The sequence below is a fragment of the Chiloscyllium plagiosum genome, unplaced genomic scaffold (assembly GCF_037043375.1).
Source record: "Chiloscyllium plagiosum isolate Xiang-an unplaced genomic scaffold, Cpla_swu_hap1 HiC_scaffold_22, whole genome shotgun sequence".
In the NCBI taxonomy this organism is placed as follows: domain Eukaryota; kingdom Metazoa; phylum Chordata; class Chondrichthyes; order Orectolobiformes; family Hemiscylliidae; genus Chiloscyllium; species Chiloscyllium plagiosum.
In genome coordinates, this window is record NW_028270160.1 from 17,189,515 (window position 1) to 17,256,715 (window position 67,201).

A 67,201-nucleotide genomic window follows, 5' to 3' on the forward strand; every position below is an offset into this window, starting at 1 on the left:
GCGAGCGGAGAAAGAGGAAGGAACTCGACTAACAGCAAACCTGGCGCACTCTCTGTCCCCTTCCCCAACCCCTCGCTGTCTGGTCCCGGGGAGCTCGGCTACAGCCCGGAGGTGAGTGGCTCTGAGTCAGGCTCTAACTGGAAGCTGTACCCTCTGACTAGCTCTGTGTCCAGGCTCCTGTTCTTTCTCACTCCCGGGTTGGCAGCTTGAAACTCTGGCGATGATGGGAGTTTAAGACTTACCCAGTCTCTCTGTCGGCCCGTTAGCCAAGATGCTCGGTGTGGGCAAGGGAAAGGGAAGAGTTAAGACAGTCCGCACTCAGAAAGGGGCTGATTTTAAGCTGGTCCTGGTTTATGCTTTGTTTAAAAGTACGGTTTTTAAAAGGAGAATTTAAAGGACAGGTCCTAGTGAAACGGAATTTACGAAGAATAGAAACTCGCTTAGATCGCGTAGAAAGTTGGGGGGGGGGGGGCACTGAGTGAATGAATAAGAGAGTGGGTGAGAGTGGGAGAGCATGTGTCTGAGTGTGTGTCTAAGACAGAGTTAGTCAGAGTAATGGCGTCTGCGACAAACCAGTTTACATTAATATAGCAACCCGGTATATTTTACTGTGGTAAAAGCTCTATATTAATACAGTGGTTGCTTGGGTATAAATTCTTCCTCATTTAACTTTGCATGATCTGGAATTACTGTAATCTCATTAACCCAGTCCGACACACAGTCTCTGACTTGGAGGAGATGAGTATCAAGTAGGAACTTAAAAGATTGTGTATTATTATTGTGCAATTCAAAACACCATATCCCTCAACACTATTCACTTTCTCCCCATAATCTTCAATCCTTATCCTCTCCAGAAACATCTATTTTTCCTGCCTCCTAATGGCCTTCTCTGGGAGTCCCTTGGAGATCCCGCTTAGTCTGCGCTTCTTCGTATATATAGCACCTGTCCTATCTACATTCCAAGGAAGTTCAATGGAAGAACAAACAGGCAGAATCAGGAGAGGAGAGGGTCTAAGAACAGGTTTGTGAAGGTTTGGTTGTAGAGGTTGATTTTAAGAAGCATCTTCAAGGGTCTGAAGAAACCATCAACATTGAAAGTGGACTTTGAACTCACCTTCCTCAGAGTCCAAGATAAGATGCTGGGGCCCAGCCACAGCTAACACACAAACTGCTTCCCACTTGGTGTCAGTTAAAACCCAGCAGAGTTTCAGACGACCTCAACTTTACAAAGGCAGAATGTTAGATACAAAGGTAGAATGTTAGAGGGTTAGAATTGTCAAGTCTAGAGGTAATAAAGATGTGAATAGAGGTTTCAGCAGCTGATGATGTAAAGTCAGGTGATTTTCTGAAATTGGAGATAGGGTGATCTTAATGATGATAGGGACATGGGTTTTGGATATTAAGACAAAATGCAAAAATGTTTGGTTTAGTCCCATGTGGGCTCTCATAGAATGCCTACAGTGTGGAAATAGGCCCTTCGGCCCAACAAGGCCATGTTAACCCTCTGAAGGTATCCCACCCAAACCCATTCCTCTACATTTAACCCTGACTAGTGCACCTAACCAACACAGTTCTGAACACTATGGGTAATTTAGCATGGCCAATTCACCTGACCTGCACGTCTTTGGACTGTGGAAGGAAGCCGGAGTACCCGGAGAAAATCCACACAGACACGGGGAGAATATGCAAATTCCATACAGACAGTCGCTCAAGGCTTGAATCGAACCCAGGTCCCTGGTGCTGTGAGGCAGTAGTGCCATCCACTGAGCCACCGTGCCACCCCTTGTTGACAGCATTGTGCATATTCCTACACTAATACTTTTATCTTCTTTTGTTTGTCTCCCTTTCTATTTCTTTCTCTTTGGTCTGTCCGTATCAATTCTTCCAAGTCATAGCTCCTCAGAGTCATGAACTCACTCTATTGGAAGTTGACAACTGCATGTTGCATTTCTATTTTTCTACTCTGGCCTGTTCCACCTGATGACCTTTGTTATGCTTTGCTGCCTCTCTCTCCCCAGTTCCTGCCTTTAGTCTCTCCTTCACCAGTTCTGAAATGACTGGCTCATTTCAGAGGGTTGGCTGTTGTGGAGCTGCAAGGACTGGAACAGTAAGGGATTCTCACAGCCTACCTTCACTGTTAAAAATCACACAACACCAGGTTATAGTTCAGGTGATTATGCTTGGTCCACAATCAGGTGTCCACAACTACCTGATGAAGGAGCAGCACTCTGAAAGCTAGTGCTTCCAAATAAACCTGTTAAACTATAACCTGGTGTTGTGTGATTTTTAACTTTGTACACCCCAGTCCAACACCGGCATCTCCAAATCATGACTACCCTCACTGTCTCAGCTTGATGACAAGTCATATCGATATATCAGAGCTTTGTTTGGGGCCTGCAGCTGTATAGCTCAGCCACCTCCCAATATTGAAGAGGGAGACGGAGACACATTTCCCCTTGTGAAAGGAATTGTCTTCTCTGTACTTACTGTGAATACAGATCCTGGGGTGGAAAGTGTGTAATTGCCCCACAGCCCCCACAGTCCTCCTCCAGCTTTGTGCTGATGTAGCTAAGGTGCAAGATCTTGTGATGCAGGGGGTAGTGTCCGTGCCTTTGAACCACAAATGTCTGGGATTGAGTCCCACTTCATGATTGACAGTCGAGGAAGTTGTGTTCATAACATGGCAAGGCAGACCAGCTCCTGGCAGGCATTAGCAGATGGAGAGTTACCATCTGGCTGAAGGCAATGGTAAATCACTTTACCAAACATAATCATGGGCCAACATAAATCAAAATGAAGTCTGTGATCGCTAATGCACTCCCAGAGCATGTTACATGAAGAGAAGGAGAGATCTAAAGCACTGATGTGAGTAAGGATGCCTCTGAGCACTCTGTCACCATGATCAAGTTAACAGTGACTGTCCTTTCTGTAGCGCAGAGGAACAATTATCTTCAGCAGTCCAGTCTGACGTGGGTGCATTCCAGGTGGAGCTGTTCACAGACTGGAAGACAGTAACGGTTAGACAGGGTACCTTGTCACTTACCATTTACTGTTACAGGAGACACTGATAATGACGTTATTCACCAGTCACAATGATCGGCCTCTTTCAATGAGTCAGACCCAGACACGAGGTGAGGAACACACCCCTTCCCCAGTGTGACAAATTCTTAGGAACTTTTGATTCACTCCCGGGCTGTGGGTGTTGCTTGCTAGGCCAGTGTTTATAGCTCATCCCTAATTGCCCTTGAGAAGGCAGTGCTTCCACAAACTACTGCAGTCCTTGTGGCCCCACAATGCCCTTAGAAAGGGAGTTCCAGGATTTTGACCCAGTGACACTGAAGGAACAGCGATATATTTCCAAGTCAGGTTGGTGAGTTGCTTGGAGGGGAACCTGCTGGTGTTGGTGTTCCCATGTGTCTACTGCCCTTATCTTTCTAGATGGTAGAGGTTGCAGGTTTGGGAAGAGCAGTCAAACTGTGAGTCGTTGCATTGCATCTGGTAGATTGTATAGAATGCTGCTGCTGTTTGCTGTTATTGAAGGGAATAAAGTTGAAGGTGTTAGATGGGAGGGCACTGAAGAAGCTGCTTTGTCCTGGGTAGTATGGGGCTTTTCTTGAATGTTGTTGGAACTGCACTTACCCACTCAAGAAGGGAGTATTGTTTCACACGTCTGACCTGTGCGTTCTTGATGGTGGACAGGAAATCAAGAGGTGAGTTACTCACTGCAGGATTGCCAGCCTGTGCTTTTGTCCATTGTACTTATATGGCTGATCCAGTTCAACTTCAAACAAATGATTTGATTAAACTTTTAGTCACTAATCAAAACAGTTTTTTGTGTGACCTTGACATCGAACTATGTTTGGAGTTCTTCCTGTGAGGTATCTTCAGATCTATTATCACCATCAATGCTAAGTACAGTGTTGTCTTCAGAGAGAGCCTCAATTCCAGCTCAAGGTCTTGATTTCAGGAACAGAGATGACTGATACACAATCAGACCCAGGTTTGGAATGGGGTGGAGGTGAAATACCAGAGAAGGGAGTGAGTTTTTGAATCAAAGACCCCATAGTCGGCAAAAAGCCCTCCCCCTTACCACCACCACTGCCACCACCCTCCCCCTTCCACCGCCCACAGCCAGTTCTGAGGGTAACCACTTCACTGGAGGCATCAGCTCAGTCACCCATTGCAGTGACCTCTGGACGTAAAAACAGAAAACTTCCTTTCAAACAACCCCTGTCACTGAGATCAGAACAAAACCACCAGGAAAGTATTGAAAAACCCAGTATTATTATTAGCAGCAGCTGTTAATGAAATACTGCTGCTTTAATTAATCCACTTCCAAACTCTACCTCTCTTATAGTCTGTGACATTAGTGGAGTGTCAGTACTGAGGGAGCCCTGCACTGTCGGAGTGTCAGTACTGAGGGAGCCCTGCACAGTCGGAAGGTCAGTACTGAGGGAACCCTGCACTGTCGGAGGGTCAGTACTGAGGGAGTGTTGCACTGTCAGAGGGTCAGTACTGAGGGAGTGCCGTACTGTCAGAGGGTCAGTACTGAGGGAGTGCCGCACTGTCAGAGGGTCAGTACTGAGGGAGTGCAACACTGTCACAGGGTCAGGACTGAGGGAGTGCTGCACTATCGGAGGGTTAGTACTGAGGAAGTGCTACACTGTCAGAGGGTCAGTACTGAGGGAATGCTGCATTGTTGAAGGATCAGTACTGAGGGAATGCCGCACTGTCAGAGGGTCAGTACTGAAGGAGCACTGCACAGTCAGTGTGTCAGTACTGATGGAGTGCTGCATTATCAGAAGGCCAGTACTGACAGAATGCTGCAATTTTGCAGGGTCTGTGCTGAGGATGAGCCACACGATTAGAGGATTAGTACTGAGGGAGTGTTGCACTATTGGAGCGTCAATACCAAGGGAGTGCTGCACTTGGGATTTGGGTGTCCTGGGAATGAGCTACCATAAGATATAATGCAGGTACAGCAAGTAATTAAGAAAGTAAATGGACTGTTATTGTTTATTGTAAGGGGAATAGAAAATGAAAGTAGGAATGCTTTACTACAGCTTTATGTAAAGGTTAGCAAGGTACTGGCATGGATAGTGGATTGGCCTGCTACAGAAGGTAGAGAGTGGGGATAAAAGGGCCTTTTTCAGGATGGCAGCCAGTGACTAGTGGAGTTCTGCGGGGGTCCATGTTTCGACCACAGCTACTTACATTACACATTAATGATCTGGATGAAGGAACTGAGGGCATTGTTACTAATGCTGCAGATGAGACAAAGATAGGTGAAGGGACAAGTAGTGTTGAGGAAGCGGAGAGGCTGGAGAAGGACTTGGACATACTAGGAGAGTGGCAGGGAAGTGGGAGGTGGAATACCATGTGGAAAAGTGTGAATTTATGCACTAATGTAGGAAGAATAGAGGCATAGACTACTTTCTAAAGAGGGAGTGGCTTTGAGAATCTGAAGCACAAAGGAACTCGTGAGCCTTAGTTAGGATTCTCTTAAGATTACCATTTAGGTTCAGTTGGCTGTTAGGAAGGCAAATGCAAGGTTGGCATTCATTTCAAGAGGATGTGTTGGGATCTTGGTTCGCTTCCAGCTTCGGGCTGTGTGGAGTTTGCACACACTCCCCATGTCTGCGTGGGTTTCCTCTGGGTGCTCGGGTTTCCTCCCACAGTCCAAAGATGTGCAGGTCAGGTGAATTGGCCATGCTAAATTGCCCATAGTGTTCAGGGATGTGTAGGTTAGGTGCATTAGTCAGGGGTAGATGTCAAGAAATAGCCCAGGGGAATGGGTCTGGGTGGGTTACTCTTCGGAGGTTATGTGTGGACTAGTTGGATCAAATAGCTTGTTTCTTCACTGTAGGGATTCTATGATCTATGATCTAAGAACAGAGATGTGCTGCTGAGGCTATGCAAGGCTCTGGTCAGACCACATTTAGAATATTGTGGGCAGTTTTGGGCCCCCTACCTCAAGAAGAATGTGCTGATATTGAACAGGATCCAGAAGAGGTTTACAGAAATGAGCCAAGGGACAAAGGGCTGGTCTTATGAGGAGCGGTTGAGGACTCTGAGTCTATACTCAGTAGAGTTCAGGAAGATGAAGAGAGATTTGATTGAAACCGAGAGGCCTGGAAAGAGTGGACTTGGAGAAGGTGTTTCCACTGGTTGGAGAGGCTAGGACCCGAGGGCATAGCCTCAGAGTGAAGGCATGACCCTTTAGAAATGAAATGAGAAGGAATTTCTTCAGCCAGAGGATGGTGACTCTGGAACTCATTGCCGCAGAAGGTTGTGGAGGCCAAGGTAGCGAGTGTATTTAAGACAGAGATAGATAGGTTCTTGATTAGTAAGGGTATCAAGGGTTATGGGAGAAGGCAGGAAAATGGGTTTGAGAAACATATCAGCCATGATTGAATGGCAGAGCAGACTCAATGGGCTGAATGGCCTAATTCAGCTCCTATGTCTTATGGTCTTATGGTCCTACTAGACCTTAGAGCTGCTGTCTCAATCAAGAGAGAGAGAGAGAAAAAAACTGGATGTAAGTTAGCTCGCTGAGCTGGAAGGTTTGTTTTCAGACATTTCGTCATCAAACTATGTAACATCATCAGTGAGCCTCTGGTGAAGCACTGGCGTTATGGCCTGCTTTCTATTTATGTGTTTGGGGGGTCCTTGGGTTGGTGATGTCATGTCCTGTTCTTTTACTTAGTGGGTGACAGATGGGAACCAAATCGATGTTCTTGTTGATAGAGTTCCAGTTGGAATGCCATGCTTCCAGGAATTCTTGTGCATGCCTCTGTTTGGCTTGTCTTAGGATGGATGTGTTGTCCCAGTCGAAGTGGTGTCCTTCCTCATCTGTATGTAAGGATACCAGTGAGAGAGGGTCATGTCTTTTTGCGGCTAGTTGGTGTTTATGTATCCTGGTGGCTAGTTTTCTGCCTGTTTGTCCAATGTAGTGTTTGTTACAGTTCTTGCACGGTATTTTGTAGATGACGTTGGTTTTGCTTGTTGGCTGTAATACGGCCTTTTAAGTCCATTAGCTGCTGTTTTTGTGTGTTGGTGCATTTGTGAGAGAAAACTGATGGGAGTTTGATTGGAGGATCATTACACCTCAGGTGAGGAGAGTGGTTGAGAAGGACAGGTTTTCATGGTAACCTCAGCCGGTTGTGGAAATGGTCCCCATGCTGTTGGCATCACTCTGCATTGCAATATAGCCATCTAGCCAACTGAGCTAATACAGGGCATTGGTGAGACAACATCTGCAGTATTGTGTACAGTTTTGGTGGTCTTAATTAAGAAGGGATAGAAGTGGTGTAGACGGTTCATAAAAGAACTATGAGGGGTAAGGTTCTTCTATCAGGAAATGTTGGACACACTGGGCGAGTTACATTTGGAATTTGGAAAGACGAGAGTTGATCTTTATTGTATCATGTAACACCATGAAGGGACCTGGCAGGGATGATGCTGGGAGGTTGTATCCCTGTGTGGGAGAGACTGGAACTAGGGAGCACAGTTTAAAAAATAAGAGGTCTCCCTTTTAGAGGACGATGAGGAAAATTTTTGTTTCTCTCAGGGTGTTATGAGTCAGAGAGCAGTGGAGGCAGGATCATTGAACACCTTTATGGCAATGAGTGATAAATTCTTGACTAATTCTTGATGGAGTCAAAGATTATTGGGGGCGGGTGGAAATCACATCATTCATGATTTTATTGAATGGCAGAGCGAAGTAGAGGGGTTGAATGGCCTACTTCTACTGACTCATATGTGTATATTCAGAATCAGAGCAGATAACTTGCTGGAGGGTCTCAACATTCCCTTTTGACTTAATGGACTTGCTGCAGGTACCATGGGTCAAAATAATCTGTCACCTGCTATCTAGCTGACGTATCCCTCCCTCTAAAGCTCAATCCTAAAGCTCAATGGCACTTTCCTCCATTGATCCTCAGCCCCACATCCATTCCCCCATGATCATCCATTGATCACACTCTCCCTCCACCCTGTGTCCTGAGACTGCTTGAGCTGCACACTGTCACGCATTCAACATTCAAATTCATTATCCATGGAATTGAAAATAGTTGATGGGAGACTATTTAGGGCTATGGCATAAGGACAGGGAGTTGGGGAAGGGATGGTGATGTGGAACAAATTGGACAGATTTTTTTCAAAGAGACACTACTGACACAATTGGCTTCCTCTGTGCTATATCATTCCAGAATGTAGAAGGATTATAAATAAATGCACCCTTTCGGTTTGGTCCTGTGTCTTTCCTTGTAACTGATCTCATGTTTTCCCCTTTGTATGGTCCTGTGCTTTCCCCCATGTATGGTCCTGTGTTTTCCCCCATGTATGGTCCTGTGTTTTCCCCCATGTATGGTCCTGTGTTTTCCCCCATGTATGGTCCTGTGCTTTCCCCCATGTATGGTCCTGTGCTTTCCTCCATGTACGGTCTTGTGCTTTCCCCCATGCATGGTCCTGTGCTTTACCCCATGTATGGTCCTCTGTTTTCCCCTATGTATGGCTCTGCGTTTGGTCCTTTGTTTTCCACTATGTTTGGTCCAGTGTTTGGTCCTGTGTTTCCCCTTGTGTTTGTCCTGTGTCTGATTTATTGTTTGGTCCTCTTGTTATCCCCGCACTGCTTGATTCTACCTCCTGCCGAAGATTCACAACCTCATCACCTCTGGGGATCTCCCAGCCACAGCCCATTGCCCGTGAACCCCGTACCATTCGATTCTACCTCCTACTGAAGATTCACCGCAAGAAGTGCAAAACCTGCGGCCACACCTCCCCCCCCCCCCCCCCCCCACCTCCGTCCAAGGCCCTAAAGGATCCTTCCTCATCCAATAGAAATTTACCTGTACTTCCAAAATGTCATCTACTGTATCCATTGCACTCCACGTAGTCTCCTCTAGATTGGGGAGACAGGACGGCAACTTGCGGATCATTTCAGAGAATATCTGGGACACCCGCACCCACCAACTCCACTGCCCCGTGGCTGAACACCAACTCCCCCTCCCACTCCGTCAAGGACATGCAGGTCCTGGGCCTCCTCCATTGGTGAACTCTAACCACTTGACGCCTGGAGGTAGAATGCCTCATCTCCTGCCTTGGGGCCATGCAACCGCACGAGATTAATGTAGATTTCACCAGTTTCCTCATTTCACCTCCCCTACCTTATTCCAGTCCCAAGCCTCCAACTCAGCACCACCCTCCTGACCTGTCTATCGTCTTTCCCATTGATCCACCCCACCCTCCTCTCTGACCTATCACCTTTTCCCCCACCTCCATCTACTTATCACACTCAGCTACTTTCACCCCCAGCCCCACCCCCCCTCCCATTTATCTCTCAGCGCTCCGACCCACAAGCCCCATTCCTGATGAAGGGCTTATGCCCAAAATGTCAATTCTCCTGCTCCTCAGATGCTGCCTGAGTGGCTGTGCTTTTCCAGCACCACACTCTCGCCTCTGTTTTCCCCTACGTTTGCCCCTGTGTCTAACCCCTTGTTTCGTCCAGGATGGGTTCCGGATGTTCCTTTTCCATGTTTCCATGCCCCTTGTTTTTCCCAGTGGATTCTCATGGTGATTTCTCTCTCTCGTTCCCAGTGCAGAGTTGGGTGGCCATGCCGGTTGGGATCCTAGCCGTGTGCCTGGTCATGGCAGTCACGGTGATCAATCAGCCATTCACCTTCCAGGAGGCCAGGTGGAACGGAGAGCAGCAGCAGGAGCTGGAGAGCCTGAGGCGGATGAAGGAGCGTGAGGAACATCTTCAAGCCGAGATGCAGAGGCTGGAGAAGGAATTGGCAGAGTCGCCTCCAGGGGAGTTGGGATTGGAGTCCAGAGGGGAGCCAGGGAAGGGGCAGGAGTACGGCTGGAGCCTGTGGAGTGCTCTCTCTGTGGCTGCATTCCTTTTTTTGGAGGTCTGGAGACAGGACACAGAGCCGCGGTGTCTGCAGGAAGTGGCGGATGAGGACGAAGACTCTGGTGCCATCGGGGAGGCGTGGTGGTGTGCTGCCCTCCCAGACCATCGGGCTCTGGTCCGCTTCTACGACAAGTGTGTCCGCGTTCCCGGTGCCGAGTTGTCCAGGATCAAGGAGCTGGTGGAGGGGTGTGCAGATGATTTGTTGGAGGCCTTGAGGAGTGTGTGTAACCGGGACCTGGACATGGAGGTGGAGGAATGCATTGGCATCGGGAGTCTGTATGAGAACTGGAGGGTCAGGAGACCCTTGGTGTGTGACCTGATTGTACCCTTCACTCCCCCAGATCCTTACCGGTTCCGAGCGGAGGTAATGTGCTCTGGAGGGGGGTTTGGGATGGCTTCAGGGGGCAGGGTCTCTGGGGAGTTTGGCTCTGGGATGGTCTGTGTCATCAATCCTGGAGAGGACCCGTGCAGCTGTGTCTGTGGCCGGACGCAGCTGGGGGAGGACATGCTGTGCCTGGTGCATGGTGAGAACGCCCTGGAGGCCGCTCTGCCAGGCTCCACTCAGAAAGACAAGCTGTTGTGGGCTGCTACTGCTCCCTACATGGGCAAGACGCAGGTCACCCAGTGGTTCCAGAGGGCCCTGACCAAAGCCTGGGCTAAGATCTCACACAAGTACGACTTTGATCTTTCCTTTCGGGATCTGGAGAGGCCTGGAGCACTGAGGATAAGATTTCGCTCGGGGAAAACCGTGCATTTCAGCCTGCTCCCGGTGGTGGAGTTTGAAAACTCTGATGTTTACTTTATGCCCCTAATGGGCAGTGATGTGCCCTTTGGCACCGTCCATTCCAACGACATAGCTTGGCCCTTTACATTCGCTGTCTACGAGAAGCGTTTCCTCAAGATGATGGCGAAGAAGCTTCCAGAAAGTTCTTGCCACCTGATGTGTCTGCAAATAGTCTCGTTTCTCCACGAGAAACAGTGCAATCTGACTGGGGCCAGCGGTCTCAGCCAGTACCACTTCAAAACTGCCCTCCTGCACCTGATGAACAGCCAAGCCCCAGGAGCGTGGCACCACTCGTGCCTTCAGCCCCGGCTCAGGGACTTGCTGCGGTACCTGGACAAGGCTCTGCTGGAGAAACGCCTGAACCATTTCATGATTGGCAACGTGGCCATCCTCCCCGACTTGGACATCCCAGAGGCCTTCCGCTCCGCTGAGCCCCTCAACCTGTTCCGTAGTTTTGTAACGCACCGCGCCTCCTACCGCAAGGCGCGTTGGACCTGGACCGAGATGCTGAGGAACACGGCGGTCCTAATTCAGGAATACAGTCTGAAAAATCCCAGCCAGGATGGAATTAGAGCACGACACAATGCCGCAGCGGAGCCCAGCTAACCCGAGAGATCATTGAGGGATGTGGGTAGATCACTCTCCCATGCAACAGAAGGGGCAGTTTTGGGCCAAATCAAGCAGGGAAGGCAAACACAGGAGTGACTGATCATCCATGGTGGACCTTCACCTCAGGGAGACTGGGGATAGAATGCAGACTGCTCCTGAGAAACAATGAGCAAGAGAGAGACAGACAGACATACCTCTACTGAGAGGGAAGGTCTCTTGAGTGTAGAGACTGGGAGACTGGCTCCTATAATTTTGTTTAATCAGCTTGTTCAGACCTATTGTAATACACCTCCAGGACAAGGGGCGTTTGTGAACCCTGACCTTCTGAGCTGTAGATAGGGACAATCCATCCCCATGCTACACGAGCCTAAACTCCTGCACACTGAACTGGCACAGCTGGCTAGCTCACCAACACTGGCAGCTCAGAGCCAGTTACCTGCTGCAACGGTTGGATTTGTTAAAGTAGAGTCTATTTTGTTTTAAATGTATGTTGCTTACCAGATAAGAATAAATATAACTGCTGAGCAGCTTCAATTTGAAAACTAGTTCTACATTAAAACAAAGGCAGACTGAATCAAAGTTGGTGCAGCCTTACAAGTACGGATCCCATCGTCCTATCGATGTCCTCAGTTGTCAAGAGTGTGGTGCTGGGAAAGCACAGCAGGTCAGGCAGCATCTGAGGAGCAGGAGAATCAACGTTTCAGGCATAAGCCCTTCATCAGGAATCTTACCCAAAATGTCGATTCTCCTGCTCCTCAGATGCTGCCTGACCTGTGCTTTTCCAGCACCACACTCTCAACTCTGACCTCCAGCAACTGCAGTCCTCACTTTTTCCTGGTCCTCATTGACAGCCAATCAGACATTCAGTCATTAACTTAGATCATGAAATTGCTGCTGTACTGTCAGAGGATGAGTACTGAGGGAGTGCTACACTGTTGGCGGGTCAGCACTGAGGCAGCGCTACACTGTTGGAGGGTTGGCATTGAGGGAGTGCTGAATTGTAGGAAGGTCAATACCGAGAGAGTACCGGACTGTTGGACAGTGAGCACTGAGGGAGTGCCGCAGTGTCAGAGGATCAGCATTGAGGGATTGTTGCACCGTCAGAGAGTCAGAACTGAGGGAGCATTACACTGTCGGAGGGTCAGTACTGAGGGGGTGCTGCACTGTCGGAGGGTCACTACTGAGGGAGTGATGCACTGTCGGAGGGTCAGTACTGAAGGAAAGCTGCACTGTCAGTAGGTCAGTATTGAGGGAGTGCCACACTGTTGGAGGGTCAACAATGAACGAGTGCTGCTGTCAGACAGTCAGTACTGAGGGAGAGTTGCATTATCATAGGGTGAGTACTGAGGGAGAGCTGCATTGTTGGAGGGTCAGTAATAATCGAGTCATCAACTGGCTTGTTGGTACCAGTAGGCTGACCGGCCCAGGGTGTCCTTAGTTCAGTTACAGGCTATTACCTCTTGACATGTAATGGCATCTAAACTTACAGTTGCCACTTTTCAGGGATCGCTGACAATGATCAGTCCCTCCTGAGGATGCACGTTCCAGGCCTGACTATATCTCACCTCAGAGACTGTTTCCAGTGGTGAGGCCTATCAGGCCACAGGCTTCCCTTCTTTGTCCGAGCTTGGGCGAGGGGGATCTGGTGGTGGTAGAAGATGGGACAGTGGGGAGCCAGGACTCTCCACCTCTCACTGGGTTTTAGCCTTACCTCAAGAGAACTCTCAGCCACTTTGGGTAAGGAGCCCTAGTCTGCCCGCTAGTGGAACCCCATGTACTTGATCATCCAGCACCCAGCTCTGGCCTGCGCCTGTTACAGCTCGGCACTTACATGAATCTGAATGACCCAGTAAATTCATCCCCTCCAACCCCTTGTGCTTGGCCCATGTGGAGTAAACCAGCCCACCCTAACCGGAAGCACACAGATCTCAGTGGTGCTAAAGGATTGAAGATAACTGGGTGATAATCCCTCCTCTGGCTGGTCTTACAGTCCCCGATCCATAACCTCATCAGAGAATCTCGCGCCCACCAAGAAAACAATCCCACAGAAATCTCTTTACAACATCTTTTATTCTGTCTGCAATTTTCATCAAGACGTTGAGCAGCAGTGACATCGGGGTATGAGCTTCATTAGAGTCACACAATTCTTCCACAGAATGGGCAATACGAATGGGAGCGGGTCATTGGGAATGTGTGTTCAAATAGGGAAAGGTGACAACGCAAACGGTCTGAGGGTAGGGTTGAAATCAACCAGAGTGAAACAGGAAGTTGGACTGTCCAAAATAGAAACAGATATCTCAGCGAGAATGTGTACAACTAGATTGATATATCCAGTACTGCTAGGAGCTTCACAGTTTAGCAAAGTTGTGAGTGCTTTGGAGACAGGAGCACAGCTCTAAGTTGCAAAAGGAGCCCTGAATATTTGTGTCTTGATGCCAGAGCAAGGTTTTGAGGATTCATGATCATTTAAGGAAGGGAGAGGACCATAAAGACAAATTTCTAGCCAGGCCCAGACTGCCCAGCACAATGAAACAGGCAGAAGAATATTTGTCACACCGAAAGAAAAACAGGAAAGTGTTCTTTTAAAAAAATCCCAAGGGGTGGAATTTGCTGAATATCTCTGGCCTATCAACCAATCCGATGCTACTCGGTAAAAGGCAGGCAGCCAAAATAAACCAGTGTTTGCAAATTCAGCAGCTAGTTCTGGTTGTGTGGACTCATTTCTCCAGAGGACAATCTAAAAATAAAGCTAGGGCACACTCTCTGTGTGTGAGCGGCCTGTCAACATTGGGAGCAAAGGTCAGAGACTGGGTGAAATCGAACTCCTACTGGCCCTGTATTCTCAGTCCTATTCCTGGCTTTTGCAAGTTTAATTTTTCCTATCTCCAGGAATAATGCAAAGTTGAACTGATTCAGAAGCTGGGAGAACATTTTGTGTGACTCCTGGGTCAGTTTATTGTCAGACCCTTGATGTCCTGCCATGTGCTGTCTGAAGCAGAGAGCAGATGTTTGTATACTCTGCTCAATCTAATTGGGGGGGGCGACTGTTCTCAGAGATGGTAGTCACAGGCCTCAGGGTTATGCTGAAAGTACATCTCGTAGAATTCTCTGTAAATGTCAGTGCTAAAGCCAGAGGCCTTGGTGACAGCGTCTTGCCGCATGAGTTGCATCCAGCGCTTGAGCATCTGCATCTGTTCCAGGACCCTGCAGAAACAGGAATAGAAATTCAGTGAGAAATAAGAACCGTTAACCCGCAGCTGAATAGAGCCACTCTCACTTTGTTATATACTCCCCTCCCCCAGTGTTCCCTTGCCAGGAACAAGACCTACACTCAGAACTCTGACTAATCAGAGACTGCAGCGGAACATAAAACATATAACAGTGAGAGGCCAGTCAACCCATCCTGTCCATGATAGCATTTACTTTCCACATGAATAAATAGTTCAGTTCACATCTCCTCGTTGCCATAACTATTTATGTCCATTTATTTTGATTGATCTAATCTTCGATGTTGCATGGTTTCTGCCTCTAACCCTGTGAGTGTGTCTCCCTAACTGTCTCTGTCTGAAGATGTTTTTTTCTGCTCTCTGGCCATAATCTCGTATTTTTGGTTGATCATCTTAGACCTCTCGAATTAAATCCTTTGACCCGGCAACTCCAACCCCAATAGCAGCTGTTACTAATTCCTCACTAGCTGCAGCAACACAGCCTTGACTTTACAAGAAAGAGCATAGTCATTGGTGAAGAAGCCCTTTTGGGGGCAAACATTCCAAAGATGTCAGCACTCAGCAAGCAAAGGGTGAAGCCAGCTGGTGATGGACAAAATTGGCAATATCCGCTGTGGGCAGAAATTCACCGTCTCACTGACATGGTTTCAGAAACTTCAAAGCAGAACTCAGTCCTGCAGACTAGGTGTCAGCAGGGATCATCCCACATCAATATTAACAGACGCCCTCATGTGTGGCACTTGACTTTGCCTTTTTAAAATTGCTTGTCCCACATCAAAAGAAATGCAGCAGCTGATCTCCTGAGAGCCCCTGTAACCATTCCCATTTGGCTGATGGAGGGATGTGACCCAGTTACAGCAGTCAATATTAATTGATCACTGTTACTAGAAGGTATTGGTTCTGAAATAACTCCACGAAGGCCAATATCCCGTCACCAAGTCACCTTTTATTTACACGGGCATAGGATGTGACACTAACCCAGCTAGCACAGAGCCAGCTCCTAGAGTGAGCAAAGCCCCTGACACTCCTATTTATGTCTGTCATCCAGGACTCCCTGATTGGATCAGGTTGACAGCCCCATTCAGGGAACTCCTATTCCATGAGGACCACCTGGCTGACCTCATTCTAATCACCACAGGTTCCTGCTCATTATCTATAAATTAAATGAATTATTTGCCATAGATTAAGCAAAAATGTTAGGAATTGGAACATGTTAATGAAGTGGTAGGACTCTGAACTGGGTGTGACAATCAGTCATTGTGTCCTATTTCCAAAACAAGTTGTGCAGTACATTCCTGTTCTTAAAGCACCTTTATAATCAAAGGTCATATAAAGCATTGACTGTGTAAGTGGTGACATTATTGACTCTCTGTTAGACTCACTCAGATCATCCATTTGGCTTTGCAGATGAAGCAAATGAGTTTGACAAAAGCCTGTAAATTTGTACTGTAATAAATGCACAGTCATTCCTCACTCGCCGGACCCTGCTATAGGAACTCTATGGGTCTAATATTTTGGTTATAGTTGTTTTTACTGTTCTTGCCTCATTGAGGAATACGTTTGAAATTAGAACACTGATGTCTGTAGCTGCCGACCTGAGAGATCAGGGAATAGGCGGGGCAGGACTGACAGGTTCCGAACCTCTCGTACCACTGAAAATGCTGTCAGCAAAACCTGAAAGTCATTCTTGGCTCAATCTTTAAGGGAGAGGCTTCCTTCATCCTCTTCCTGCTTGTAGGCTTCCTCCTGTTGTGGACTTCCATTCTCATCTTTTATCCCTCTCACATCAAATACAGCATGGGGTTAGATACAGAGTGAAGCTCCCTCTATATTGCCTCTGAACAATGCTCTGTGACAGCAGCAACCATTGATATCTGAAAGGAAGACTGTCAATTTACTATCAACAATTAGGACAGCCGAATACCACTTAAAACTCGACTATGACTTTCCAAAGACATTTCATTGTAATGCAAGCTTCTACAGCAGGTGGCGATGCTGAGGGAGGTCACAAAGCATGGCAGTTTGAACCACCAAGAAGAGATACTTGTTGGAGGAAAAGATATCTCTGCCAGAAGGAGGACTCATGGGGGGAGGAAGAATTAGTTAAAAGATGACCTCAACCAACTCTTGTTTTTCTAGTTTAACCTTAATTTCTTTTGATGTTTTTAATGACCTGCTGCCAATGAACTAAAGAGTGATCTTTGTGCTTAAACTTCATGTTGCTCAGAGGATCCCTGAGAAGGGGAAAGTTAATCCCGTCAGTTTGGTTTGAATGTGACCCACATTGCAGCAGTGAAAGTTCAGTATCTGACCTGCGCTGTCAACCACACACACTTTTTCTACTCCCCCAGACTCACTTATTGAATCCAAGGGCATCCATGCGCTCAAACCAGGGCCACAGCCAGTAGTCAATCATTGTCACGGAGTCACCACCAAAGAAGCAAGTCTTCAAATCAGCCAATTTCTGCAAAAAAACAGAAGTCAGGATAGTGCAGGTGAAAGTGTAACTCCAGAACTACTCAGGTACGGAAAATTAAAATGGGGATGTGACCAGTGAATTTTTAATCACTACTTTTTAAAAATTTGTCCATAAGATATGGGCCAGCATTTATTAGTCACCTCTAATTTTCCTTGAACTGAGTCGACCATATTGGTGTAGGTCTGGAGTCACATATAGGTAAGGATGCAGATTTATTTCCCTAAAGCACATTAATGAACCAGATGGGTCTTTAAAACAATCAACAGTCACTACACGGTGGCCATTAGACTGGCATTTTAATTCTAGATTTTATTGAATTCAAACTTTACCACCTGTTATGGTGGTGATTTGAACCCATATCTTCAGACCATTAGTCTGCAGTTCAATATGACTAGTTCAGTAACATTGCCACGGCATCACCCCTCATGCCAATATTTAACAGTCAATTAGCATCAGAAAAAGATTATTCGGTCTTTACCACAGTGCTGTCAGTGGGATCTTGCCATGCACATACTCGACACTGCTTTGTATCCTGCTTCAATAGGACTTCATTGACTACGGGATGTCCTGAGGTTATAAAAGGGAGTATACAAATGCAAGTCTGTTTTGTTATCTCTATTTCTAACAGTGAGGTGTTCAGCATTATTTTCAGGCTCAGCTGTTTGTTAGAAGAACAATCAAGCAGGGAACCTGTGTTTTGTTCACTGTGGTCATGGGAACGTTAGCGATTCCAGGTTAATACTTGAAAATCCAGAGTTCTGTGCCACGTTCCAACACTATCATAATCCAGAAAATCTCAGCTTCTGCTTCCTGGTTTCACCAACTCCCTCTTTACCTGTTCAAAGTTGCTGAGTTGAACTTGAAGTTCTTCCTCCAATTTGGAAGTGTCCATGGATTTTCTCTTTTCCACTGGAATCCTGTACATGTAACCCATCACCTGGTCACAGAAAAGACAGAGATGTAGAGAAACCACTTAGCATTATAGTTCAGACAGTAATACGCTGTTGTTCGCTAGCACTGTCAAAATACAAAGTTTCACAAATTGCATGTGGCTGTGTGTTGACAGCATAAGCAGATTTTATGCTCATCATCTACAAGTGTGACATGTCAGCTGGGACTCAATGGGTTGCATGCTCATCTTTGAGACAGAAGCTCATCTGTTTGAGTCTCTTCCAGAGATTTGAGCTCAAAGTCTCGGCTGAAAGCCTGGTGCAATTCTAAAGAATGCTAGAAGAACCTGTGGCACTATGTTGAAGGGGGCATTTTGTTCCCCCAATTTCCTGACAATTTGTACCCCTGAATCAACAATGCTGGAGAAACTCAGCAGATATGGAAACATTTGTGGAAAGAAAGCAGAGTTAACGTTTTGGGCCCAGTGATCTTTCTTCATAACTGAATGGTTACCACTTGAGGTCATAAAAGGGTTTGGATAAATTCAAACTCTTCTTTCCTTCTTTACCTTCAGGGAGAATGGGGCAGGGAGATCAGAGGAACATTGAGGCATACAGCTGACAAATAGGAAAGGAACACTGAGTAGAGATGTGTTATTGTGTAATGATGCAGGCTTAATGAGTAAGCTAATAGCAAATTCTCTGCTGGGAACTAGGTTATCTTACTGCCTAACAGCCAAACAGTGAAGAACAACAAGTGCGTAAATCTTTATATTTTTCCACCACCAGGAAGAGAGGAAACACCCGAGTAGCCAGTGACAAGCAAAGCCCTTCTCATCAAAGGGCAATGCTGTGTGATCAAAAAACGTGAAGGGGAGGGCAGGGGTTAAATCAAAATAGAGTTAAAGGGGGCAATAAAGCACTCCACTCTCTGCAGGGCCCAACTCTCCCTGAACAGCTCAAGGGTGCTGGTGGACACCGCGTGCTCTTTCTACAGCGACATCCAGGCTTGAACGTGGGAACTAGGTTATAGTGAAAGAGGAGGAGATTCAATTGCTAGCAGGGTATAAATGTGGTAATGACTAGGTATTCAATAGGCCATATGTACTTACATTTAACAAGGTACAGCTAAAGCTAAGGTGTAACCAAGGATATTGAGGGATGCAAGATTTGGAAATTACAGAGTAATTAGAAATAATTTAAAAATGAAATATACTTTAAAAATAAATAATAAAAAATGATTTTTTTTCATGCAGTGATAAAGCTGTGTAGAATATAATCATTTGAGAATTTGGAATTTTAAAATATTGAGGGAAAATTGATTTTGGTTTCAGCTCTATGAGGGTTTTCTTGTTTAAAAGAAATCCGAAAGTCATTTGGAAAAGTGACCTAAAGTCATTTCTATGAAAGCATGCGACTAGCCAGATGTTGGTGGAGTTAATTGATGAAGTGATTACACTGTTGAATTGATGAGATGCAGGAAATTAAATGATCAGGGGACACTGTTAGTTTAGTTTGAATTCAGTTCCGAAGAATCAAGTTGAGGTTTCATCCTGACAGAATGGTTTAATTTTCTGAATTCTCCAAGTTATAGAAGTGTTCATTGTGTCAGAACTGCAATGAGATGTAGGTCATCAGAATAGAAAAGAGGTCTTAAAATTGTTTCAGCAGTAAATAAGGAACACTGGAAGAGTTGGTTATGTAAGACGTTAAAGAGTTAAGATAGAAATTATATTTATCTGGGATTAAGTTAACTGGGATTTATCTGGAAAAGGATTTGGCTGGGAAAAAGGCTAACTTTTTTTGTCCAAGTTGTGACTCTTTTCATATTGACTTACATATATACAAAAATGGGGTTATCAGTTTTATTTTCCTTTTGTACTCTTGTATTAAGAGAGCACCGGCAATCTCGTGAATATGTTCAGTGACTAATGTTATAGTAACCAACTGTAAAAATAAAACTTGTGATCTATCGAGTCTAGTTGCATTCTGAGATTTGAGTTGAGCAGTATGACCATCTGCTGGGATTATAACAATGCAGTGGGTGGTTAGGGTTTGGAATGCATTGCTTGAGAGTGTGGGGGAGGCAGGTTCAGTAGAGGAATTCAAAAGGGAGTTGGACTGATATATGAAAGGGACCAATGTGGAGGGTTGTGGAGAGGGTAGGGGAATAGCACTAATGAAGATGCTAATTTAAGAGCTGACACAGACATGATGGGCTGAATGGTTTCCTCTGCACAGTAATAGTTCTATCTTCCTGTGTAACTTGTAAATGTTGATGCTCAAAGACTTGGATGTGCTCATGCAAGAAACAGAGAACATTAGAATACAGGTGCAACAAGCAGACAGGAAGGCAATGGTAAGTTGACCTTGACAGCAAGGAGAGTGAAGTACAGGGATAAAGAATACAACTTTACAAGATTTTTATGAGAACAAATGAGAACAAATCAGAAATATAGTATGCAAGTTTTGTCTCTGTAATTAAGGAAGATATATTTGCACTGGAGGTGATACAGTGAAGATTCACTAACTTGGTGCCTGGGATGAGGGAGTTGCCCTTTGTTGAGAGATTAAGTAAAAAAGGTCAATATTTCCTGGAGTTTAGGAGAATGAGAGGCAATTGCAACGTCAGAGATTCTGAACGTGCTCGACAGCAGATATACTGAGAGGCTGTTTCTCCTGGCTGAGGATACAGCAGTCTCCCCGTAGCCTAGAATGCAGTAGTCCCCTCCCCCGACCTCCCCGTGGCCGAGGGGGGATACTTTCCAAGACCTACAGTGGAAGCCCAAAACTGCGGATAGGAGCGAACCCATTCATTTCAATGGGAAATGTACCTTCCCAGCAGCCTCCCGGTCCCTGGTTCTGGAACATTCCCTATGATATGTTTGGGCCGTGGTAAACCGTGGGTTGAGGATGGGGATATTGTAACCAATGGCCTGCAAATGAGTTCAGACCAGTTTTGAAGCAACAAAAAGGAATGAAACCAACACCAAGAAACCGGAAGAATTGCTGGATGGAGAAAGACCAAGGTTCATTGTGTTCCCCTTCTGCCTTCCTGATAATCACATGATGCAATATTATTAACTTCCTGTTAATCGCAGGAATAAATTCCTATTAACTCGTTTACAACAGACTAATGTGTTCAGCGATTGAGTGGGGGAGTAAGCCTAATTAGATAGCTCTTTTGAAGGGCTTGCATAGGAACATTGGGTCAAATAGCCTGCATTTGAGCTGCATGATTCTTTGAGCTGGCGGAAGGCCGTTGATGTTTTTACACACCCTCTGCTGCACCCATGACCAGAAGCTAAGCTAGTCACATTCAGTCCGATAAAAACATCTATCCCTGTGCACCTTACTGAACTGCTCCAGCAGCATTTTCTGCTTGGCCTTCTCGTAGGGGTCAGTGGGCAGAAGCCGATTGGCAGGGTAAATATCATCCAGGAACTCGCAGACGATTGGAGAATCATAGACCAGCTCATTCTTGCAAGTCTCCAAGGTTGGCACCATACCAAGGGGATTCTTCTGCAGGAACCAGTCAGGCTTATTCATCAGATTGACATTGATGATTTCACACCTGAAACAGAATGGAGTTTAGATTAAAATCTTAGTATCATCAGAAAGCTGCCAAACTGGAATTAGTATGTCATGCAAATAAAATGTGTTCAGATTAAACAAGACTCCTTCAGCTGGGAAAACAATATGAACAAACCTTAGTGCACACTCCTTCGAGTGAAAAATTGGTGATTTTGAGCTTATAACAACAGCAATGTTTCATCAGCTTCATTATAATGCCACAAAACTATGATCCTTAAGTTTTTAACAAAGCTGACTGCATATTTAAAATCTTCATTGCTGTTTGCAAGTCTGACCCTGGCTATGTCCTTCCCAATCTGTTTAACCTCTTACAGTTCTACAACCCTCCAAAATGTCTGTACAATGTGTCTCCAAATCTGGCCTCTTACCCACCCTCAATTTTAATTATTTCTTCAATGCCTATTGTGCCTTCAGCTTTCGGGAGCCTAAATTCTGGAATGACCTCCCTAAGTCTCTCCACTTCTCTCCTTCCTTAACAGATTGTTTGAAATCTACCTTGCTGGGGAGGTTTGGGCCATCTGTCACAGATGTCAAATGTTTGTTCATCATGCTCATGTGAAGTATCCTGGAATGTTTAACCAGGTTACAACTGCTATAGAAATTCAAGGCGAGGATTTTGGATTATTGTTGGTGTGTGTACAATGAGTAAAGGATTGTGCTTTTTAAGAGAAAGGTACCTTAACTTACTCACCACCTTCTGGCCCAGTTCCACAACAGATGCATTCAGAAGACCCCAGCAATGTTCTCCTCTTTCAAAGTCTCCACTTGTCCATTCTCTCTCTCCTGGTGAAAACTGCCCTCTTCCTGATATCTGACCTACATGTGCCTTTCAACTTCTAACCCCTGGCCCTGACATCTTCCAGGATTGTCAAAACCTTCAGTCCGATCAGAACCTCTCAATACAGTTGCCGCTGCAAAACTGCAGGGGACAACAGGATCCTGGTACTCTCTGTTTAAGGACTAAACAGTAACTTACCATCTAACTGGACCAAACATTTATGAACCTTCTAAGTTCTTTTTTGTGTCTGGATTAGTTCAGAACACACAATGCTGTTCAAAGGATCACTGCCCCAGAGATTGCTCCATTAAACAGGGGCCTGTCAATGAGCCCATATTCGCTGAAAAGTATAAGAATAGGAGGTGATCCCATTGACACATACAATAATTTGAAAGGGCTTCACGTGTTACAGTGAGAGGCTGTTTCCCCCTCACTGCGGAATCACAGTGTCAGGAAAAGCAGTGAGAGAGGGAGAATAATGTCTTCACATGGAGTGTTGTGCATCTTCAGAATTCTAGGCCTCAGAGGGTTGTGGATTCCGCATTGTTGAATATATTTAAGGCTTGATGTGGAGGAGGTGGTGTCATGCAACTGATGTGATGCACCCTAGATTGCTGTTAAGTCTTTAATCACTTAGAATGGAGGTGCGGGTTTTGATTGATTAATACGTAAATCCTAGAATTTCTTTCAAGTCACAGCCCTGAGAAAACTTAAGATTTTATCAGTATTAAAATAGGTGACATCTCAGCTCAGAAAATGCATTAAAGGTGTGAGGTTAGAGTTTTCTGTATCCCAACTTGGAGTCCGACTGGTCCTACTTCCAAGGTAGGAATTCATAAGGCTGAGATCAACCGGTCTTTGATCTCTCCAGAAAGGAAGGATTAGGAAGGTTTGGGGAACTGGTGTTGAGACAGAAGATCAGCCTAGGTCATGTTAAAAGGTGGAGCAGGTTTGAGGAGCCAAATGGCTGCTTTTTGCTAGGACAGTCAAAGATGGCATGGAGACGGGCAGATCTGGCTGAGGACTGGCTCGGGATTACTGGGTCTGCCGAAACTGTGGAGGGTACCTGACACTGACTCAGACAGAACTTTGAGAAATATCCGTCTCACTTGATTTTCTTGGCTTCCAAGACCAGGCGGGCACGCTGAGCAAATGGACAGAATCGCATGCTGTACAGGCGAATTGTTCCTTCAGGCACAGGGCCTGGTGCAGAGCTTCCTACAAAGCAAGAGGAGTCAATCATCAGTCATGAGAACATTAATGAGAGTTGGCATCAAACCTTCTGCGACAGTGCAACAAATAGTGTGGAAACTGATATCCCTAGAGCAATTGACCAGATCTTGTGAAACCAACAGTGTGCATAGTTATGGGACAATAAAACAATTTAAAGACTGACAAAAGGAATCAATTATGCCGTGACATGCAGTGATTGCGAAAGGACTTCTATGTTTGACTAACTCGATAAGGTTCTTTGATAAAGTGGGGAAGAGGGTAGTATAATTGACGTGTATATTGACTTTAGATAAGGTGTTGCTAACCTGGTAGCAAAATTGAAATCATGGGATTAAAAGGGCTGTAGGGATATCAAATTAGAGAAAGTTTCAACCAGACATTGGTGATAAACAAATGCCGATTGAGGCTGGATGGAAGCAGTGAGTTGCTGTGATCTGGAACCCACTGCCCAGGTGGACTATGGAAGCAGATTCAACAGAGACTTCAAAAGGGAATTATAATGTGTGCGCATGTGTGGGAAAGAGAGAGAGAGAGAGAGAAAGAGTGTGTGTGTGTGTGAAAGGGTGTGTGTGTGGGAAGGAGAGAGAGAACGAGTGTGTGTGTATGCGCATGTGTGCTCTTGAGAGAGAGTGTGTGGATGTGTGTGAGTGTGAGGGAGTATATGTATGTGAGAGCATGTGTGTGAGTGTGTGCGAGTGTGTGCTTAAGAAAGTGCACGTGAGTGTGAGTAAGAGAGGGTGAGTGAGAGTGTGCATGTATGAGAGAGGGTCTGTGTGAGGGTGTGTTTGTGTGAGTGTGAGGGAGTATATGCTTATGTGTGTGTGTGTGTGTGTGAGAGAGAGAGAGTTTGTGTGTATGAGAGAGATTGTGTGAGTGTGTTTGTGTGAGAGAATGTTTGTGTATGTGTCTGTGTGTGTGAGAGTGAATAGTGTGGTGGGGTCACCTATAATGCGACATGAACCCTGGGATGGCAGACACTATTCTAAATTTTCTGTTGCCACCTGGATTGGCGCCAAGATCTCACCCTCTGCCAGTGCAGGGTTGGTCTCACTTTAAGTCCCAGCAATTAGACATCTCGTCTCATGTTAAAATTGTGGCCAATCTCTGAAGCTGTGAGACACACACAAACAGGACAAGAGGACTGTGCGGTGAGAAATACAGATATCAGCACAGACATCCAGAGATGAAGAGGGCCTCAGGCACACACAGACTGTTAGTGACACAGTTAAACAGGAAATTCAGCAAAGGTCAAATTATAAACATACTCGTACAGACACACGCACACTTGCTGACACGTACACAATCAAATTTTACTGAGCAACAGGGAGAAAAGGAGAGAATGAAGTTGAGAAATATGCACAGAAGGTAGAAGTGCTGAGAGACCTGCATTCACAAGACAGATTGACTGAAAAACAGAAACCGCGTATCAAAGTCTCTCTCTCATGCACACTTGCAGAATCGTTCACTTTTTTACCTTTTGCCAGTGCTTTTGTAGACATAGCTCAGTCCGTGATCAATCTGCACACTTCAGGTGACAGATGGGCTCGATGGAGACTAAATCACCGAGTTGACCGAAGTCTCTAAATGGAGCTGGTAGTATCAGCCAGAGCAGACCCACCCCATTACAACGTCATAATCAAGATTACTGTTTAGCTGACTCACTGCAAATGTTTATATAGCATCTTCCCTGAAATGAAGGCTGCAATGAAAGTAAACTTCACGATAAATTAGTTGGCAGCCCACAAAGGGACTCTTACTCAAATCTTTAGTTAATGACGATAGTTTGGTTAACTTTAGGAGCAGGAAAAGGAGTAGGTCATTCAGCCCCTTACACCTGCTCTGCCATTCTATCAGACCATGGCTGATCTGATTATAAGCTCGGAACCACATTCCTACTTAACCCAATCATGTTTTGGCCCTCTTGCTTAACAAGAATATATCCACCTCTGCCTTAAAAATATTCAATGAGTCTGCTTTGTTCACACTTTCAGGAAGAGAGTTCCAAAGACTCACAATCCTCTGAGAGAATAAATTTCATCCAATCTCTATTTAAAATGTATGAGCCCTGCAGTAATTGTAATGAGGTCAGCCTGGTGCTCTCATAGCATATGCGTTCCCTGTTTGGGGCTGTTAACCTGGTCCAATTAGTGAGCCCTGGCTGACAGATATAAACAGGAGAGTCAGAGATTCTGTTCACTCTGAGAGCTGGTTCTGAGGGAGCTGGAGCAGTGTCAAGCACAATGTATGTGTAAATAAAGTGTGATATGGTGACGGGATACTGGCCTCTGTGGAATTATTGCAGTGGTGTCGAGAGAAAAAAATATGCTCCTGAAAAGATTTGCTTGCAATGGTGGTCTTTGAATCGGGCCACACATTTGTGGCTTATTTGCTATTATTAGGAATGCTAGACTTGATTGATCTTGTCATTAAAGACTGGGAGAAAATGAGGACTGCAGATGCTGGAGAGACAGAGTTTAAAAGTGTGGTGCTGGAAAAGCACAGCATCTGAGGAGCAGGAGGAACCAACATTTCAGGCATAAACCCTTCATTAGGAATGCCCAGAATGTGGAAAGAATGCAGTTTTTTTTCCGGGCAAACAGTACTGGGACAGATGAAAAGCAATGGAACCGCAGCCTTTGTGTTTGTTAGGAACCTAACATTTCCTGAGGCACCAGACAAAAAAAACCTTTCAAGAGCTGATAGACTTTTAGTTGAGGGTTAACAAGAGGAAATTGTGCTATCAACTCCTCCACAGCCTCAATGATGATGTAATGCAGCATGTACACAATGAATGAGATTTGCAATAGTCGTCAACCAGATGAGCTGAATAGATGATGCATGTCTGCCTCATTCTGAGGTCCCCAGCCTCACAGATACCAGCTTTCAACTAATTCAATTCATACCACAATTATTTCAAGAAACAACTGAAGGCACTGGACGCTGCAAAGGTGATGGGCCCTGATGATATTCCAGACCTGTGCTCCAGAACTAGCTGTATCTCTAACCAAGTGATCTGTAGTGCAGTTGCAACTTTGACAACTACCCGACAATGTGGAAGGTTGCCCAGGTAATATGCTTTGAACAATAGCAGGACAATCCAGCCAATTAGCAAACCATCAGAAAAATTATGAATGCTGTTAACAACAGTGCTGCCAAGTGACACTCAACAATCGCTGACATTCAGTTTAGATTCTGCTGAGTCATTCAGCACCTGTTCTCATTACATATTTCAGTTCAAGAGGTGAGAGTAACAACCCTTGACATCAAGGCTGCCTTTGACCAAATGTGGTTCCAAGGAGCCTTTGCAAAACTGGAGTCAGTGGGACTTGTGGGTGGACTGGGTATAACCTCCACTGATTGTAGACATATCTAGAAATGAGGGAATTGTTTGGTGGCCAATCACTTAAGCTTCTGGACATCACTGCAGTGTTCTCAGTGCATTATTCTGGGTTCAGAAATTTCCAACAATGACATTCCCTTCATCATAAGAAGTGAGGTGGGAAGTAACTTGCAGTTGTCTGGTGTTTGCAACATTTGCACTGAATAGGTGTAGTCTGACTTTGTAACACATGCACCCCCTTTGTATTGTGTGTAATCTTACTGAATCTTACAGAAAGGGCTGTATTTATATTCCCAGGGGATGTGTTATGCATTTTAATACAAATTGTGCCATTTTGAGATTGTATGCTTGCATATGGTTTTTCAGATTTGGACTGTAGAACAAAATGCAAAATGCTACTTAAATAAACTAGGTGTCAATTTTTTTAAAAAAATCTGGGTGGAATGTATACTGATAACCATTGTATTAAGTTCAAATTGTAACTCCTCAGATACTAAAGCATTCTGTGCCTACATGCAGCCTGACTGGAACAACAGTCAAATTTAAGCTAAAAAGTGGCAAGTAATATTTGTATACACAGTTGTAAGAGAATCTTACTGTCAGTCGAACATTCGATAGCATTACCATTACTGAATTCCCACCAGCAACATCCTGAAAGTTTAGGGTGGCATGATGGCTCAGTGGTTAGCACTGTTGCCTCACAACACCAGGGACTTGGGTTCGATTCCAGCCTTGGGTGATTGTGTGGAGTTTGCACATTCTCCCCGTGTCTGCATGGGTTTCCTGCAGGTATTCTGGTTTCCTCCCACAGTCCAAAGATGTGCAGGTCAGGTGAATTGACCATGCTAAATTGTCCATTGTGCTAGGTGCACTAGTCAGAGAGAAATGGGCCTAGGTGGGTTACTCCTCAGAGGGTCGGTGTGGACTTGTCGGGTCAAAGGGCCTGTTTCCACACTGGAGGGAATCTCCATCTCCAAGAGAGTTACCAATGATTATAAACTGAAATAGGCTATGTGGCCTGGTCAAGTTTGAAACCCACAGACAGGGACAGCAAAGTGCCAGGATTAACTGCATAAAATATGCATCTTGGTTCCAGTTCTGTTGTTACATTAAAAGCTCTCTAGCACTCACCCCACTTCCCTATCCACTCTAACACATGTCTCCAACCTCTAATTGCCCTTCATAAACCCATATAAATCTATGTCCACTACGCTCACCTCCAACAGACTATGATACATTCAACGCCTACCTATTTTCCACCATTTATGTTCAATGACCTCTCATAAACTCCATAGCATAGCAAACTCTTCCACGAAAGGATATATCACCTTAAAGCCCCGATATCAACTTAGTAATAACTCCTATTTTCCACCCATCATTTTTGCCTTTACAGCTTCTATGCCAATTCACCCAGTACCGAGCACGTACCCAGATCTCAGGATTAAAATAAAGTTCTAAGTACCTGTTACAGACTTCACCACTTAAGAAAAGTACTCATTCATGAAAGGGCACATTTAAATCTTGTCAAGTATTCAATCTGTTTTAAAAGCAAATGTTTGAATTGTGATATATATATTTGTTTTTGAGCTTGGATTTTTGAATTTTACAGTAGTGACTTATAAAGTTCCTGTACAGTATGTTTGAAAGGATTGAATGATGAACTTTCAAATATTTCTGGATTTATTATAAAGCAGTGTGAGAGAAATTCTTCCTGTAGAAAAATAGGTTTTTATTTACATTGATAGAAAATTTATCAGCAAACAAAATAAATTGTTGTGCATTAGGTTCCAATTTAGAAGGTGAGGGATTTATTTTACTTTTGACGAGGGGAAACGCCCAAAGGCTAGAAAAGAATCTTTTTTTATTGAACCTGGATGTTCAAAGTGGTTGCTCCTGAGAAAGGGAGAAGGTACTTTAGAATTGTTGAAAATAATGTAAGGGGTTCAACAAAAGTTCCAGACCAGAAATATTTGGTTAAAACTCTGAAGGGGTTACTTAAAGCTGATAAAGTTTAAGCTCAGTTGTCCAAAGACTCCAGGAAGGTTCTCAAGACTGGGAATTGAAGCCACAGTTAAAGTATAACCTGTAGTGGTGATAAAGAAAGAAAATCTCTCTGATGTGAATTCTAAGGGGGTGCTTTTAGCATTGATGGGATTATGTTTTCACCAAGTGTTTCAAAATTGTTGGATTTGTGTTAAAAGTAAATAGCTTGGTTTGTTCTATTTTATTTTCAGTTGCTCTGCATTACAAACTTCCATTTTGTTGTGTAAACCAAATTTGCAATCTCATTAAAACCAAGAATTGAGCCAGATTTTAATCTGGGACCTAATTGTCAGTACAAACATAAACTTAAATATTAACTGCATTTATAACCCCACATCAAAGTCACATATTCTTTTAATAAATTTTTCAAGCTGTCAGCCAAATCGTGACTGTGCAGTCATCTATTCTGATAATGGGAGGTTGTGCAAGTGACCAAGCAGTAATAATGTGATGGTGATGGCACTTAGGGTTAATGTCAACAAATATATGTTGAAACAACTAGCACACTTGGTTCCTTCTTACAGATGCAAGCAAACAATTTTTCTCACAATTTAAATGCAGGGATAATAGTGACAGTTTGCCACTTTGTCAGTTCTACTTAGCTTATCGGTGATTCTCTACATTTCTATCTAAGGTAAAGGAACGCATTCTGCTGCTTGAGAACATTCCTACAGCAAACCTTGGGTTTGCTTGTCCCGTATATGGGATTTAATTAGGTCAGCCAGTTGGTAATTTGCACAAGTGTGCTTCAGGCTCCATTGCCTGGAGCTGATCCCAGAACCAGCTGAGGGTGTAGTTAATGACATGTGGAATGTGGTTAATAAGGAAAGTGGCCAGTATGTTCTCAAAGTGTGAGGGATGGATAATAAATGTTAGCATTACAAATAACACCTATCCCATCAATCAAGGAGAATAGGACAGTAAAATCAGCAGCTTAAGAGAATAAAGCCATAAAACAGTTCATGCAAATCAACACGATACGTATATGTCAAACATAGGCCTAGAAGTTGCAGTAGGCTGCACTTGTTAAAACAGACGACCAGGCCCTCTGTCCCCTTATTCTCCAGCTCAAAAGGCAGTTCCACCCATCATTAACAGCAGAGAGTAATTGCTCCGTGCAAACAAAGTCTATTTGCATGAGTGAGAAAGTTGAGGCAACAGACCATAGGTTCACTGTAATCTGAAACAATAAAGCAACAAGCAAGTTGTAAGTTGTTTAAAAAAAAGTCATTTACTTCTGCCTGAAGTACAGGAAGCAGTGAGTCATAGATTTGTACAGCACAGAAACAGACCCTTTAGTCCAACTTGTCCCTGCCAACCAGATAGGTGTTATTTGTAATGCTAACATTTATTATCCATCCCTCACACTTTGAGAACATACTGGCCACTTTCCTTATTAACCACATTCCACATGTCATGTCCTAAATTATTCTAATCCCATTTGCCAGCATTTGGCCCATATCCCTCTAAACCCTTTCTATTCATATACCCATCCAGATGCTTTTTAATTGTTGTGATTGTACCAGCCTCTACCACTTCTTCTGGCAGTTCATTCCATACACACAACAGCCTCTGCATGAACAGATTGTCCCTTTGGTCACTTTTAAATCTTACCCCTCTCTCCTTAAACCTATGCCCTCTAGTTTTGGACTCTGCTACCCTGGGGAAAAGGCCTTGTCTATTTACCCTATCCATGCCCCTCATGATTTTATAAACTTCTATAAGATCACCCCTCAACCTCTGTCACTGTGGAAAATAGCTGTAGCGTATTCAGCCTCTCCCATATAGTTGCTCTTCAGGCTGAAGAATGGCAGACAATGGTGTCTGCCAAAGTTCAGTATATGGATTACTGCTTTGTTGCTTTTCATAAATAACGTGGATATTGGAACCAAGGAAATCTTCAAACATTGACCATGATACCAAACTTGAGTATGTGGCAAACTGAGTTCTATATAACTCTGTTGTTGTGGTTCTGTTCGCCGAGCTGGGAATTTGTATTGCAGATGTTTCATCCCCTGTCTAGGTGACATCCTCAGTGCTTGGGAGCCTCCTGTGAAGCGCTTCTGTGTTGTTTCCTCCGGCATTTATAGAGGTTTGACTCTGCCGCTTCCGGTTGTCAGTTCCAGCTGTCCGCTGCAGTGGCCGGTATATTTGGTCCAGGTCGATGTGTTTGTTGATAGAATCTGTGGATGAGTGCCTAGCCTCTAGGAATTTCCTGGCTGTTCTCTATATGGCTTGTCCTATAATAGTAGTGTTGTCCCAGTCGAACTCATGTTGCTTGTCATCTGCGTGTGTGGCTACTAAGGATAGCTGGTCATGTCGTTTCGTGGCTAGTTGGATACGGATTTTTAGCTGTCTTCCTGTTTGTCCTATGTAGTGTTTTGTGCAGTCCTTGCACGGGATTTTGTACACTACGTTGGTTTTGCTCATGCTGGGTATCGGGTCCTTTGTCCTGGTGAGTTGTTGACTGAGTGTGCCTGTTGGTTTGTGTGCTGTTATGAGTCCGAGTGGTCGTAGTAGTCTGGCTGTCAGTTCAGAAATGTTCTTGATGTATGGTAGTGTGGCTAGTACTTTGGGTTGTGGCATGTCTTCATTCCGTCTATATAACTCTTCTATATTATTGCAAAAGGATATAGATACCAAACTTGAATGTATGGCAAACATTGAGTTCGATATTACTCCTCTATATGGTTGCAAAAGAATATAAATAGGCTCATAGAATGAGCAGACAAGTGACAGATCAGATTCAATACTGAGAAACATGAATTGCTGCATAATGGCAGAGATAGAAAGAGGCAATGTAGACTCACTGGCATAATCCTTACGTATTGTGTCTCACCTGGTCACTATGCTTTAGGAAGGATGTCAGATCCTGTGACCGGGAGCACAGGACATTTGCCAGGATGGTTCCAAGGATGAGGGGTTTCAGCAACAGAGTTAGGTTGGAAAAGCAGAGCATATTCTCCTTGAAGTTTAATCAAGGAATGAAATACTATGAACGATTTGAGTAAGACAGATAAAGAAAAGTAGTTCACAGTCGTTGATAATACAAGGACTAAGAGACATCTTTGGGCAAGAGATACAAGAGTTGTGCAAGGAGGAACGTTTTTTACACGACGAGTGGTTATGACTAGGAACCCACTGTTCATGAAGCCAGTGGGAGCAGAAACATTCAATGTCTAGGAAAGGAGATTGGACGGGTACTTCAAAGAAGTGAAAGTGTAGGGCTTCAGAATAGAACGAGAGAGGAGCGCCAGCTGGATCACTCTACAGAGAGCCAGCATTGATTCAAAGGGCTGATTACCCTCCCTCTTTGCTGTCAAAACTCTCCAACTTTATTGCTTTAGTGTTGGAGAGTCGAGAATGTATCCTGTAAGAAATAGGGAGTGGGGGGGGGTTTATTTAAATAAATGAATATATCTTATAAAGAATCTGAGCACACGGTCTTGATGCCAGTGAATCCCCAGGCGATGATATGGTGAGCGGAGTATCCCCAGCTGGAAAATATACATCTATTTCCTGTTCATCATAGTGGGGGCTGAGTAGGTGTGTTACCCTGAAATGCTTAGGAGCCATCTCTCTCCATCCCATAGGTTGACTCCATCTATATTTCTCTCTATCTGCACATTGTGATCCCTTGAGTTCACAGTCAATCCTAAATCCTACATTGGACTGTTTCTGCTTTCACACTGGAGATATTTAATCCTTTCTCTCTCCGTTCATTTACCTCCCCAGCTCTTGTGTGTTTATTTCCATATCGTCTCTGCAGAAGGAACAAGAGCCAGGGGCACAGATTACAGAAAGGATATTATTAAACTGGAGAGGGTTCAGAAAAGATTCACCAGGACGTTGAAAACCGAAAGAACTGTGGATGCTGTAAATCAGAAACAAAAACAGAAATTGCTGGAAAAGCTCAGCAAGTCTGACAGCATCTGTGGAGAGAAATCAAAGTTAATGTTTCGGGTCGAGTGACCCTTCCTCAGAACCCATTAACTCTGATCTCTCTCCACATATGCTGCCATACCTGCTGAGCTTTCCAGCAACTTCTGTTTTTGTTTACCAAGATGTTGCCAGGAATGGAATGTGTGAGATATAAAAACAGGCTGGAACTGTTGGCTCTTTTTTCACTGGAGTTTAAGGGATTGAGGGGTGACCTTATTGAAGTTTATGAAATCATGAAAGGTATAGATAAAGTAAATGACAAAGATCTTTTCCCCAGAGCGGGAGAGTTCAAAATTAGGGGGGGTATTTTTAAGATGAGAGGAGAAGGATTTAAAAAGGACATGAGGGGCAACTTTTTTACACAGAAAGTGTGTGGGATGAACTTCCAGAGGGGGTGGTGGATGCAGGAACAGTTATACCATTTAAAAGATATTTGGATAAGTTCATGAATAGGAAAGGTTTGGAGGGATATGGACCAAATGCAGGCAGGTGGGACTAGTTCAGTTTGGGAACATGGTCAGCAGGGACTGGTTGGACCGAAGGGTCTGTTTCTATGCTGTATGACTCCACAATTGATTAAAGTAGCAATGCAAAAATTAAGGAAGTGTGTCGCTAGGGGCTGGAGAAGATTGCCTGAAAGTGTGATGGAGTAGGTGACAGTCAGCTGACTTCTTGAACCACTGCTAGAGGTAGATCCACAATGCTGAAAGGGAGAGAATTCCAGGATTTGACTCAGCGACACTTAGAGTCAGAGTCATAGCGATGTACAGCATGGAAACAGACCCTTCGGTCCAACCCGTCCATGCCGACCAGATATCCCAACCCAATCTAGTCCCACCTGCCAGCACCCGGCCCATATCCCTCCAAACCTTTCCTGTTCATATACTCATCCAAATGCCTCTTAAATGTTGCAATTGTAGCAGCCTCCACCACTTCCTCTGGCAGCTCATTCCATACACGTACTACCCTCTGCCTGAAAAAGTTGCCCCTTAGGTCTCTTTTATATCTTTCCCTTCTCACCCTAAACCTTAGTGGGCGGCACGGTGGCACAGTGGTTAGCACTGCTGCCTCACAGCGCCGGAGACCCGGGTTCAATTCCCGCCTCAGGCGACTGACTGTGTGGAGTTTGCACGTTCTCCCCGTGCCTGCGTGGGTTTCCTCCGGGTGCTCCGGTTTCCTCCCACAGTCCAAAGATGTGCAGGTCAGGTGAATTGGCCATGCTAAATTGCCTGTAGTGTTAGGTAAGGGGTAAATGTAGGGGTATGGGTGGGTTGCGCTTTGGCGGGTCGTTGTGGACTTGTTGGGCTGAAGGGCCTGTTTCCACACTGTAAGTAATCTAATCTAATTTATGCCCTCCAGTTCTGGACGCCCCGAAAAGACTTTGCCTATTTATCCTATCCATGCCCCTCATCATTTTGAAAACCTCTATAAGGTCACCCCTCAGCCTCCGACGCTCCAGAGAAAACAGCCCCAGCCTGTTCAACCTCTCCCTGTAACTCAGATCCTCCAACCCTGGCAACATCTTTGTAAATCTTTTCTGAACGCTTTCAAGTTTCACAGCATCTTTCCGACAGGAAGGAGACCAGAATTGCACGCAATATTCCAACAGTGGCCTAACCAATGTCCTGTACAGCCGCAACATGACCTCCCAACTCCTGACTGATGCCTGGAGGATGGTGGACTTGTTTTCGAGAATCAGGATGTGAATTATTCACTGCAGGATACCTAGTGTCTGACCTGCTCTTGTAGCCATTTTATTTATATGGCTAGTCCTGTTCAGTTTCTGGTCCCTGGTAACCCCCCAGACGTTGATAGTGGGGAAATTCAGTGATGAAAGCACCCATAAGTTTCTTTTGTGAAATCCCTTCAGATTGAATGGGTGGCGCCAGAGTATTGTAAAACAAACTGGGAATTTGAAAGGCCTCTGTTCAGAAATGTTACACATAATCACTGGGTTTCTCTTTCCTGCTGCACGACAAGAAGATGGAGCAGAGGCAGCTGAGAGGAGAAGCTATTCACAGAAAGAAGAGTGGAAGGTAAAGAGGAGGAAGAAGAGATATCCTGGCATTGCAATCTGAGGTGGCTGTCTGTGAAGTCTATCACAATCTGATCTGTCAGACCTCTGTCGCTCCACATTTCTCCAGTTATCTATTACCTGCCACACACCATTGCAGTGTCCTGCTGCCTACAATCCCTGAAACAGACGATTCCACAAAACAACTATTACCTGCCAACTTTATTCAAAACACTTGCGTTAAAATGCACAGTACTCAACTGTTCCTGACCTTGCGCCTGTGTCCTGCAAGAGACGGAAACATTGTCAGTGAATGTGTTGCAATATGTCCAGGCCAGGTTAATAAAGTGGATAAGCAGGTAAACGGAATACAAACATACACATTAGAAACAGGAGGAGGCCACTCAGCTCCTCCAGCTTGCTGCACCATTCAATAAGATAGGCTAGATCTGATTATTCCACATTCCTGTCTAACCACAATAACATTTTACTGCTTTGTTTATCAAGAATATATCTTCATCTGTCTTGAAAATATTCAAAGATTCTGCTTTCACAACATTTTGAGGAAGATCGTTCCAAAGACTCACAAAAAAGCCTAATCTCTGTTTTAAATGAGCAACCTCCTTTGTTTTGTAAATATTTTATTGGGGTGTGGAGTTGGAAGGGATTCAGGGCTGGGTGGGGGGTGGTGTTGGATGGGGCTGGGGGCCGGTGTTGGATGGGGTTGGGGGCGGGCAGGCGGGGGTGGGGGAGAGGTGCAGGCGCGTTGTTAGACGGGGTTGGTGTGTGGGGGCGGGGGGCTAGGGGCGGTGTTGGACAGGGCAGGAGGCGGGGGATGGTGTTGGATGGGGATGTGGGTGGGGGAGCAGTGTTGGATGGATTTGGGGGTGGGGGCGGAGTTGGATGGATTTGGGGGTGGGGTGGTGTTGGATGGATTCGGGGGTGGGGGGCGGTGTTGGACAGGGCTGGGGGTGGACAGGGGGTGGTGTTGAATGGGGTTGGGGTGGGGGAGCGGTGTTGGATGGATTTGGGGATGGGGAGCGGAATTGGATGGGGTTGGAGGTGGGCAGACAGGGGGCGGTGTTGGATGGGGTGGGGGTGTTGGATGGATTTGGGGGTGGGGTGGCCGTGTTGGATGGGGTTGGGAGTGGGGGTGCGGTTTTGGATGGGGTTGGGTTTGGGGAGCGGAGTTGGATAGATTTGAGGGTGGGGGGCGGTGTTGCATGCATTTGGGGTGGGGGGTGGTATTGGATGCATTTGGGGGTGGGGGCGGTGTTGGATGGGATTGGAGGTGGGCAGACAGTGGGCGGTGTTGGATGGGGTTGGGGTTGAGGGGAGGTGTTGGATGGATTTGGGGGTGGGGGTGGGGGATCGGTGTTGGATGGATTTGGGGGTGGGGGAGTGGTGTTGGATGGGATTGGAGGTGGGCGGACAGGGGGCGGTGTTGGATGGGGTTGGGGGTGGGGGAGCAGTGTTGGATGGATTTGGGGGTGGGGGCAGTGTTGGATGGATTTGGGGGTGGGGGAGCGGTGTTGGATGGATTTGGGGGTGGTGGGGTGGTGTTGGATGGGGTTGGGGTGGGGGAGTAGTGTTGGATGGATTTGGGGTGGAGGGGCGGTGTTGGATGGGGTTGGAGGCGGGCGGACAGGAGGCGGTGTTGGACGGGGTTGGAGGTGGGGGAGCGGTGTTGGATGGATATGCGGGTGGGGGTGGGGTGGGATGGATTTGGGGATGGGGGGCAGTATTGGATGGATTTGGGGGTTGGGGGCGGTGTTGGATAGATTTCGGGGTGGGGGCGTGGTGTTGGATGAGGTTGGAGGTGGGGGAGCGGTGTTGGATGGATTTGGGGGTGGTGGGGCGGTAGGGCGGTATTGGATGGGGTTGGAAGCGGGTGAACGGGGGCGGTGTTGGAAGGTATTGGGCTGGGGGAGCGGTGTTGGATGGATTTGGGGTGGGGGTCGGTGTTGGATGGATTTGGGGATGGGGCGGTGTTGGATGGGGTTGGGGGTGGGGGAACAGTGTTGGATAGATTTGGGGGTGGGGGGGCGGTGTTGGATGGATTTGGGAGTTGGGGGGCGGTGTTGGATGGGGTTGGAGGCGGGCGGACAGGGGGCTGTGTTGGATGGGGTTGGGGGTGGGGGAATAGTGTTGGATGGATTTCAGGGTGGGGGACAGTGTTGGATGGATTTAGGGGTGGGGGCGTGGTGTTGGATAGAGTTGGGGGTGGGGGAGCGGTGTTGGATGGATTTGGGGGTGGTGGGGCGGTGTTGGATGGGGTTGGAGGCGGGTGAACAGGGGGAGGTGTTGGAAGGTATTGGGGTGGGGGAGCGGTGTTGGATGGTTTTGGGGTGGAGGTCGGTGTTGGATGGATTTGGGGATGGGGCGGTGTTGGATGGGGTTGGGGTGGGTGAACAGTGTTGGATGTATTTCGGGGTGGGGGGCAGTGTTGGATGGACTTGGGGGTGGGGGGGCGGTGTTGGATGTATTTGGGGGTGATGGGGCGTGTTGGATGGGGTTGGGGTGGGGGAGCGGTGTTGGATTGATTTTGGGGTGTGTGAGCGGTGATGGATGGATTTGGGGGGGCAGTGTTGGATGATTTTGGGGGTTGAGGGCGGTGTTGGATGGATTTGGAGGTGAGGGCGCGGTGTTGGATGGGGTTGGGGGTGGGGGAGCAGTGTTGGATGGATTTGGGGTGGTGGGGCGGGTTGGATGGGGTTGGAGGTTGGTGAACAGGGGGTGGGGGAGCGGTGTTTGCAGGGGTTGGAGGTGGGCGGGCAGTGTTGGATGGATTTGGGGGTGGAGGAGAGGTGTTGGATGGTGTTGGGGGTGGGGGGACGGTGTTGGATGGATTTCAGGGTGTGGGAGCGGTGTTGGTTGGATTTGGGGATGGGGGGCAGTGTTGGATGGATTTGGGGGTAGGGGAGCGGTGTTGGATGGATTTGGGGGTAGGGAGCAGTGTTGGATGGATTTTGGGGTGGGGGAGCGGTGTTGGATAGATTTGGGGGTGGTGGGGCGGTGTTGGATGGGGTTGTAGGCGGGTGAACAGCGGGAGGTGTTGGAAGGTATTGGGGTGGGGGTGCGGTGTTGGATGGATTTGGGGTGGGGGTTGGTGTTGGATGGATTTGGGGATGGGGCGGTGTTGGATGGGGTTGGGGGTGAGGGAACAGTGTTGGATAGATTTGGGTGTGGGGGGGTGGTGTTGGATGGATTTGGGAGTGGGGAGGTGGTGTTGGATGGGGTTGGAGGTGGGCGGACAGAGGGTAGTGTTGGATGGGGTTGGGGGTGGGGGAACAGTGTTAGATGGATTTCGGGGTGGAGGGCAGTGTTGGATGGATTTGGGGGTGGGGGAGCGGTGTTGGATGCATTTGGGGGTGGTGGGGCGGTGTTGGATGGGGTTGGGGTGGGGGAGCGGTGTTGGATTGATTTGGGGGTGGGGAGCAGTGTTGGATGGATTTGGGGGTGGGGTGCAGTGTTGGATGGATTTGGGGTTGGGGAGGCGGTGTTGGATGGATTTGGGGGTGGGGGTGGTGTTGGATTCATTTGGGGTGGGGGGGTGGTGTTGGATGCATTTGGCTTGGGGAGGGGTGTTAGATGGTGTTGGAGGCAGGCGGACAGGGTGCGGCGTTGGATGGGGTTGGGGGTGGGGGAGCAGTGTTGGATGGATTTGGGGGTGGGGGAAGCAGTGTTGGATAGATTTGGGGCTGCTGGGGCAGTGTTGGATGGGGTTGGGGTGGGGGAGCGGTGTTGGATGGATTTGGGGGTGGGGGTGCGGTGTTGGATGGGGTTGGAGGCGGGCGGGCAGTATTGGATGGGGTTGGGGGTGGGGAAGCGGTGTTGGATGGGGTTGGGAGTGGGGGAGCAGTGTTGGATTGATTTTGGGGTGGGGGAGCGGTGTTGGATAGATTTGGGGGTGGTGGGGCGGTGTTGGATGGGGTTGTAGGCGGGTGAACAGGGGGAGGTGTTGGAAGGTATTGGGGTGGGGGTGCGGTGTTGGATGCATTTGGGGGTGGTGGGGCGGTGTTGGATGGGGTTGGGGTGGGGGAGCGGTGTTGGATTGATTTGGGGGTGGGGAGCAGTGTTGGATGGATTTGGGGGTGGGGTGCAGTGTTGGATGGATTTGGGGTTGGGGAGGCGGTGTTGGATGGATTTGGGGGTGGGGGTGGTGTTGGATTCATTTGGGGTGGGGGGGTGGTGTTGGATGCATTTGGCTTGGGGAGGGGTGTTAGATGGTGTTGGAGGCAGGCGGACAGGGTGCGGCGTTGGATGGGGTTGGGGGTGGGGGAGCAGTGTTGGATGGATTTGGGGGTGGGGGAAGCAGTGTTGGATAGATTTGGGGCTGCTGGGGCAGTGTTGGATGGGGTTGGGGTGGGGGAGCGGTGTTGGATGGATTTGGGGGTGGGGGTGCGGTGTTGGATGGGGTTGGAGGCGGGCGGGCAGTGTTGGATGGGGTTGGGGGTGGGGAAGCGGTGTTGGATGGGGTTGGGAGTGGGGGAGCAGTGTTGGATTGATTTTGGGGTGGGGGAGCGGTGTTGGATAGATTTGGGGGTGGTGGGGCGGTGTTGGATGGGGTTGTAGGCGGGTGAACAGGGGGAGGTGTTGGAAGGTATTGGGGTGGGGGTGCGGTGTTGGATGGATTTGGGGTGGGGGTTGGTGTTGGTTGGGTTTGGGGATGGGGCGGTGTTGGATGGGGTTGGGGGTGAGGGAACAGTGTTGGATAGATTTGGGGTGGGGGGGCGGTGTTGGATGGATTTGGGAGTGGGCGGACAGGGGGTAGTGTTGGATGGGGTTGGGGGTGGGGGAACAGTGTTAGATGGATTTCGGGGTGGAGGGCAGTGTTGGATGGATTTGGGGGTGGGGGAGCGGTGTTGGATGCATTTGGGGGTGGTGGGCCGGTGTTGAATGGGGTTGGGGTGGGGGAGCGGTGTTGGATTGATTTTGGGGTGGGGGAGCGGTGTTGGATGGATTTGGGGGTGGGGGGCAGTGTTGGATGATTTTAGGGGTTGGGGGCGGTGTTGGATGGATTTGGGGGTGGGGGCGTGGGGTTGGATGGGGTTGGGGGTGGGGGAGCAGTGTTGGATGGATTTGGGGGTGGTGGGGCGAGTTGGATGGGGTTGGAGGTGGGTGAACAGGGGTTGGGGGGGCGGTGTTGGCAGGGGTTGGAGGCGGGCGGGCAGTGTTGGATGGATTTGGGGGTGGAGGAGAGGTGTTGGATGGAGTTGGGGGTGGGGGAGCGGTGTTGGATGGATTTCGGGGTGTGGGAGTGGTGTTGGTTGGATTTGTGGGTGGGGGGGCAGTGTTGGATGGATTTGGGGGTGGGGGAGCGGTGTTGGATGGGGTTGGAGGTGGGCGGGCGGTGTTGGATATGGTTGGGGGTGGGGGAGCGGTGTTGGATGGATTTGGGGGGTGGGGAGCAGTGTTGGATGGATTTGGGGGTGGGGGGCAGTGTTGGATGGATTTGGGGTTGGCGGGTGGTGTTGGATGGATTTGGGGGTGGGGGTGGTGTTGGATTCATTTGGGGGTGGGGTGGTGGTGTTGGATGCATTTGGCGTGGGGAGGGGTGTTGGATGGTGTTGGAGGCAAGCGGACAGGTGGTGGCATTGGATGGGTTGGGGTTGGGGGAGCAGTGTTGGATGGATTTGGGGGTGGGGAAGCGGTGTTAGATGGATTTGGGGTTGGGTGCAGTGTTGGATGGATTTGGGGGTGGGGGTACGGTGTTGGATGGGGTTGGAGGCGGGCGGGCAGTGTTGGATGGGGTTGGGGGTGGGGAAGCATTGTTAGATGGATTTGGGGGTGGGGGCAGTGTTGGATGGATTTGGCGGTGGGGGAGCGGTATTGGATGGATTTGGGGGTGGAGGAGTGGTGTTGGTTGGATTTGGGGGTGGGGGGCAGTGTTGGATGGATTTGGGGGTGGGGGAGCGGTGTTGGATGGATTTGGGGCTGGAGGAACGGTGTTGGATGGAGTTGGGGGTGGTGGGGTGGTGTTGGATGGATTTGAGGTGTGGGAGCGGTGTTGGTTGGATTTGGGGGTGGGGGGCGATGTTGGATATGGTTGGGGGTGGGGGCGCGTTTTTGGATGGATTTGGGGGTGGAGGGGCGGTGTTGGATAGGGTTGGGAGTGGGGGAGTGGTGTTGGATGGATTTGGGGCTGTGGGGCGGTTTTGGATGGGGTTGGAGGTGGGTGAACAGGGGGCGGTGTTAGATGGGGTTGGGGTGGGGGCAGGGCAGTGCTGCACAGGATTGCGGGGTGGGTGCGGGGGTAGTATTGGATGGGGTTGGGGGTGGGGGTGTGGGGCAGTGTTGGACGGGGCTGGGCGGTGTGCGGGTGGTGCGGTGTTGGACAGGGTTGTGGGGGGTGTGGGGGTGCAGGTGCTCGTGCGCAGTGTGCTGCTGCCTAGTCTCCTGAACGGGGAGCAGACTTCACAGAAGACTCTGAGCCCCAGAGGAGAGGTATTGAATTGATTAACCGAACGAAATAGTTCTCACCCATGTCATTTGGATAATCAAGATTCCTCTGTATATAATTCAGAAAAGGCCACTCCATTCTAAAAACAGTTCTGTTTTCTGGTACACCATACTCGTAAGGAGGTCCGGGGGAAGTGCTCCATAACTAAGCTATGCCACCCTGAGAGTCCCGAGGGATTCTCTGACACCCAGCTCAATAGAATGTTCTTCCTCACACAAAATGAAAGAATATAGACAGTTTCTTCCCATGCATGTCCAAAGAAGGGAGATTTGGCAAACCCAAGAGGAGGGACACCGGATCCAACTTGACCTCAGTTCCCAAGGCCCCTTCCAAAACACTCACTGTGTCATTCTAATACCTACGAAGCCTGTGGCATGACCACAAGCAATGAGTAAGAGCACCAACATCTGTTTTACATTTGGGGCACATTGGGGACGCTCCTGTCTTAAATTTCGCAAGCTGCTCCAGTGCCAAATAAACCCTGTGGAATACCTTCACTTGCATAGCCTGCATCTCATTACAAATCAAAATCTTCCTTACGTTCTCCCAAATATCCTCCCATACCTCTGACGAGATCTCAACCCTCCCCAGTTCTTGAGTTCAGATTCTGCACAGCCCCTCAGTGTCCTTCGAGACACTACCTCCTAACAAATGATAGAGGGTGCTGACCAAGAGAGCGCCCATAGACCAGAGCACTCTCCTTTCCATACCTGACATATACGGACTAACCATCAATGTAGTCTGTTTCTGTATAAAGTCCCTAACCTGAAAGTAACAAAACAGGTCTCTCCTAAATAGCTCATATTTCTGGTTCAGCTGCCTGAAAGACATCATGACCTCCCCATCAAATAAATCTCCCAAACAGGAGACCCATCTGGATTCCCAGAGCTTAAAGCCAGAGCCCATCAACCCCATCCGAAATCCTACTAAGGGAGTGTAAGGGGAAGATTTTTGTAAATTGCCCCCACCTTGTTGCATCATTCTCCATGCTTTAACCATGTTAAGGACAAGCGTATTTCTGCAATGGTCCATAACAGTCCTCATCTTGTCCATAAACAACAAACTGATGAGGGGGCATTTTGCCTGGGAGGCCTCGATGTCCAATCAGATTGACCGCGGATCCTGGCAAGCCCAGTCAGCCACGTAGGATAGTAAGGAACTCAATTGAAATTTCTTAAAATCTGGGAAAACCAACCCCCCCCAATCCCCTGTGGAATCTGCAATTTGGTCAGCTTAATAAGAGGTTGCCTATGGTGCCAGATGAAAGATCCGAGCCAACTGTAAAGCCTCCGTAGTGTTTGCCTAGGCAGCATCAAAGAGAGCATTCACATGGGATATAATAAATGAGGAAGAACATTCATTTTGACCAGAGCTATTCTACCCAGGCAGGATATTGGAAGATTCTCCCAGAGCTGAAGGTCCTGGCTTATCTTTTCTAGCAACTGCACAAAGTTAACTTTAGATAATTGATCGAAGGCTGTGGTAATAAAAATGCCCAAATACAAGAAACCTCCCTGTGACCACCTGAAAGGGAAATGGGTTCCATCCCCAAGATGGGATATTCTAGTTAAGGCCCCCCAAAGGCATGGCCTCCAACTTCATAAAATTAATTTTATACCCCAAAAAATAGATTAATCACTTGTATTAAACGGGGCACAGATGACATCGGATCAGTTAAAGAGAGAAGAACGTCATCCACATAAAGGGTGATCTTATGCCTGCCTGATCCTACGTCCTGGTCAATTATGTTGGGGTCCCTCTGGATGGCCTCTTCCAATGACTCAATCACCAACGTAAATAATAGCGACAAGAGAGGACACCCTTGTCAGCTACCTCTACCGATACTAAAATTGTTCAACCTTATACCATCAGTGAGAACCGCTGCTTCCAGGTCACGATATAACACTGCCACCAACTTGGCAAAAGTCCCTCCAAGACCAAACTGCTCCAATACATAAAAGAGGTACAGCCACTCCACCTGGTCAAATGCTTTCTCTGCATCCAGGGAAACTACCAAGCCTGGAATCAACCCTTGCTGGCATACCTGGACCATGTTTAATACTCTTCTGACATTACTAGTAGACCTACAACCCTTAATAAACCCTGTCTGGTCCTCCTTTACGATGAAGGGCAAAACCCTCTCCAACCTCAATGCCAGCATTTTCAATAGAATTTTAAAATCCGCGTCATATGGGCCTGTACGCAGTGCAACCTCTTATTTTTAAACAAGACAACTGCTGATGCTGGAAATCAGGAACAAAAACAGAAATTGCCGGATTAACTCAGCAGGTCTGGCAGCATCTGTGTAGAGAAGTCAGAGTTAATATTTTGGGTCCAGTGATAGGAGGTAGGCAAAAAGTGGGAACTGTAGATCGAGTAGTTTCAGCCCTGTAGTGAAGACATTGCTGGAGTCAATTATAAAGGAGGAGATAATTGAACGCTTGGAACAGCAAAACTCAATTCACCATTGTCAGCATGGTTCTTGAAGGGCAAGTGATACTTGACAAATTTGCTGGAGTTCTTTGAGGGTGTAACCAGGAAGATGGATAATGGGTTCAAGTGGAGGTGGTATGTCTCGACTTGCAGAAGACATTTGACAAGGTACTGCTTAAAAACTGACCCAAAGGTAATATCCCAGGTGGTTAAGAGTTGAACATAGGCTTGGATCATGATGAAGAGCTTTTGCCTGAAATTTCGATTCTCCTGCTCCTTGGATGCTGCCTGATCTGCTGTGCTTTTCCAGCACCACACTCCCAACTCTATCACTGTTGTATCACAGTGCCAGGGACCCGGGTTTGAGTCCAGCCTCGGGTGACTGTCTGCATGGGTTTCCTCCAGGTGCTCTGGTTTCTTCCCACAGTCCAAAGATGTGCAGGTCAGGTGATTTGGCCATGCTCAATTGCCCATAGTGTTAGGTGCATTAGTCAGAGGGAAATGGGCCTGGGTGTTTACTCTTCGGAGGGTCAGTGTGGACTTATTGGGCCGAAGGGCCTGTTTCCACACTGTAGGGAATCTAATCTCATCTAATCATCTGCAGTCCTCACTTTTGCCTTGGATAGAGGATTAGCTGACTGACAGAAAACAGAGGGTCAGGAGAAATGGGTTATCCTCTGGTTGGCAACTGTAATTAAGGGGTGTAACAGGGTTCAGTTATTGGACCTCAAAATTTTCCAATTTATATAAATGACCTGCAAGCAGGGACAGAGGAGAACATAGCAAAGTTCGCAGGTGATACTAAAATAGGTGGAAAAACAGGCAGTGGTGAGGAGATAAGGAGTTTACAGATGGATATTAATGGACTAGGAGAATGGGCCAGAATCTGGCAGATAGAATTTAATTTGGATAAATGTGGGATTGTCCATTTAGGCCAGAAAAACAAAAAGGAAAATTTTTATTTAAATGGGAAGCAGATTCAAAGTGTGTCAGTGCAGAGGAATTTAGGGGTCTTGTTATACCTAAGTATTGTTACAACAATGTAAGGTGTTGGTGAGACCACATCAACGTCCCCACTACAGAAGATGTGGTGGCACTAGAGAAGTTCAGAGAAGGTTCATCAGGTTGATTCTAGCGATGAAAGGGTCTAATATAAGGAGTGGATGAATAGCTTGGGCTTGTGCTCACTGGAGTTCAGAATAAGGAGAGGGATCTGGGTGAGGTATATAAAATGCGAAAGGGTATTGATAAGGTAGATGTTGAACTAATATTCTCCCTTGTGGGACTGTCTTGAACAATGAAGGGCGTATGTCCAAAACGTCAACTCTCCTGCTCCTCTCCTGCCTGACCTGCTGTGCTTTTCCAGCAGCACCATTTTCGAGTCTTGAACGAAAGATCATAGACATAGAGTGAGGAGCTGGGTTCAAACCTGAGATGGGGAGAAAGTACTTCTCTCAAAGGGTTGTGAACCTGTGGAATGTATTGCCCATAAGTGCAATGAAGGCAGTATCAATCAACAGATTCAAGAAAGAATTTGAGATGTTTCTGATAAAGAAGTGGGATAAAGGGCTAGAGGGAGCAGGCAGAAAAGTGAAGTTGACACCAGGATAAGATCAGCCATGATCATGTTAAATGGCAGAGCAGACTTGAAAAGCTGAATTACCTATTCAGTTGCCCATCCAGATGCCTTTTAAATGTTGAATTTTTTTCCGCCTCCACCACTTCCTCTGGCAGCAAATCGTTCCATTCCCATACCACTCTCTGCATGCAAGAAATTACCCCTCAGGTCTTTTTTAAATGTCTCCCCACTCACCTTAAATCTATGCCCTCTAGTTTTGGACCACCCCAACCTAGGAAAAAGACCTGGGCTATTCACCCTATCCATAAACCTCTGTAAGGTCAGCCCCTCAGCCTCTACATTGCAGGGAAAAATGCCCCAGTCTATTTACCCTCTACTTGAAACTCAAACTCTCCAGTCCCAGTAACATCCTTGTAAACCTTTTGTGCACGTTGTCAAGTTTAGTAACATCCTTCCGATAGGATGGCCAGAATCATGTGCAGTATTCTAAAAGTGGCCTCACTAATGTCCTGTACAACCGCAACATGACATCACAACTCCTATACTCTTTTTCCAGCTATTTCTGATTTTGTCTGTTATTTTTAAACATTGGCTCCTAGTTTTCAAATCTTCCACAAGAGGAAATATTTTTTCTATATCCACCCTATCAAGACCATTGAAGCTCTTATACATTTCGACAAAGTCATATCTTACACTTCTAAACTCCAATGGATACAAGCCTAGCCAGCGCAACATTTCCTCAAAAGACAATTCCAGGTCTAGGTCTGGGTAAAACGTCTCTGAGTTTCTGCTAATGTATTTACATTGTTTCCTAAATAAGGAGACCAATAGCACATAATACTGTCCTTTGAATACTGATGGGGGTGTGGTTCAATGCAGTCAGAGTTATATCAATGGCATAATGAACAACTCAGGGAGATTTGCTAGTTTATTGGTAAGTGTTTAAAATAAATTGGCAGAGTGATGGGAACCTCAGAGGGAGCACAGATTCAAGGCAAGCCAAACTGGAAAAAGAAACAAGTGTAGCCAGTAAACGTACAAGACAGACATTGGCAAGATCAGATAGGATAAAACTAAGAATAGTGATTTAAAAAAAGCTGAATTAAATGAACATAGAAGTTATGCAATACAGGTTTATATGAAATATAAATAGCATTGCTCCTTTGTCAGGTGGAGCGCTCAAAAAGTGTGTGATTTCAAATAAACCTGTTGGACTGGAAACTGTGTTGTGTGACTTCTGACCTTGTCCACCTCAGTCTACCACTGGCACCCAGGGGAGGCAAAGTACTCATGGTATTCTCGCTTGACTGTTAATCCAGAGATCCAGGTAATGTTCTGGGGACCCAGGTTCGAATCCCACCACAGCAAATGGTGTAATTTGAACTCAGTAAAGCCTGGTACTGAGAGTCTAATGATGACTGTGAATCCATTCTCAATTGTTGGAAAAACAATCTGCTTCATTTATGTCCTTTAGTGAAGAAATCTGCCATCCTTACCTAGTCTGGCCTACATGTGACTCCAGACACACAGCAATGGGGTTGACTCTTAACTGCCCTCTGGGCAATAAATGCTGGCTTGGCCAGCGATGCCCTCATCCCATGAATGAATTAAAAAAACCTCCATATCATAAATGAACATAGCATTTGCTAAAAGGGTGCTGATTTGTTTCCACAACTTAAAGTAAATGGATGTGCTTTAATTGTCATAATAAAGAAGTGGCTGCAGGGTGACTGAGATTGGGAAGTGAAAATTGAATGATCTTGTATATTTAGGAGGGATAAGCAAGAGGAAAAAGATTGGTAGCACTCCTAATAAGGGATGACACCAATACACTTGTAAGAGAAAACCCGGTTGAAGAATCAAATTGTGGATTCAGTTTAGGGGGAGCTAAGAAACAGCAAGGTGAGAGTTTATTTTTTAATATAACACCAAATAGCAGTGTTAATGATGGGCATGCTATGAATCAGGAAATTGGAAATGCATGGAATGTACTCCAGTAATAATGGACAAATTTAATTTGCATATCGATTGGGTTGCAAGTCAGCAGTAATGCTAAGAACAATGAATTCCTGTAGTACTTTTTATGAGTGGTGTTTTTGAAACATGGAAAATATAGAATGCAGGGAAATAGATGGTGACATCTTGAAAAATGTCCAAATTACAGAGGAGGAAGTGCTGGATGTCTTGAAACACATAAAAGTGGATAAATCCCAGGACCTGATCAGGTGTACCCTAGAACTCTGTGGGTAGCTAGGGAAGTGATTGCTGGGCCTCTTGCTGAGATATTTGTATCATCGATAGTCACAGGTGCCGGAAGACTGGAGGTTGGCTAATGTGGTGATACTGTTTAAAAAGGTTGGTAAGGACAAGCCAGGGACCTATAGACCAGTGAGCCTGACGTCGGTGGTCGGCAAGTTGTTCGAGGGAATCCTGAGGGACAGTGTTAAACATGTATTTGGAATGGCAAGGACTGAATAGGGATAGTCAGCATGGCTTTGTGCATGTAAAATCATGTCTCACAAATATGATTGAGTTTTTTGAGGAAGTAACAAAGAGGATTGATGAGAGCAGAGCCGTAAATATGATCTATATGGACTTCAGTAAGGCATTCAACAAGGTTCCCCATGGGAGACTGGTTTGCACGGTTAGATTTCATGGAATAGAAGAGACATAGTCATTTGGATAGAGAACTATCTAGAGTACAAGACAGAGAGTGGTGGTGGATTGTTTTTCAGACTGGAGGCCTGTGACCAGTGGAGGGCCACAAGGATCGGTGCTGGGTCCACTACTTTTTTTTTATTACTTTTATAAATTATTTGGATGTGAGCATAAGAGGTATAGTTAGTTTGCAGATGACACCAAAATTGGAGGTATAGTGGACAGTGAAAAAGATTACCTCAGATTACAATGGGATCTTGATCAGATGGGCCAATGGGCTGAGAAGTGGCAAATGGTGTTTAACTTAGATAAGTGGCACGTGCTGCTTTTTGGGAAAGCAAATCTTATCAGGACTTATACACTTAATGGTATGTCCTAGGGAGTGTTGCTGACCAAAGAGATCTTGGAGTGCAAGTTCATAGCTTATTGAAAGTGGAGTCGCAGGTAGATAGGATAGTGAAGGCAGTGTTTGGTATGCTTTCCTTTATTGGTCAGAGTATTGAGTATAGGAGTTGGGAGGTCATATGTGGCTGTATAGGACATTGGTTAGGCCGCTGTTGGAATATGGCGTGCAATTCTGGTCTCCTTCCTATCGGAAAGATGTTGTTACTTGAAAGGGTTCAGAAAAGATTTACAAGGATGTTGCCAGGGTTGGAGGATTTGAGCTATAGGGAGAGGTTGAGTAGCTGGGGCTGTTTTACAGGGAGCGTCGGAGGCTGAGGGATGACCTTACAGAGGTTTATAAAATTATGAGGATTAATAGACAAAGTCTCTTCTCTGGGGTGGGGGAGTCAGAACTAGAGGGCATAGGTTTAGGGTGAGAGGGGAAAGATATAAAAGAGACCTCAGGGGCAACTTTTTCACACAGAGGTATGGTACATGTATGGAATGAACTGCCAGAGGAAGTGGTGGAGGTTAGTACAATTGCAACACTTAAAAGACATCTGGATGGATATATGAATAGAATGTGTTTGGAGGGATATGGGCTGGGTACTGGCAGGTGGGACTAGATTGGGTTGGGTTTTTTTTGGTTGGCATGGAAAGTTGGACTGAAGGGTCTGTTCTGTGCTGTACATCTCTATGACTCTACAACAGTATGTTGAGGATTCAACTAGAGATTACATTATTTTGCATTTGATTTAATGAAGCTCATTAATAAAGTTGCCACAAAAGAATCCTTGGAAAATAATGACAATGATATTCACACGAAGTTCAAATGCAACATATTTCGTTCTGAAACTAAGGTCATAAATCTGAACAAAGGAAACTATGAGGGCATGGGGGCAGGTTGGCTGTGGTGGATTGGAAATACGCTAAAAGATTTGATGGTAGACATGCAGTGTATTTAAATAAACAATATAAGGCTACAAAAGATGTACTTTCCTCCAAGGTACACATATAAAATAAAAAAGGTAACTCAATGATGGCTAATGAAAGCAGTTAAAACTGAATTTTAGCATAGGAAGAGGCTTGTCAGGATGCCAAAAATAATAGCAAGCCTGAGGTATGAGAACAGTTTACGACCTCGGAGAACTGGCAAGAAAAGTGAAAAGAGAATTTTAATGCAGGCTACCAAGAAATGTAAAAAGGAGTGTAAACGCTTTTATCAATATGTGAAAGGAAAAGGATTAGCAAAGATAAATGTGGGAGACAGGAGAATGTATTGTGGAGAACATGGCAATGGTAGAGACATTAAGTTACTTAACTCTGTGTCTGCAATCATTGAAAAAGATAGAAAATTGCTGATGATATTGATTTCCACTAATTTATTTTAACAGGTTTTTTTTGGGAGGGTGATGATGCCATCTTGTGGTCCACCATCTGACTACAGTGTACTAGAAGAATCCCTCAATGCTTCCTCCTTGAATTAACGGTTTTGGCCCCAGATTTCTGGCAATTGTTTTATTCCTCACACCTACTTCGGAATCATCTTCAGTCAATTTATTCTTTAAAGCTCTGTCCGCACAACATCCTGCGAGATGATATAGACCCATAAAAATGGTATCTATTGATCCTCCCCTATCTATTCCCCTTTCTTCAAGTAAATTTATTTTGGAGTTAAAGTACGCATTGAATGCATTTATACACGGGTCCGGGTGTGCTCTGGGTTTGGGGTCCGGGTCCGTGGTCTGGGGTCTGGGGTCTGAGTCTGGGGTCTAGGGTCTGGGTCCAGGATCTGGGTCCGGGGTCTGGCTCCAGGGTCTGGCTCCGGGGTCTGGGGTCTGGGTCTGGGGTCAGGGTCCAGGGTCTGGCTCCAGCATCTGGATCCAGGGTCTGGGATGGGTTCTGGGGTCTGGGTCCGGATCTGGGGTCTGGGGTCTGGGTCTGGGGTCAGGGTCCAGGGTCTGGCTCCAGCATCTGGATCCAGGGTCTGGGATGGGTTCTGGGGTCTGGGTCCGGGATCCGGGATCTGGGGTCTGGGGTCTGGGGTCTGGGTCCGGGATCCGGGTCTGGGTCTAGGGTCAGGGTCTGGGGGGTGGGGTCTGAGGGGTGGGGTCTTGGTGTGGGGTCTGGGGTCTAGGATCTGGGGTCTGGGGTCCGGAGTCTGCAGTCTGGGGTCTGGGGTCCGGAGTCTGGGTCCTGGATCTGGACTCTGGGGTCTGGGGTCTGGGTCCGGGTTCCGGGGTCCGGGGTCTGGGGTCTGGGATCTGAGGTCTGGGGATCTGGGGCCGGTGTCCATGTTCGGGCTCTGGGGTATGGGTCTGGGGTCTGGGGATCTGGGTATGGGGTCCGGGGTCTTGGATCTGTGGTCTGGGACCGGGGTCTGGGGTCTGGGGTCTGGGGTCTGGGTCTGGGGACTGTGTCCTGGGTCTGGGGTCTGGGGTCTCGGTCCTAGGTCTGGGTCCTGGGTCTGGGGTCTGGGTCCGGGTTCTGGGTCCGGGGTCCGAGGACCTGGGTCCGGGTTCTGGGGTCCGGGGTCTGGGGTCCGGGTTCAGGCTCTGGGGTCTGGGTCGGGGGTCTGGGGTCTGTGGTGTGAGGCTGCGGTCTGGGTCCGGGGTCTGGGTTCTGGGGTCTGGGGTCTGGGACCGGGGTCCAGGGTCCACGGTCTGGGGTCTGGGTCTGGTTCTGCGGTCCTGGGTCCGGGGTCTGGTGTCTGGGACAGGGGTCTGGGTCCGGGGTCCGAGGTCTGGGGTCCGGGATCTGGGATCTGGGTCTGGGGTCCGGGGTTTGGGTCTGGGGTCTGGGTCCGGGGTCTGGATTCTGGGGTCTGGGTCCGGAGTCCAGGTCTGGAGTCTGGGGTCTGGGTCTGGGGTCCGGGGTCTGGTGTCTGGGACAGGGGTCTGGGGTCCGGGGTCTGGGTCTGGGGTCGGGATTTGGGTCCGGGGTCCGGGGTCCGGGGTCTGGGTTCGTGGTCTGGCGTCTGATGGCTGGGGTCTGAGTCCGGGGTCCGGGGTCTGTGGTCTGGGTCTAGGGTATGGGTCTGGGTCAGGGGTCCGTGGTCCGGGGCCTGGTGTCTGGGGTCCGGGGTCTGGTGTCTGGGGTCTGGGTACGAGGTTTGGGGTCTGGGTCCGGGGTCCGGGGTCTGAGGTCTGGGTCTGCAGTCCGGGGTCCGGGGCCTGGTGTCTGGGGTCTGGAGTCTGGGATCTGTGGTCTGGGTCTGGGGTCTGGGGTCTGGGATCTGGGTCTGGTTCCTGGGTCTGGATCCGGGGTCCAGGATTGGGGTCCGGGATCTGGGTCCGGGGTCTATGGTCTGGGTCTGGGGTCTGGGGTCTGGGGTCTTGGTCTGGGGTCTGGGGTCTGGGTCTGGGTCCAGGGTCTGGGTCTGGAGTCTGGGGTCTGGGGTCTGGGGTCTGGGTCTGGGTCCGGTTCTGGGGTCTGGGGTGTGGGGCCTGGGTCTGGATCCGGGATCTGGGGTCTGGGTCCGGGATTTGGGGTCTGGGGACTGGTGTCTGGTGTCTCGGTCCAGGCTCTGGAATCTGGGTCTGGGATCTAGGGTCTGGATCCATGGTCTGGGGTCTGTGGTCCGGGGTCTGGGGTCTGGCTCTGGGTCCGGGATGCGGATCCGGGATCCGGGATCTGGGGTCTGGGGTCTGGGACCGGGGTCTGGGGTCTAGGGACTGGGTCTGGGGTCTGGGGTCTGGGTCCGGGGTCTGGTGTCTGGGGTCTGGGTCTGGGGTCTGGGTCTGGGGTCTGGGTCCTGGGTCTTGGGTCTGGGGTCTGGGGTTCGGGGTCTGGGTCCGGGGTCTGGGGTCTGGCTCTGGGTCCGGGATCCGGATCCGGGATCCGGGATCTGGGGTCTGGGGTTTGGGACCGGGGTCTGGGGTCTAGGGACTGGGTCTGGAGTCTGGGGTCTGGGTCCTGGGTCTGGTGATTGGGGTCTGGGTCTGGGGTCTGGGTCTGGGGTCTGGGTTCTGGGTCTTGGGTCTGGGGTCCGGGGTCTGGGGACTGAGTCTGGGTGCAGAATCTGGGTCCGGGGTGTGGGTCTGGGGTCTGGGGTCCGGGTCCTGGGTCTGGCATCTGGGGTCTGGGTCCTGGGTCTGGCGTCTGGGGTCTAGGATCTGGGTCTGGGGTCTGGGGCCTGGGTCCTGGGTCTGGGGTCTGGGGTCTGGGGTCTGTTTCCGGGTCCGGGATCTGGTTCCGGGGTCTGGGTCCGGGGTCTGGGGTCGGGGTCCAGGCTCCGGAATCTGGGTCTGGGATCTAGGGTCTGGATCCATGGTCTGGGGTCTGGGGTCTGGGTCCGGAGTCTGGGGTCTGGCTCTGGGTCTGGGATCCGGATCCGGGATCCGGGATCTGGGGTCTGGGTCCGGGATCTGGGGTCTGGGGTCTGGGTCTGGGGTCTGGGGTCTGGGGTCTGGGGTCTGGGTCCTGGGTCTTGGGTCTTGGGTCTGGGGTCTGGGGTCTGGGGTCTGGGGTCTGGGGTCTGGGGTCTGGGTCTGGGGTCTGGGGTCTGGGGTCTGGGTCTGGGGTCTGGGGTCTGGGGTCTGGGGTCTGGGCTCTGGGTCTGGGGTCTGGGTCCTGGGTCTGGGGTCTGGGGTCTGGGGTCTGAGTCTGGGTCCAGAATCTGGCTCCGGGATCTGGATCTGGGGTCCAGGGTCTGGGTCTGTGGTCTGGGGTCTGGTTCTGGGGTCTGGGTCCTGGGTTTGGCGTCTGGGGTCTGGGTCTGGGGCCTGGGTCCTGGGGTCTGTGGTGTGAGGCTGGGGTCTGGGTCCGGGGTCTGGGTTCTGGGGTCTGGGTCCGGGGTCTGGGTCCTGGGTCTGGGTCCAGAATCTGCGTCCGGGGTCTGGGTCTTGGGTCCAGGGTCTGGGTCTGTGGTCTGTGGTCTGAGGTCTGGGATCTGGGGTCTGGGTCCTGGTTCTGGCGTCTGGGGTCTGGGTCTGGGGCCTGGGTCCTGGGGTCTGTGGTGTGAGACTGGGGTCTGGCTCCGGGGTCTGGGTTCTGGGGTCTGGGTCCGAGGTATGGGTCCTGGGTCTGGGGTCTGGGGTCTGAGGTCTGAGTCTGGGTCCAGAATCTGTCTGGGGTCTGGGTCTGGGGTCTGGGGTCCGGGGTCTGGGTCTGGGGTCTGTTTTCCGGGGTCTTGGTCCGGAGTCCGGGATCTGGGTCTGGGGTCTGGATCCTGGGTCTGGGGTCCGGGGTCTGGAGTCCAGGGTGCGGGGTCCGGTGTCTGGGGTCTGGGGTCTGTGGACTGGGTCTGAGGTCTGTGGTCTGGGGTCTGGGTCCGGGGTCCGGGTCTGGGTCCAGGGTCTGGGGTCTGAATCTGGGTCTGGATCCGGGGTCCAGGGTCCGAGGTCCTGGGTCCGGGCTCTGGGGTCTGGGGATCTGGGGCCGGGGTCCGGGTCTGGGCTCTGTGATATGGGTCTGGAGTCTGGGGATCTGGGTCTGGGGATCTGTGGTCTAGGATGGGGTCTGGGTCCTGGGTCTGGGGTCTGGGGTCTGGGGTCTGGGGTCTGGGGTCTCGGTCTGGGGTCTGGGTCCTGGGTCTGTAGTCTGGGGTCTGGGTCCAGGTTCTGGGTACGGGCTCTGGGTCTGGGGTCTGGGACCGGGGTCTGGGGTCTAGGGACTGGGTCTGGGGTCTGGGTCTGGGTCCGGGGTCTGGTGTCTGGGGTCTGGGTCTGGGGTCTGGGTCTGGGGTCTGGGTCCTGGGTCTTGGGTCTGGGGTCTGGGGTTCGGGGTCTGGGTCCGGGGTCTGGGGTCTGGCTCTGGGTCCGGGATCCGGATCCGGGATCCGGGATCTGGGGTCTGGGGTTTGGGACCGGGGTCTGGGGTCTAGGGACTGGGTCTGGAGTCTGGGGTCTGGGTCCTGGGTCTGGTGATTGGGGTCTGGGTCTGGGGTCTGGGTCTGGGGTCTGGGTTCTGGGTCTTGGGTCTGGGGTCCGGGGTCTGGGGACTGAGTCTGGGTGCAGAATCTGGGTCCGGGGTGTGGGTCTGGGGTCTGGGGTCCGGGTCCTGGGTCTGGCATCTGGGGTCTGGGTCCTGGGTCTGGCGTCTGGGATCTAGGATCTGGGTCTGGGGTCTGGGGCCTGGGTCCTGGGTCTGGGGTCTGGGGTCTGGGGTCTGTTTCCGGGTCCGGGATCCGGTTCCGGGGTCTGGGTCCGGGGTCTGGGGTCGGGGTCCAGGCTCCGGAATCTGGGTCTGGGATCTAGGGTCTGGATCCATGGTCTGGGGTCTGGGGTCTGGGTCCGGAGTCTGGGGTCTGGCTCTGGGTCTGGGATCCGGATCCGGGATCCGGGATCTGGGGTCTGGGTCCGGGATCTGGGGTCTGGGGTCTGGGTCTGGGGTCTGGGTCCTGGGTCCTGGGTCCTGGGTCTGGGGTCTGGGGTCTGGGGTCTGGGGTCTGGGTCCTGGGTCTTGGGTCTTGGGTCTGGGGTCTGGGGTCTGGGGTCTGGGGTCTGGGGTCTGGGTCTGGGGTCTGGGGTCTGGGTCTGGGGTCTGGGGTCTGGGGTCTGGGGTCTGGGCTCTGGGTCTGGGGTCTGGGTCCTGGGTCTGGGGTCTGGGGTCTGGGGTCTGAGTCTGGGTCCAGAATCTGGCTCCGGGATCTGGATCTGGGGTCCAGGGTCTGGGTCTGTGGTCTGGGGTCTGGTTCTGGGGTCTGGGTCCTGGGTTTGGCGTCTGGGGTCTGGGTCTGGGGCCTGGGTCCTGGGGTCTGTGGTGTGAGACTGGGGTCTGGCTCCGGGGTCTGGGTTCTGGGGTCTGGGTCCGAGGTATGGGTCCTGGGTCTGGGGTCTGGGGTCTGGGGTCTGAGTCTGGGTCCAGAATCTGTCTGGGGTCTGGGTCTGGGGTCTGGGGTCCGGGGTCTGGGTCTGGGGTCTGTTTTCCGGGGTCTTGGTCCGGAGTCCGGGATCTGGGTCTGGGGTCTGGATCCTGGGTCTGGGGTCCGGGGTCTGGAGTCCAGGGTGCGGGGTCCGGTGTCTGGGGTCTGGGGTCTGTGGACTGGGTCTGAGGTCTGTGGTCTGGGGTCTGGGTCCGGGGTCCGGGTCTGGGTCCAGGGTCTGGGGTCTGAATCTGGGTCTGGATCCGGGGTCCAGGGTCCGAGGTCCTGGGTCCGGGCTCTGGGGTCTGGGGATCTGGGGCCGGGGTCCGGGTCTGGGCTCTGTGATATGGGTCTGGAGTCTGGGGATCTGGGTCTGGGGATCTGTGGTCTAGGATGGGGTCTGGGTCCTGGGTCTGGGGTCTGGGGTCTGGGGTCTGGGGTCTGGGGTCTCGGTCTGGGGTCTAGGTCCTGGGTCTGTAGTCTGGGGTCTGGGTCCAGGTTCTGGGTACGGGCTCTGGGTCTGTGGTCTGGGGTCTGGGTCTGGGGTCCGGGATCTGGGGTCTGGGTCTAGGTCTGGGGTCTGAATCTGGGTCTGGATCCGGGGTCCAGGGTCCGAGGACCTAGGACCTGGGTCTGGGGTCTGGGTCTGGGGTCTGGGGTCTGGGGTCTGGGGATCTGGGTCTGGGCTCTGGGGTCTGGGGTCTGGGTGGGGGGTCTGGGGTCTGTGGTGTGAGGCTGGGGTCTGGGTCCGGGGTCTGGGTTCTGGGGTCTGGGGTCTGGGTCCGGTGTCCAGGGTCCACGGTCTGGTGTCTGGGTCTGGGTCTGCGGTCCGGGGTCCGGGGTCTGGTGTCTGGGACAGAGGTCTGGGTCCGGGATCCGGGGTCCAGGGTCTGGGGTCTGGGGTCTGGGATCTGGGGTCTGGGATCTGGGGTCTGGGACTGGGGTCTGTTGTCCGGGGTTTGGGTCTGGGGTCTGGGTCCGGGGGTCTGGGTCTGGGGTCTGGGTCCGGGGTCCAGGTCTGGGGTCTGGGGTCCGGGGTCAGGTGTCTGGGACTGGGGTCTGGGTCCGGGATCCGGGGTCTGGGGTCCGGGACCTGGGGTCTGGGACTAGGGACTGGGTTCCGGGGTCTGGATTTGTGTCCGGGGTCCGGGGTCCGGGGTCCGGGGTCTGGGTCCGGGGTCCGGGGTCTGTGGTCTGGGTCTAGGGTCTGTGTCTGGGTCAGGAGTCCGGGTCCGGGGCCTGGTGTCTGGGGTCTGGGGTCTGGGATCTGTGGTCTGCGTCTGGGGTCTGGGGTCTGGGGTCTGGGGTCTGGGGTCTGGGTCTGGTTCCTGGGTCTGGGTCCGGGTCTGGGGTCTATGGTCTGGGTCTGCGGTCCATGGTCTGGGTCTGGGGTCTATGGTCTGGGTCTGGGATCTGGGGTCTGGGTCTGGGATCTGGGGTCTGGGTCTGGGTCCGGGGTCTGGGGTCTGGATCCGGTGTCCAGGGTCCACGGTCTGGTGTCTGGGTCTGGGTCTGCGGTCCGGGGTCCGGGGTCTGGTGTCTGGGACAGAGGTCTGGGTCCGGGATCCGGGGTCCAGGGTCTGGGGTCTGGGGTCTGGGATCTGGGGTCTGGGATCTGGGGTCTGGGGTCTGGGACTGGGGTCTGGTGTCTGGGGTTTGGGTCTGGGGTCTGGGTCCGGGGTCTGGGTCTGGGGTCTGGGTCCAGGGTCCAGGTCTGGGGTCTGGGGTCTGGGGTCTGGGGTCTGGTGTCTGGGACAGGGGTCTGGGTCCGGGGTCCGGGGTCCGGGATCTGGGGTCTGGGACGAGGGTCTGGGTTCCGGGGTCTGGATTTGTGTCCGGAGTCCGGGGTCCGGGGTCTGGGTCCGTGGTCCGGGGTCTGGTGGCTGGGATCTGAGTCCAGGGTCCAGGGTCTGTGGTCAGGGTCTAGGGTCTGGGTCTGGGTCAGGAGTCCGGGGTCGGGGACCTGGCGTCTGGGGTCTGGGGTCTCGGGTCCGGGGTCTGGTATCTGGGGTCTGGGTACGAGATTTGGGGTCTGGGTCCGGGGTCCGGGGTCTGTGGTCTGGGTCTAGGGTCTGTGTCTGGGTCAGGAGTCCGGGTCCGGGGCCTGGTGTCTGGGGTCTGGGATCTGGGATCTGTGGTCTGCGTCTGGGGTCTGGGGTCTGGGGTCTGGGTCTGGTTCCTGGGTCTGGGTCCGGGGTCTGGATCCGGGGTCTGGGTCTGGGGTCTATGGTCTGGGTCTGGGGTCTATGGTCTGGGTCTGGGATCTGGGGTCTGGGTCTGGGATCTGGGGTCTGGTTCTGGGTCCGGGGTCTGGGGTCTGGGGTCTATGGTCTGGGTCTGGGGTCTATGGTCTGGGTCTGGGTCTGGGATATGGGGTCTGGCGTCTATGGTCAGGGTCTGGGATATGGGGTCTGGGGTCTGGGGTCTCGATCTGGGTCCGGGGTTTGGGGTCTGGGGTCTATGGTCTGGGTCTGGGTCTGGGGTCTATGGTCTATTGTCTGGGATATGGGGTCTATTGTCTGGGGTCTATTGTCTGGGTCTGGGGTGTATGGTCTGTTTCTGGGATATGGGGTCTGGGTTCTGGGGTCTGGGGTCTGGGTCTGGGTCCGGGGTCTGGGGTCTGGGGACTGGGGTCTGGGGTCTGGGGTCTGGGGTCTGGGTCTGGGTCTGGGTCCGGTTCTGGGGTCTGGGGTCTGGGGTCTGGGTCCGGTGTCTGGGGTCTGGGGTCTGGGGTCTGGAGTCTGGGTTCTGGGGTCTGGGGTCTGGGTCTGGGTCCGGTTCTGGGGTCTGGGGTCTGGGGTCTGGTCTGGGGTGTGGGGTCTGGGTCTGGATCCGGGATCTGAGGTCTGGGTCCGGGATTTGGGTCTGGGGGGGGTCTGGGTACGAGGTTTGGGGTCTGGGTCCGGGGTCCGGTATCTGGAGTCAGGGGTCTGGGGTCTGGGATCTGTGTCCGGAGTCTGGGGTCTGAGGTCCAGAATCCGTGGTGTGAGGCTGGGGTCTGGGTCCGGGTCCGGGGTCCTAGGTCTGGGGTCTGCGGTCTGGGGTCTGGGTCCTTGGTCGGTGGTCTGGGTTCCGGGGTCCGGGGTTCGGGGTCTGGGGTCTGGGACTGGGGTCTGGGGTCTGGATCTTGGTCTGGGGTCCGGTGTCTGTTGTCCGGGGTCTGGGTCCGGAGTCTGGGATCTGGATCCAGAGTCCGCGGTCCGGGTTCTGGCGTCTGGGGTCCGGGGTCTGGGGTCTGGGTCTGGGTCTGGGTCCAACGTCTGGGGTCTGTGGTCTTCGTCTGGGATATAGGTCTGGGTCCCGGGTGTGGGGTATGGGGTCAGAGGTCTGGGGTCTGGGTCCGGAGTGTGAGGCTGGGGTCTGGGGTCTGGGTCTGGGGTCTGGCGTCTGGGTCTGGGGTGTATGGTCTGTGTCTGGGATATGGGGTCTGGGTTCTGGGGTCTGGGGTCTGGGGACTGGAGTCTGGGGTCTGGGGTCTGGGGTCTGGGTCAGGATCCGGTTCTGGGGTCTGGGGTCTGGGGTCTGGGTCCGGTGTCTGGGGTCTGGGGTCTGGGGTCTGGAGTCTGGGTTCTGGGGTCTGGGGTCTGGGTCTGGGTCCGGTTCTGGGGTCTGGGGTCTGGTCTGGGGTGTGGGGTCTGGGTCTGGATCCGGGATCTGAGGTCTGGGTCCGGGATTTGGGTCTGGGGGGGTCTGGGTACGAGGTTTGGGGTCTGGGTCGGGGGCCGGTATCTGGAGTCAGGGGTCTGGGGTCTATTGTCTGGGTCTGGGGTGTATGGTCTGTGTCTGGGATATGGGGTCTGGGTTCTGGGGTCTGGGGTCTGGGTCTGGGTCCGGGGTCTGGGGTCTGGGGACTGGAGTCTGGGGTCTGGGGTCTGGGGTCTGGGTCTGGGTCCGGTTCTGGGGTCTGGGGTCTGGGGTCTGGGTCCGGTGTCTGGGGTCTGGGGTCTGGGGTCTGGAGTCTGGGTTCTGGGGTCTGGGGTCTGGGTCTGGGTCCGGTTCTGGGGTCTGGGGTCTGGGGTCTGGTCTGGGGTGTGGGGTCTGGGTCTGGATCCGGGATCTGAGGTCTGGGTCCGGGATTTGGGTCTGGGGGGGTCTGGGTACGAGGTTTGGGGTCTGGGTCCGGGGTCCGGTATCTGGAGTCAGGGGTCTGGGGTCTGGGATCTGTGTCCGGGGTCTGGGGTCTGAGGTCCAGAATCCGTGGTGTGAGGCTGGGGTCTGGGTCCGGGTCCGGGGTCCTAGGTCTGGGGTCTGCGGTCTGGGGTCTGGGTCCTTGGTCGGTGGTCTGGGTTCCGGGGTCCGGGGTTCGGGGTCTGGGGTCTGGGGTCTGGGACTGGGGTCTGGGGTCTGGATCTTGGTCTGGGGTCCGGGGTCTGTTGTCCGGGGTCTGGGTCCGGAGTCTGGGATCTGGATCCAGAGTCCGCGGTCCGGGTTCTGGCGTCTGGGGTCCGGGGTCTGGGGTCTGGGTCTGGGTCTGGGTCCAACGTCTGGGGTCTGTGGTCTTCGTCTGGGGTATAGGTCTGGGTCCCGGGTGTGGGGTATGGGGTCAGAGGTCTGGGGTCTGGGTCCGGGGTGTGAGGCTGGGGTCTGGGGTCTGGGTCTCGGGTCTGGGGTCTGGGTCTGGGGTCTGGCGTCTGGGGTCTGGCGTCTGGGGTCTGGCGTCTGGGGTCCGAGGTCCGCGGTCCGAGGTCCGGGGTCTGGGGTCTGTGGTCTGGGTCAGGGGTAGGGGTCTAGGTGTGGAGACTGGGGTGTGAGGCTGGGGTCTGGGGTCTGGGTCTGGGGTCTGGGTATTGGGGTCTGGAGTCTGGGGTCCGTGGTGTGAGGTTGGGTCTGTGGTCTGGGTCCGAGGTCTGGGGTCTGCGGTCTGAGGTCTGGGGTCTGGGGTCTGGGGTCTGGATCTGGGTCCGGGTCCAGGGTCTGGCGTCTGGGGTCTGTGGTCTGGGTCTGGGGTATGGGTCTGGGTCTGGGTCCCGGGTGTGGGGTATGGTGTCTGAGGTCTGGGGTCTGGGGTCTGGGTCCGGGGTGTGAGACTGGGGTCTGGGTCTGGGGTCTGGGTCCGGGATCCGGGGTCTGTGGTCTGGGTCTGGGGTCTGGGGTCTGGGGTCTGCGTCTGGGTCCAGGGTCCGGGGTCTGGAGTCTGAGTTCTGGGGTCAGGGGTCTGGGGTCTGGATCCGGGATCCAGGGTGTGAGGCTGAGGTCTGGGTCCGGGGTCTGAGGTCTGAGGTCTGGGGTCTGGGGTCTGGCGTCTGGGTCCGGGGTCCGGGGTGTGAGGCTGGGGTCCGGGCCCGGGGTCCAGGGTCTGGGGTCTGGAGTCTGGGGTCCATGGTGTGAGGTTGGGGCTGGGGTCTGGGTCCGGGGTCTGCGGTCTGGGGTCTGGGGTCTGGGATCTGGGGTCTGGGATCTGGGGTCTGGGACTGGGGTCTGGTGTCCGGGGTCTGGGTCTGGGGTCTGGGTCCGGGGTCCAGGTCTGGGGTCTGGGGTCCGGGGTCTGGTGTCTGGGATAGGGGTCTGGGTCCGGGGTCCGGGGTCTGGGGTCCGGGATCTGGGGTCTGGGACTAGGGTCTGGGTTCCGGGGTCTGGATTTGTGTCCGGGGTCCGGTGTCAGGTGTCTGGGTCCGTGGTGCGGGGTCTGGTGGCTGGGATCTGTGTCCAGGGTCCGGGGTCTGTGGTCAGGGTCTAGGGTCTGGGTCTGGGTCAGGAGTCCGGGATCCGGGACCTGGCGTCTGGGGTCTGGGGTCTCGGGTCCGGGGTCTGGTGTCTGGGGTCTGGGTACGAGATTTGGGGTCTGGGTCCGGGGTCCGGGGTCTATGGTCTGGGTCTAGGGTCTGTGTCTGGGTCAGGAGTCCGGGTCCGGGGCCTGGTGTCTGGGGTCTGGGATCTGGGATCTGGGATCTGTGGACTGCGTCTGGGGTCTGGGGTCTGGGGTCTGGGTCTGGTTCCTGGGTCTGGGTCTGGGGTCTGGATCCGGGGTCTGGGTCTGGGGTCTATGGTCTGGGTCTGGGGTCTATGGTCTGGGTCTGGGATCTGGGGTCTGGGTCTGGGATCTGGGGTCTGGGTCTGGGTCCAGGGTCTGGGGTCTGGGGTCTATGGTCTAGGTCTGGGGTCTATGGTCTGCGTCTGGGTCTGGGATATGGGGTCTGGGGTCTGGGGTCTATGGTCAGGGTCTGGGATATGGGGTCTGGGGTTCTGGTTCCGGGGTCTGGGGTCTGGGGTCTGGGGTCTATGGTCTGGGTCTGGGTTCTATGGTCTATTGTCTGGGATATGGGGTCTAGGGTCTGGGGTCTATTGTCTGGGTCTGGGGTCTATGGTCTGTCTGGGATATGGGGTCTGGGTTCTGGGGTCTGTGGTCTAGGTCTGGGTCCGGGGTCTGGGGTCTGGGGACTGGAGTCTGGGTTCTGGGGTCTGGGGTCTGGGGTCTGGGTCTGGGTCCGGTTCTGGGGTCTGGGGTCTGGGGTCTGGGGTCTGGGTCCGGTGTCTGGGGTCTGGGGTCTGGAGTCTGGGTTCTGGGGTCTGGGGTCTGGGTCTGGGTCCAGTTCTGGGGTCTGGGGTCTGGTCTGGGGTGTGGGGTCTGGGTCTGGATCCGGGATCTGGGGTCTGGGTCCGGGATTTGGGTCTGGGGTCTGGGTACAAGGTTTGGGGTCTGGGTCCGGGGTCCGGTGTCTGGAGTCTGGGGTCTGGGGTCTGGGGTCTGGGGTCTGGGGTCTGTGTCCGGGGTCCGGGGTCTGGGGTCTGAGGTCCAGAATCCGTGGTGTGAGGCTGGGGTCTGGGTCCGGGTCCGGGGTCCTAGGTCTGGGGTCTGCGGTCTGGGGTCTGGGTCCTTGGTCGGTGGTCTGGGTTCCGGGGTCCGGGGTTCGGGGTCTGGGGTCTGGGACTGGGGTCTGGGGTCTGGATTTTGGTCTGGGGTCCGGTGTCTGTTGTCCGGGGTCTGGGTCCAGAGTCTGGGGTCTGGGGTATGGGTCTGGGTCCCAGGTGTGGGGTATGGGGTCAGAGGTCTGGGGTCTGGGTCCGGGGTGTGAGGCTGGGGTCTGGGGTCTGGGGTCTGGGTCTGGGTCTGGGTCCAACGTCTGGGGTCTGTGGTCTTCGTCTGGGGTATAGGTCTGGGTCCCGGGTGTGGGGTATGGGGTCAGAGGTCTGGGGTCTGGGTCCGGGGTGTGAGGCTGGGGTCTGGGGTCTGGGTCTCGGGTCTGGGGTCTGGGTCTGGGGTCTGGCGTCTGGGGTCTGGCGTCTGGGGTCTGGCGTCTGGGGTCCGAGGTCCGCGGTCCGAGGTCCGGGGTCTGGGGTCTGTGGTCTGGGTCAGGGGTAGGGGTCTAGGTGTGGAGACTGGGGTGTGAGGCTGGGGTCTGGGGTCTGGGTCTGGGGTCTGGGTATTGGGGTCTGGAGTCTGGGGTCCGTGGTGTGAGGTTGGGTCTGTGGTCTGGGTCCGAGGTCTGGGGTCTGCGGTCTGAGGTCTGGGGTCTGGGGTCTGGGGTCTGGATCTGGGTCCGGGTCCAGGGTCTGGCGTCTGGGGTCTGTGGTCTGGGTCTGGGGTATGGGTCTGGGTCTGGGTCCCGGGTGTGGGGTATGGTGTCTGAGGTCTGGGGTCTGGGGTCTGGGTCCGGGGTGTGAGACTGGGGTCTGGGTCTGGGGTCTGGGTCCGGGATCCGGGGTCTGTGGTCTGGGTCTGGGGTCTGGGGTCTGGGGTCTGCATCTGGGTCCAGGGTCCGGGGTCTGGAGTCTGAGTTCTGGGGTCAGGGGTCTGGGGTCTGGATCCGGGATCCAGGGTGTGAGGCTGAGGTCTGGGTCCGGGGTCTGAGGTCTGAGGTCTGGGGTCTGGGGTCTGGCGTCTGGGTCCGGGGTCCGGGGTGTGAGGCTGGGGTCCGGGCCCGGGGTCCAGGGTCTGGGGTCTGGAGTCTGGGGTCCATGGTGTGAGGTTGGGGCTGGGGTCTGGGTCCGGGGTCTGCGGTCTGGGGTCTGGGGTCTGGGATCTGGGGTCTGGGATCTGGGGTCTGGGACTGGGGTCTGGTGTCCGGGGTCTGGGTCTGGGGTCTGGGTCCGGGGTCCAGGTCTGGGGTCTGGGGTCCGGGGTCTGGTGTCTGGGATAGGGGTCTGGGTCCGGGGTCCGGGGTCTGGGGTCCGGGATCTGGGGTCTGGGACTAGGGTCTGGGTTCCGGGGTCTGGATTTGTGTCCGGGGTCCGGTGTCAGGTGTCTGGGTCCGTGGTCCGGGGTCTGGTGGCTGGGATCTGTGTCCAGGGTCCGGGGTCTGTGGTCAGGGTCTAGGGTCTGGGTCTGGGTCAGGAGTCCGGGATCCGGGACCTGGCGTCTGGGGTCTGGGGTCTCGGGTCCGGGGTCTGGTGTCTGGGGTCTGGGTACGAGATTTGGGGTCTGGGTCCGGGGTCCGGGGTCTATGGTCTGGGTCTAGGGTCTGTGTCTGGGTCAGGAGTCCGGGTCCGGGGCCTGGTGTCTGGGGTCTGGGATCTGGGATCTGGGATCTGTGGACTGCGTCTGGGGTCTGGGGTCTGGGGTCTGGGTCTGGTTCCTGGGTCTGGGTCTGGGGTCTGGATCCGGGGTCTGGGTCTGGGGTCTATGGTCTGGGTCTGGGGTCTATGGTCTGGGTCTGGGATCTGGGGTCTGGGTCTGGGATCTGGGGTCTGGGTCTGGGTCCAGGGTCTGGGGTCTGGGGTCTATGGTCTAGGTCTGGGGTCTATGGTCTGCGTCTGGGTCTGGGATATGGGGTCTGGGGTCTGGGGTCTATGGTCAGGGTCTGGGATATGGGGTCTGGGGTTCTGGTTCCGGGGTCTGGGGTCTGGGGTCTGGGGTCTATGGTCTGGGTCTGGGTTCTATGGTCTATTGTCTGGGATATGGGGTCTAGGGTCTGGGGTCTATTGTCTGGGTCTGGGGTCTATGGTCTGTCTGGGATATGGGGTCTGGGTTCTGGGGTCTGTGGTCTAGGTCTGGGTCCGGGGTCTGGGGTCTGGGGACTGGAGTCTGGGTTCTGGGGTCTGGGGTCTGGGGTCTGGGTCTGGGTCCGGTTCTGGGGTCTGGGGTCTGGGGTCTGGGGTCTGGGTCCGGTGTCTGGGGTCTGGGGTCTGGAGTCTGGGTTCTGGGGTCTGGGGTCTGGGTCTGGGTCCAGTTCTGGGGTCTGGGGTCTGGTCTGGGGTGTGGGGTCTGGGTCTGGATCCGGGATCTGGGGTCTGGGTCCGGGATTTGGGTCTGGGGTCTGGGTACAAGGTTTGGGGTCTGGGTCCGGGGTCCGGTGTCTGGAGTCTGGGGTCTGGGGTCTGGGGTCTGGGGTCTGGGGTCTGTGTCCGGGGTCCGGGGTCTGGGGTCTGAGGTCCAGAATCCGTGGTGTGAGGCTGGGGTCTGGGTCCGGGTCCGGGGTCCTAGGTCTGGGGTCTGCGGTCTGGGGTCTGGGTCCTTGGTCGGTGGTCTGGGTTCCGGGGTCCGGGGTTCGGGGTCTGGGGTCTGGGACTGGGGTCTGGGGTCTGGATTTTGGTCTGGGGTCCGGTGTCTGTTGTCCGGGGTCTGGGTCCAGAGTCTGGGGTCTGGGGTATGGGTCTGGGTCCCAGGTGTGGGGTATGGGGTCAGAGGTCTGGGGTCTGGGTCCGGGGTGTGAGGCTGGGGTCTGGGGTCCGGTGTCTGTTGTCCGGGGTCTGGGTCCGGAGTCTGGGATCTGGATCCAGAGTCCGCGGTCCGGGTTCTGGCATCTGGGGTCCGGGGTCTGGGGTCTGGGGTATGGGTCTGGGTCCCGGGTGTGGGGTATGGGGTCAGAGGTCTGGGGTCTGGGACCGGGGTGTGAGGCTGGGGTCTGGGGTTTGGGTCTGGGGTCTGGGGTCTGGGTCTGGGGTCTGGCGTCTGGGGTCCGGGGTCCGAGGTCCGGGGCCTGGGGTTTGTGGTCTGGGTCTGGGGTAGGGGTCTAGGTGTGAGGTCTGGGGTGTGAGGCTGGGGTCTGGGGTCTGGGTCTGGGGTCTGGGTACTGGGGTCTGGAGTCTGGGGTCCGTGGTGTGAGGTTGGGTCTGTGGTCTGGGTTCGAGGTCCGGGGTCTGCGGTCTGAGGTCTGGGGTCTGGGGTCTGGGGTCTGGATCTGGGTCTGGGTCCAGGGTCTGGTGTCTGGGGTCTGTGGTCTGGGTCTGGGGTATGGGTCTGGGTCCCGGGTGTGGGGTATGGTGTCTGAGGTCTGGGGTCTGGGGTCTGGGTCCGGGGTGTGAGGCTGGGGTCTGGGTCTGGGGTCTGGGTCCGGGATCCGGGGTCTGTGGTCTGGGTCTGGGGTCTGGGGTCGGCGTCTGGGTCCAGGGTCCGGGGTCTGGAGTCTGGGGTCCATGGTGTGAGGCTGAGGTCTGAGGTCTGGGGTCTGGGGTCTGGCGTCTGGGTCCGGGGTCCGGGGTGTGAGGCTGGGGTCTGGCATCTGGGTCCGGGGTATGGGGTCTGGAGTCTGGGGTCCGTGGTGTGAGGTTGGGGCTGGGGCCTGGGTCCGGGGTCGGGGGTCTGCGGTCTGGGGTGTAGGGTTTTGGTTCTGGGTCCGGGGTCCGGCGTCTGTGGTCTGGGTCTGGTGTTTGGGTCTGGGTCCGGGGTCCGGGGTCAGGGTCTGGGGTCTGGGTCCGGAGTCTGGGGTCCGGGGTCTGTGGTCTGGGGTCGGTGGTCTGGGACTGTGGTCTGGATCTGGGTCCGGGATCTGGGGTCTGGGATCTGTGGTCTGGGGTCTGGCTCTGGGTCTGGGGTCTGGGGTCTGGGGTCGGTCTGGGGTCTGTGGTCTGGAGTGTGGGGCCGGCTTCTGGGTCTGGGTCCGGGGTCTGGGGTCTGGGTCCGGAGTCTGGGTCCAGGATCTGGGGTCTGGGGTCTAGGGTCTAGACTCTGGTCCAGGGTCTGGGTCCGGGGTCCGGGGTCTGTGGTCTGGGTCTGGTGTTTGGGTCTGGGGTCTGGGTCCGGAGTCTGGGGTCTGGGGTCTGGGGTCTGGCTCTAGGGTCTGGGGTCAGGGACTGTGGTCTGGGTCTGGGATCTGTGATCTGGGGTCCAGGTTTGGGGTCTGGGGTCTGGGTACGAGGTTTGGGGTCTGAGGTCCGGAGTCCGGGGTCTGTGGTCTGGGTCCTGGGTCTGGGTCTGGGTCAGGAGTCCGGGGTCCGGGGTCCGGGGCCTGGTGTCTGGGGTCTGGGGTCTGGGATCTGTGGTCTGCGTCTGGGGTCTGGTTCCTGGGTCTGGATCCGGGGTCCGGGATCGGGGTCCGGGATCTGGGTCCGGGGTCTGGGTCCGGGGTCTATGGTCTGGGTCTGGGGTCTGGGGTCTGGGGTCTCAGTCTGGGTCCGGGGTCTGGAGTCTGGGTTCTGGGATCTGGGTCTGGGTCCGGTTCTGGGGTCTGGGTGTGGGGTCTGCGGCGTGGGGTCTGGGTCTGGATCCGGGATCTGGGGTCTGGGTCCGGGATTTGGGGTCTGGGGTCTGGGTCCGGGTCCGGGATCTGGGTCCTGGGTCTGGGTCCGGGGGTCTGGGGTCTGCGGCCTGGGGTCTGGGATCCGGGGTCTGGGGTCCAGGGTCCGAGGTCTGGTGTCTGGAGTCTGGAGTCTGGGTCCGGGGTCCGGTGTCTGGAGTCTGGGGTCTGTGTCCGGGGTCTGGGGTCTGGGGTCCAGGATCCGTGGTGTGAGGCTGGGGTCTGGGTCCGGGGTCCGGGGTCTGTGGTCTGCGGTCTGGGGTCTGGGTCCATGGTCGGTGGTCTGGGTTCCGGGGTCCGGGGTCCGGGGTCTGGGGTCTGGGGTCTGGGTCCGGGGTCCGGGATCTGGGGTCTGGGGTCTGTGGTCTGGGGTCTGAGTCCAGGGTCTTGGGTCTGGGTCTGCGTCCGGGGTCCGGTGTCTGGGGTCTGTGGTCTGGAGTCTGGGTCTGGGTCTGGGGTCCGGGGTGTGAGGCTGGAGACTGGGGTCTGGTTCCGGGGTTCGGGGTCCGGGTCTGGATCCGGGTCTGGGGTCTGTGTTGTGGGTCTGGGTCTGGGGTTCGGGGTGTGAGGCTGGGGTCTGGTTCCGGGGTCTGGGGTCCAGGTCTGGATCCCGGGTCTGGGGTCTGGGGTCTGTGGTCTG

At 51.7% G+C, this 67,201-nt stretch overlaps 2 protein-coding genes across 2 annotated transcripts; one reads left to right on the forward strand and one right to left on the reverse strand.

The window, feature by feature from the left end:
- Positions 1–906: 906 nt before the first annotated feature.
- LOC122561262 (inositol 1,4,5-trisphosphate receptor-interacting protein) lies at positions 907–11,848 on the forward strand. Its single transcript, XM_087998802.1, has 2 exons — positions 907–1,021; positions 9,598–11,848. The coding sequence occupies exons 1-2, from the start codon at positions 973–975 to the stop codon at positions 11,301–11,303; spliced, it is 1,755 nt and encodes a 584-aa protein (XP_087854928.1). The 5' UTR covers positions 907–972; the 3' UTR covers positions 11,304–11,848.
- A 1,509-nt stretch (positions 11,849–13,357) lies between these two features.
- LOC122561263 (glutathione S-transferase omega-1-like) lies at positions 13,358–25,119 on the reverse strand. The gene is made up of 6 exons (XM_043712893.2): positions 24,982–25,119; positions 23,384–23,492; positions 21,254–21,476; positions 17,848–17,949; positions 16,891–16,997; positions 13,358–14,510 (listed from the first exon to the last, which is right to left on the reverse strand). Exons 1-6 carry the CDS (start codon positions 25,004–25,006, stop codon positions 14,357–14,359), a joined length of 720 nt encoding a protein of 239 aa, XP_043568828.1. The 5' UTR covers positions 25,007–25,119; the 3' UTR covers positions 13,358–14,356.
- Positions 25,120–67,201: the final 42,082 nt, after the last annotated feature.

Coding starts and splice junctions, on each gene's coding strand:
- LOC122561262 (XM_087998802.1), top strand. CDS start 973: ATGGAAGAACAAACAGGCAGAATCAGGAGAGGAGAGGGTCTAAGAACA. Junction 1,022..9,597: donor AGGAGAGGGTCTAAGAACAG/GTTTGTGAAGGT, acceptor TCTCGTTCCCAG/TGCAGAGTTGGGTGGCCATG.
- LOC122561263 (XM_043712893.2), bottom strand. CDS start 25,006: ATGTCTACAAAAGCACTGGCAAAAG. Junction 23,493..24,981: donor TACAAAAGCACTGGCAAAAG/GTAAAAAAGTGA, acceptor CTTGCTTTGTAG/GAAGCTCTGCACCAGGCCCT. Junction 17,950..21,253: donor TGCTGGAGCAGTTCAGTAAG/GTGCACAGGGAT, acceptor TTCTGTGACCAG/GTGATGGGTTACATGTACAG.